Source organism: Eubalaena glacialis, chromosome 6 (assembly GCF_028564815.1).
Source record: "Eubalaena glacialis isolate mEubGla1 chromosome 6, mEubGla1.1.hap2.+ XY, whole genome shotgun sequence".
NCBI classification, from domain to species: Eukaryota; Metazoa; Chordata; class Mammalia; order Artiodactyla; family Balaenidae; genus Eubalaena; species Eubalaena glacialis.
Window position 1 is genome coordinate 14,859,479 of NC_083721.1, and position 72,089 is coordinate 14,931,567.

General features: G+C 36.7%; 3 protein-coding genes across 3 annotated transcripts; all 3 read left to right on the forward strand.

The window, feature by feature from the left end:
• Positions 1-7,817: 7,817 nt before the first annotated feature.
• Positions 7,818-8,348, forward strand: LOC133092924 (keratin-associated protein 13-1-like). Its single transcript, XM_061192700.1, has one exon. It carries the CDS (start codon positions 7,842-7,844, stop codon positions 8,346-8,348), a length of 507 nt encoding a protein of 168 aa, XP_061048683.1. The 5' UTR covers positions 7,818-7,841.
• A 25,352-nt stretch (positions 8,349-33,700) lies between these two features.
• LOC133092925 (keratin-associated protein 26-1-like) lies at positions 33,701-46,147 on the forward strand (the record flags this gene model as incomplete). Its single annotated transcript, XM_061192701.1, has 3 exons — positions 33,701-34,148; positions 34,445-34,658; positions 45,889-46,147. Coding segments are annotated over 3 exons (921 nt in total), but the record flags the coding sequence as incomplete, so codon positions are not given.
• A 25,146-nt stretch (positions 46,148-71,293) lies between these two features.
• Positions 71,294-72,042, forward strand: LOC133093176 (keratin-associated protein 24-1). The gene is given in 2 exon segments (XM_061192931.1): positions 71,294-71,684; positions 71,687-72,042. Coding segments are annotated over 2 exon segments (747 nt in total).
• Positions 72,043-72,089: the final 47 nt, after the last annotated feature.

A 72,089-nucleotide genomic window follows, 5' to 3' on the forward strand; every position in this document is an offset into this window, starting at 1 on the left:
ATACTGTGATTTTCCTGGGCAATCTTATCTCTGTGCCTTTAACTCTTGGTCTTCACTAGTGTCTGTCTACCCTCAAGCCACCAAATTCCTATAGTTAGGTTAATCAAGGATCTTTAGGTGTAATGCCCACCCTCACATAATATAGAAATGTGACTATCTGAAACATTGCTTTGGAATTTTTTAACTTGTTCAGCAATTTTCAATGTGCTTGAAGAAAATAATTTGGTATTTGCTTTACTGCTTATAAACACAGCCCCTAAGGGGTCATTAAAAATTTACATGCTATAAATTTGATAGTAGATTACTTTTTTAAAGTTTTTGGGCTAAAATTTCCATCTTCTTTTCTAATATAATTTAAGTCCACTTATATGAGGCATTCCATATTCACCCAGCTGGTAAAGAGAGCCAAGCAGAATTATTTTTCCATAAAACTTATTTGATTCTTACAGAGTATCATGATCAGGCAATGATATCATTGTCTCTTATGCACCATTTATATCACACATATCAGTTGTTACTGAGCATAAGTACATGCTTTATAATATGGGACACCGCATCGGGAATGATTGAGCAAAGAATTGAAATAAAATATAATGCTGAAAAGCAGGGAGGAAAGAAAAGAGCTATATCTCAGCATCCTGTAAATGACCCTCTGAGTCACAAATTAAACCAGCAATGATGACCAATTATTTTGAGCATGCAACAATCATCTCAAGTCCAAGGCAATACTGTAAACTGTCTTTTGGCTATAAAATACAAGTAAGCATATTTATCATGGTGTTAATCTATTTGATTGTAATTAGACAACACACTAAGGAGATGTTCTTATGCAAATTGTAGTGTATAAAGATACTGAGGTTGGCTGTCAGAAACATCTCACTCACAGGTTGAGAGCACATAAGCCCTCTAGGCCAGCAGGGAACATTCAGACCTTCTCTGACACTGTTAACAAATGAAGTAGATGTAGTGATAACATGTTACAGCTGCTAGGCTGGAAACTTCTCTTAGAGAATTCCTGGTCTACCCAGTCTTGTCCTGTGGCCCCTCTTACCTCAGCCACTTTGTCTACTCACTGACCTCTGTTCTCCCAGTCTCCTCCAAGAAAAGTTTCTCTCTAATGACTCTCAAGAGAGTTGCTAGAAGCCCATCAGCAGCCAGAAAACATCTGTTTTCCAGACACTATGAATTCAATGGCTCCCAGTCTTTAAATTGTCCGTCCTCTGATTCCCAAAACCTGAATTATCTTCCCAGGTTCTGCCATGCAAACTACTTTCTTACTAGGGATGTCCTGCCAACTTAATACAGACCAGCCTAGAAGCCTGGCTTCTGTAAAGCAGCTTAATGCCTCTTCACGCTCCTACATGAAATGCTGTTTTCTATTTTATTCATTTACCACAATCCCCACTTCAGGATGGACTGACCACCAACTACCTAGTTTCTCTCAGAGATACATGTTCATCATTACACAATCAGAGTAGTCAAACTTGGGAAACCACCTTAGAGTTTTATATGTTAGATATTAAAAGAAGTTATACATAAGAGAAATCATGAGGTTATTTCATATGTTCTTGTTCTCCTACAATGTGACAGAAATGCTGTTATTGAATAAACTTTCATGGAATTCAAACACATTCATTTTTCCTTGAATTTTTTAAAGAGTTTTTGGCTGACTTGGGTTGCATTTTTTTAACTACTTGGAAAAATTACTACTTGGATAACTTTGGTCATTGATTTTATAAAAAGCAATCTGTAAAACCAGAGCGAAGACAACCCATTTGTATAAATAGGAAAATATTATAGTCTAAAATGACTTTTAATTAGAGAATTATTATTTCCTATGTAAAACATAAGATTCAAAATAATTCACAACATGTGTAAATGCAAAGGGCATAAGATTCTATTCAGCTTTATATAGTAGCTGAGGGATCTTTAAGAAAAACAAAAGTGATTAGATTTCATTGCATGTAACACATTTTAAAGTCACCTATCTTCTCTTAACATACTTCTCATTTTCCAGAATCAGATGAAGGCATACCTTTTTGGACAGGGCCCTTTCTTGGTCCCCTCGTCATCCTCACGACCCACAACAGTGCTTTGTGCTCTAACGTGTGCTTGCTGAATTGACTTGAAATGACTCTCTCTAGCTTTCAAATTCCATGTTAGTATATTGAGAAAGTTGGACAAGATGGTTTAATTTAACAAGGGTTTATTTTTTAGCTTCTACAATGTAGTGGGCACTATTGAAACTGTGGTCATTTCCATATTAAATTACAAAACAAAGCAAAACAGAATGATAGATATAGATACACATATAGATATATAATATTTGATAGTGACATGCTTAAAATCTAGGAGGACCATCTAACTTGACCTCCCTCCAACATTGGATACTTTTGACTGCTTTGGTTTATTTATAATGCATTTTTACCTTGATTTTGTTACACTTCCAATTTTCTTTAATTTTACTCACTATTCTTTCTCAGTCTTTTGTACGCTCCTCTTACTTTGCCAATTCCTTAAATGTAAGGTTTTCTCAGGGTGCCATCCGAGGCCCCCTTCTCATCTCACTTAACGCATGTTGTGGAGCTTTAATAACCATCTTTATGGGAGGCAGTCAAGCACTGTAGTTAAGAATATAGGCTATTGAATCACACTGCCAGGGTCTGAACCTGACCGGGGGCCCACTCGTACTCTTATGTGACTCTCCATTCCATTCTTCCCACTGCAGACAGAGTCATCTCTGTAGGAGGCAAATTTGATCTAATTATATCCATATTTATAAGCTACCAGTGGCTTCTCATTGTTACAGATCCCCATTCCCTTGTCCAAGCCAATGGGGACAGATGAGTTTTGGAATCCAGTTTTTTCAGACTTTAGAATGATAATAGAATGCGTAAACTGTATGTAATATAATAACCCAGGTAGTATCTGGGAAAAAACCCTATAATCAAACATATTTGTTTATTTCTGAAGCACAATATATCCACACTAAGAAGAGGAAGAAAAAAGTATATGCACAGTTTCCATTAGTTTGATCACGTCATTCTATCCAGAGAACAGAGAGTGCCTTCTTTCACCACCAAATTAGTTCTAAAGGATATTTTTGATTTTCAAAGTGTTTTGGACTTTTGAACAATGTCCAGAGCCCCTTGTCATCTGGCTCTTGTCTGTCTCCAGCCCCGCCTTTCATCTTCTCTCTTCCAACACTCATCGCTGATGCTGAGTTTCTTGAAAAAAGATCCTCTTGCTTGACTGACTTCTTTGCCTTCAGTCTTAAGCTGAGTGGAAGCAATCTAGTATCTTTTGAAGATAAAATGAGGGCATAGAGACACTAGGTATGAGCTAATTGGGGGTCAGATCATAAGATGATTTGTATTAAAGACTTAGGAAGTTGAATTTGAGTTTGAAGACCAACATAGACTTTAGAAAAAAAAAAATCATTGTGATAAATGTATAGGAAATAGAGTTGAGATAGGCAAGACCAGAGGCTCTGGAGACCACCTGTAATAACAGACAAATAGTTAAGTTATGGCCAGATAGAAAAACAAAGGATTTTACTATTTTTGGAGATTAAAAAAATAGCAAGGTATGCTTATCCAAGATCAGATATGGGAAGTGAGGAAAAGGGAGGTCATGGATATATCCCAAGGACTGCATAGATGGGTTACTGTAACTATAATAGTGTGCAAAAGAATTAGAAGTTGTTCTAATTCAGGAGATGGCTTAGGAGAAGAGTTGAGCCTCTGCTGGGCTTAATGTTTTTGTGAAACATGCAAAGGGATATGTGGATCAAGCAAAAGTTTGGAGGGAGAGAGACAGGATAAGACAGAAGATAGGTGATGATAATCCCATCAATTCCCTAATTTATCCATTAAGTAAGTATTTGTTGAGAAACAACTATGTAACTTTGATTTTTCTTGAGCTGAGAATTCACTGTTGAACAACAAAGAGTATATTTTTTGTCTCTCCCAAGAGATTACAGTCAGAGATGTGCCACTTAAGGAGGGTCATGGACCAGGTGAATCAATGGTGTTATCAAACCTATGATTTATTTAAGCTGACATCTTTTAATCATACAGGAGTTCTTAATGAAGGAAGCGATGCACTCATTTACTTGACATACATTATTTGTCTCACGGCAGATGGTAACTGACTCCCATGGACTGGTTTGTTTAGGTTGTACTGCTCTAGCCTAGAAGACAGTCTAAAAAATAAATATGTTATAAAAATAATAAAATTAATTACAGGGATGATAGCTACCATAACAGGAGAACCTAATTTATTCTGGGATATGGTAGTTAGGAAGTAAGGAAAGGCTTAATTATCTTAATTATCCAGATGAAGAAAGAACATTCAGGGCACAGGAAACAGCATGTCCTTGTGGTAGAAAAAAGTTTGAGCTATGTTAATTATGGAACAGAGGCAGTGTGTTTGGGAGAGAGGGAAAGGGTATGGTGTGAAGATGAGGTTAGAGACATGTTCATGCAACCTTACAAACCATGTAGAGGATTTGTGTTTATCATACGTGTATTAGAAAACAATGGGAAAGTTTTAATCAGGACAGAGACAGGACCTGATTTTTGTTTTAAGAAGATTGATCAGGCAGAGATAGAGAGAAAAGATTGGAGGAGACATTTTTTTGAAAATGAAATAGGCCATGTTGAACAATTCAGTAGTCCCACCAAGAAAGGAGACTACCTTGAACTAGAACAGTGGTTCTCCACCAGAACTGCTTTAGCCCTCAAGCAATTTTTGAAGACATTGTTAATTGACATAATTTGTGTGTGTGTGTGTGTGTGTGTTTGTGTGTGATGTGCTACTGGCGTCTAGTGGATAGAGCCAGGGACACCGCCAAATATCTTACAATGAATAGGATACTCCCCACAACAAAGTAATACCCAGTTCAAAATGTCAGTGATGACAAGGTTGAGAAACCCTAGACTGGAAGGAAGGCAGTAAGAGGACTGGGGAGATTTATGATAAGTTTAGAAGATAGACTGGGTCATATTTAGAGTGGATTGCATATATTAAGAGGATTCCAAGGTTTCTGAGTTAAACTACTATGTGGTTCGAAATACTGCTTACTTAGATGAGAAAAAAATATATTTTTTTCTCCCTAGGGAAGAATAAAAGTTCAATTTTATACACATACAATTTTGACAGCCTTATAAAATCTCTAAATGGAAATGGTTAGTAATTGGATATCTGGGTCTAGAATTTTAATAAAAGGAGGTGTGTACTGGAAATATACATTTGAATGACACAATATGGACAGTATTTCAAGTCATGAATGGGAGCTACCTCCCCTACAGAGAGAATAAGTGGTGAGATCAACAGGAAGCCTCAAAAAACATTATATACAGGAAGCCACCTAAGGGTAAATTGAATTTGGTGAGAGTTAGATAGAAAATCAGGAGTGTGATGTCACAGAAATTCATAGATGAACGTATTTCAAGATCAGGGACACAGTTAACTGTGTTAAATGTGGTTAAACATTTACATAGGATCATCCCCCAAATGTCCACATTTAGCAGCATAAAGGTCACTGCTGGCCATACCAGTGAAGTTTCAGAAGAGTGTTAAACCAGAGAAAAACAACATGGTTATTGAAAAGACAGTAAGAATTTAGATAGTTGACAAACTGATCACACAAATCTTTAGAGAATTTTGTCTTTAAAAACATGAAGAGCTATATAATCATGGAGGAAATGACACTAAAATTTTTGGGTTGAAGATGGTTAGCTATGTCTGTAAGTCTGAGAAAACAGAACCATTAGAATGGATGGGGATGAAGCTGTTGGACAGAGAAAGAAATGGTTGATCAAGGCCACAAGGGTAACTTTGCTTGGCCTGGAGGTGAGGGGCAGAGATCTAGGGTCACCTTAAGCACTCAACTGGTTATGATTAATTTGGGGATTACATTTAATTATGAAAGAGATATTTATATCCACTTAATGTTGTATTAAAGGTAAGTTTTAAAAGACAATTAGTGTGCACACACTTATTTTAGATGAATGTAAAAATAAAAAGTTAATGATTTGATATATTCCTTCATTTCATGAATAATTTGGAGCACTCACTGTGTGCCAGATGCTTGATCAAAGAAAATTAAACCCTGTTGCTGATCCTGAGGAACTTCTGGGTACTCCACTCTTACAATGCATGTGACTGTCCTGCAAGTTCAAACGACTGAAATCTTACTCAGTCTGCACAATCCATTTCAAAAGATATCTCTTCCAATTCCTCCGTGTGTGTGTGTGCATGTGTGTGTGTGTGTGTGTGTGTGTGTATGTTTGTTCACTCAAATGGATAGCTAATAAGATACTAAGATCCTTATTGCAGAAGAGTTTAAACAGTTGAGATGAACACCTGTCAGACATGAGGAATTTGATTTTGGCTTTGATGGATGAGAAGGATTTGGGGAAGCGAGCAAGACATTTGGCAGAAATTTGCAAGCAAGACAATGGGCATACAATTCCATTGGTGTCAGATAAGCAAATGCTGTAGAAGATTATAGAAAAGAATCACCGGGAAGCAAATAGAAAAGATGAAATTACATAAATAGTTTTTGCTTTCCAATTTCTAAAAGATGCTTTAAGGCAGATGTTGGATATTACAATAAGTGGGAAAAAAAGACATTTCTAATTCTAAGACTTTTCTACCATTGATTTTTTATAGTGATAAGGTTAATTTTAACTACTTAATATGAAGGTACGTTTTTTGCTGTTTTGTCTTTCTAGAATGATGAGCAAAAGAGAAACTCAGCAGGGAGTGAAATGAATCACTCTCTAAGGTGTCTCATTTCTCACTCCCAACTGAGTTGGCAAAGGTTAGCACACTATTAAAATTCAAGTTGTTGCAAATGTATTTCATTGGTAGTCAACTCACTCAAGGTATACTAGTTTTTAGCAATTATTCTCAGTGATAGTCTACGTGTTTGCCCAAGAAGCTCTGCGTCACATGGAAAAGGAATTCAATAACTCCATGCAGGATCAAACATGAGTTGCTTAATGATGATAAGCTAAATGAGAGGACAAATAGAAGAAGAGCTTGAAATAACCATCTCCATGGTAACTTTGAATGCTAAAAAAAAATAACTGAAAACATTAAGAATCTGGTGGCTGTGTTTGGTTTTCCATAAAAGAGGTAAGAATGTATAGGTAGGCACATCTGACAAAATGCAAATGTTATCACCTTGAAATGTTTTTCTCACCTCGGTATTCATTGTGCACGTGATTCTGGGAGCTGAAAGGTTAAGCTTCAGCACAGCATTGCTGTTCCTGCTGGCTTTGGAGGTAGTTACACCTGGGTTGTTAAATTGGTGATAATTGCTATTTCATAAGATGGTTGCAAGGATTAAATGATCCCACAATCTGCAATGTTTTACACATAGTAAAGACTCCATAAAACATATATAAATATCTGAGAGGGAGGTGCTGATGACTGTTAAGAGTAACAATTTACACACTCAGGCACAAAATCAGTCAATCTCAGTGAGGAAGCAAGGGCACCATCTTTATGCATCAGGACCAACGTCTTTGAAGGCAAACCGCACCTAATTTCTGAAAAAAAAGAAAAAGAGAAAAAAGAGAGAGAGACGCAGAGTGGCTTCTATAAAGCAGACTAATTGAACAGCAGTTAAGAAAACACAGGAATGTGTTCAGTTATAATTATAGCCTAGGTTAATTAACTATTTTTATGACAAGACATGCACAAGAACAGGGAGGGTCTGCATCACATCCAGTGTACTGAGGATATATATATAAACATGGCTGGGAGAAGCCAAGGATATCAGAACATCTTCTCACAGTAACTCAGCTGAACTCACATCTCCTGTCAACATGTCCTACAACTGCTGCTTTGGAAACTTCTCCTCCCACTCCCCTGGAGGCTATCTGCGCTACCCAGGCTCCTTCCACCCCAGCAACCTGGTCTACAGCACTGACCTCAGCTCTTCCAGCTCCTGCCAACTGGGCTCCTCTCTCTACAGTGGCTGTCAGGAGACCTGTGATGAGCCCACCAGGTACCAGATGTACCGTGTGGTGTCCAGTCCCTGCCAGACATTCTGCTACCATCCGAGGACCTCCATGCCCTGCAGTCCTTGCCGGCCAACTCACACTGGATCTCTGAGCTGTGGGTCCAGCAGAGGCTACTGCCTGGGCTATGGATCTAGAAGTTGCTACTCACTAGGCTGTGCATCTCGTGGCTTCAGACCCCTGGGTTATGGGATCTGTGGCTTCCCTTCCCTGAGCCATGGATCCAGATTTTGCCACCCAACATACATGGCTTCTAGGATCCGCCAAACTTCTTGTTACCAACCAACCTGTATATCTGGCTTCTACTGCTGATCAATCAACTTAAGGGTTCTAGACTGTGACTCCACAGTTATATCCCTCAAAGTTAATCTCAGCTATTATCTGGCTAGAGTCTATATTCTACTACCTAGACAAATGATAATTTTTAAAAATCCTATTAATATTAAAATAATTTATCTCAGAGAGTATCGATTCTGTTTTCTTCTATTTTCCCCCTTACTTCTCTAGTTAAAAATAGTACAAGAGGTCTCTTTTCCTTTCAAATAAACTCATTTAATCTGATATCAGTTCATAAATCTTACTATTAATTTTTTTAAAAGATGTCGGTTGGGAATTCCAAATCTACCGTTATTTGTCTAAAAAGAAGTATTTAATTTATGGAGCAGATTCCCTGATTGGAAAAATTATCTGCCAATACAGAGTTAGTTCCCTGGAATTTTTGGCGAGTGGAATCAGAGTTTGGGCAGGAGATTATCCTAAACTCTTCTATGAGTAGTCATTTCAGCCTTACCAGGATACCTTACTTTGGTTAAACTAGTCATGGGTCAGATCCAAGAAGAAAAGTTCCAGAGACAGCAGTGATGCTTCAGCAAGTACTAGCTTGGCTGTTTTAGATGAAGGGATTGTCAAAATACTTTTTATAAGACCCTTTTACAGACTTATGCAAGCTCTAATGGAATTCTGAGGTTACAATATTAACTGACTGCAGTAACCTGTGTAATGAAACAAACATGTTAAGTATGGATGAAATTAACCACATATTCATTGTATTATAATAAAAGGAATACAATTTCTGAGTCATTTTTTAATGTTGATGCGTCATTCTCTTTCTTCTATTTGATCAGTATAAGGCCAAATGTTTTCATAGAAGTCTCCTGAGAACTTCCGGAAACATGGCAGTATCATGAGTAGGAAATAGCTGAGAGGGAGGACTCCTTGATATCATAGGCTTATATTTGGATAGGATAACTAGATAGTTTACTAAGTTTTCTTGTTTGGGGGAATGCATATATCTACATTTGAAAATACGTAAGTGGAAAGAAAATATGTAAGTGCATGTGGGTAGCCTATTGTTCATTGCCCTCATAGTTGTTTTTCTCCTCTCTCCTCTTCCCACAAGAACTGAATTTTGCTTGTGTATCTCTTCTGAACTACCCACAATCATTTCTTTATATCAGCATGGCTATGTCCCAGGTTTCAGGATTGAATCTGGCACCCCAATTCCTACTGAAAGTGAATCGTTCAGAATGGAGCATGTGATATGACTTAAACCAATGAGAAAAAAGGAGTGATCTGGAGAAGTGCTTATGGTAAAGTTCTTCTTGTGGAGTTTTTTTTGTTTTTTTTTATTTTATTTTATTTTATTTTTTAACATCTTTATTGGAGTATAACTGCTTTACAATGGTGTGTTAGTTTCTGCTTTATAACAAAGTGAATCAGCTATACATATACACATATCACCATATCTCCTCCATCTTACGTCTCCCTCCCACCCTCCCTATCCCACCCTTCTAGGTGGTCACAAAGCACCACGCTGACCTCCCTGTGCTATGTGGCTGCTTCCCACTAGCTATCTATTTTACATTTGGTAGTATATATAAGTTTGGGGTTTTTTTCATTGCGTTGGGTCTTCGTTGCTGTGCACGGGCTTTCTCTAGTTGCGGTGAGCAGGGGCTACTCTTCGTTGCAGTGCGTGGGCTTCTCATTGCAGTGGCTTCTCTTCTTGTGAGAACATGGGCTCTAGGCACACAGGCTTCAGTAGTTGGGGCATGCAGGCTCAGCAGTTGTGGCACACGGGCTTAGTTGCTCCACAGCATGTAGGATCTTCCCAGACCAGGAATTGAATCCATGTCCCCTGCACTGGCAGGCAGTTTCTTAACCACTGCACCACCAGGGAAGTCCCTTGTGAAGTTTTCTGAAGCAACCATGTCTTCCTCTGGATTTTGTCATATCATATGTGGAATGCTGCATCCATTTTGCATGTGGCCTGAAAATTAAACCATCACACGAAAGAAGGTAAAACCAAGAGAAATGCTGAGGAACAGAGCCCAGACCATCTTATTTCTGGACTTTGGTAAACATGAGACAATAAATGTTATTATTTAAGCCAGGGGTCCCCAACCCCTGGGCTGCGGACCGGTAGTGGCCTGTTAGGAATCGGGCCGCAGAGTAGGAAGTGAGCGGTGGGCGAGCGAGTGAAGCTTCATCTGCCACTCCCCATTGGTCCCCATCAGTCAGTCGTATTACCACCTGAACCATCACTCGCATTACCGCCTGAACAGTTCCCCCTCCCCAGTCCATGGAAAAATTGTCTTCCACAAAACCGGTCCCTGGTACCAAAAAGGTTGTGGACCCCTGATTTAAGCAATTTTGAATTACAATTTCTGTTACTTGTAACTAACGTTTTCCTAAATGAGACACTCATTTAAAACTTGAAACAACCCCCTTCCCAATAAAGTCTCCCTAATAATGTTAAAGGCCATTTGCAGCCCACCTCTGCCCTCTCCCAGGTCCTCTTCTCACCACTCCCCGCATACATACACTCCACCAACATGCACTCCATCAATGCTAACTACTCCCATTTCCTTGAACACACGGTGTAGATCTGAGCTCTTATATGGTCTAGTACTCCTAGAATTAATGCCACATCTCCCTTAACCTTCAAACCCCATGGAAATGCTATCTCTTCTCTCACTTCTTTTAAATAGACTCCAAAATCAATAGAGTTGATCATTCCCTACACAATGCCAGCATTATATATATTTATATTCTGTTAATTACAAAGTCTCTATTTTAAATATTTCATTTAAATTATTATTTTGTTTAATTAGTACTGTTTTGTCTGTTTGTTTACCCTTGTCATGTTTTCAAAAAATATGATGGAATCTTATCCAACAGAATCTTGCAAGTAATAAAGACTCAATAAAAGTTAATTGAATGAATGAATGAAAGAATAAAATGGAGCTACGGTGACAGTCTGCAGAATACATACTATGTCAGTGACATCAAACATACATTCATTTTTACTGGTTGAACTCTATTTAAGCTACTTGCCATCAATGTCATCAATCCTCTGGTCATCATTATCATAAAAAATTATTTAGCACCATCTCAATGGCATGTTATCACAACTTCAGGTACCCATGGTAGAAGTGGAAGAACTCAAAAAACTTCACATTTTTGGATCACACAAAGGCAGAAAAATAACTTCACCAAATGCTAACCTCAGAAGTAGGCCAGAGTAAGTGCATCTGGGGAAAGGAACAAAAGCAACTGTATAATTACTATAATAAGCCATGACACTTTCACATCCATGACATATGAACAAAGGGGTGGAAAATATGGGGGTTAATGCTTAGATGGTTGAGATACTATGGTTCATTGTTTTTAAAAAATTACTCGTCATTAAAGGCTACATAGACACTGTGTAATTGACTAACTTTTCTTGATTTTTTATTTTTTATTTTTGGCTCTTTGAATCAAAGTCTGATTTAATTGAATTGTCAATGATCAAGGATTATTCCAAGAAGCGCAATTATTTAGAAATAGATTCAGAGAAGAAATGTTGTCACATGTGAATCCTTTTATTATCACATTCTAAGAGAATCTATTTATCATTATAAACAGAGAAAGTTGGCAAGAGATTATTTCCATATTCCACATAGGATCATTATTATGGTCATAATGTCATAATTTTGAGTATTCCAGAGCTGACAATTTTTTGTGTGTGCATTACAGTGTCTGAGAAGTGTTACATGGTACTTGACTTATTTTACAGAATGTTATATCTAAAGGAAGTTGGACATTCCCCTCAGCACACTCTTTTGAGGTAGACCAATGTGTTCTTGGCCAGAGAAACATACTTTTTATTTATTCTCGGAGTTATTCTCAAATACAATAGAACTATTAATTTATAGTTGTGGATTTCTACCAGCATGCATGGCATCTGATTGTCTACAAACATCAATCTTTTGTCTGTCCTTTAACATTTTTCATAAATACTCTTAATAAAGATTATATAGCTTAAATGAAAGTGTGGCTTTCATTCAGTAGGTAGGTTTGACAAGATGCCATTTAATGTCCTTTTCAACTCTAAGATATTGAGATTCTCCTAGAAAATCATAGAATGTGGCAACTGGAAAGCACTTTGGAGATCTTCTCATCTAAACTCGTTATGTTGTAGGATATCCGGAGAGGCAGAGTGATGTTCAAATTCATGCAGTGAATTAACAGAACCAACAGGGCTAGCAACCAGGTTTTTTCACTCAGCCTAGTATTCCATTGCTATACACTGTATCTAGGGTTGGAACAGAGGAATGGATTTAAATTAACTTTAGGTGCTTTGGCATGTTTGTTTGGTGCCATAAAATAAGGCAAGGAGAGAGGAAATAAATTGTGAAGAAATTAAGTGAATCATATTACTGAAGGGTAACTCTAATTTTTGAATTTTTGTTTACTTTGATACAGCTGAACAAGTGATTAAAGTCCAACATAGCCATATAATCAAATATAAAAGCAATATAAACTATTCAACCTGATAGCTACCAAGGGCCAAGCTCTTGAGGGATGGAGACAGGTTGGCTAGGCCTTTAATGGTAATGATAAACACAATCCAGTCCTTAAAAGGGTGGAATGTGCAACATTTACAGACACAAACAACATAATCTCAAACACAAAAAAGAGACTTTTTAATTTTACCTTATAGTATGATATCAATCCCAGATTGATGCTGCCATAAGAACAACACCTTGGTCTGCATGATGGTCCTTAATCTGATCGGAAATAATTGCTACTCATTTATCCCTCAATATGTGGCAGGCAATCTAGTATCTTATATATCATCTCATTTAATCATTAAAACACACTTATGGGGTTGATACTCATAAATTTAATTTTAAAAGTGAAGAAACCACCTCAGAAATTGAAGGTTATAGTTTATGATTGTAGATCTCAGCTTAGAATGCTGGCAGTCTAACTGTAAAACCCTTATATTTAATCACTTCTCCACAGCAAATGTTAATATTCCACCCTCTGGTGGTTAGGAGGTACCACTGCAGCTGCAATCATGTATACTTCAAGACTGGGAAATTGTTGTTCAACCATTTAGTAGCAAAGTATCCAATCACCACAAACAATCAGGTAATTATTTCTACCTATTTCTCAAGAATTCTGTGAAATAGACTACATAATTATCATTATTCAAGTGTCTACAAAATTAATACTTAGTTTTAATAGGTTGAATGAAAACAATTGCAAGGTGACCAGCTGTCCTCACCTACGTCATTCCGTTGTAATAAGCCAGGTAACTCCCTCTAAAAATTCAGCACCAGTCAAAATCAAAATTGTATGCTGAAATACCTACTAGTTCAACACTCAGTTAAATAGAATGTGCAAGTTAGTGCCTCATCCCAAAGAGAAAAGAACTCACGGAGTGGCTTTATTCACAAATGACAGACCTACTCACAAATGACACTATCTTACATGTGGAGATTTGGACCTGCACAGACATTTACTAATTTACTACACGTTGTGAGGTTAATAAGGAGGCTGACTGCTGGGGAAAATTGTGTGAATGTTGGCCTAGAGGATGTCCTGTCTTTGCCCCTCAGAATTTAGCAACAGGGCTCTGTGCTGACAGTGAAAAGTGGTGCCCTTTTTCTTGGTAAAAGCTTTCAAAAACATTCCTATGTGCAATCAAATGTTATTTTAAAATAATTGACTCAGTTTGTGCCATGTTAATAAGAGGCTTCCTTAATGATTTTTTTCTTATTTCACAAAGGGGTAGTTGAAATGTAGGCATGGTTATCATTATTTCTTTTTCTTTAAGCTCTGTACCCTTGCCAATTCTTGGGTATGTTCAGGTTTCAGAACTGTATTCCTTCAGACATTAAATTATAATCTGAGTGAATTTTCATTTAGCACCTTCTAGTCATTAATTTTTCAAAATATGTTTATGGAGCTCTTATTATGTAACAGAAATGGTGTTCAGTGTTGGGGATATAATAGTGAGAAGGATATACATACTTCTTGACTTTATGGAACTCACGGTGTAGTGGCAAAGACATAATGAAGAAACAAGTAAAATGGTTATAAACTGAGATAAGTTTTGTGAAGAAAAATAATGATTCTCTGAGAATGGTATCTTTTTTAAGTGGGATGATGAAGGAAATCACTTAAGTTGAGACACAACAAATGAGGAAGGGAACTGTATAAAGAGGGGGAGAGGACAGTGAAGGAATGAAACAGGCGGCTGCACGTGCAAAATACTGAGGAAAGGAAAGGCTTGACATGGTCAAGGAGCTGAGTAGAGAACTGGGAGAATAAAGCATATTGGGCAGAAGAGAAGTGATAAGATTTGGAGTTAGAAAAATAGGCAGCAGCTGGATCTTAAAAGGTGGTGTAGGCCAGGCTAAGGGGAATGGATCTTATTTTTAAAAGCAATGAGAATCCATTTAATGCATTTAAGCAGGAGAGTCGTAGCTGCAATAGAAGCTTCTGTGTAATGATAAATATAAATGTGCAAAGAATTAAATTAGTTGTTGTAGGGTTCATGTGGAGGACATACTGGGATCTTTCATCACACAAGAGTGGTCATTCAAAATTATAAATAATTTGCATCTATTACAAAGACATTATGCACAAGTTGAGTGTACAGCCTGTCAAGCTGAATGTGGACACTCAGAAGTGTCCTTTTAAATATATAATATCCCCAGACCATTACACATCAACGAGGATCTTGTATAAGTGTTGTTCAAAGTTTCTCAATGTTCTTGGTTTGCTTCAGACCCAAGAACGGGAGACCAGAGTGCTCTGCTAAAAATATACTTCTGTTGTTTCACTGTCAGAAGCTGAGCTAAATAAATCATAGAATGTGTTACAGAAATTGTGCCGGTAGGTTCCGTGCTATGAGTTTGAAACTATGCTAAATGCAGCATGATAATGTGAAAATGTAGGAGTTCATCATTCTGCCATAAAAAACAAAACACTGAGTAAACACAAATGAAAAGCATACCTGAAACAGGTTTGTTACAAAGCAAATTATCAAGCACAACTATAAGTAAACACATTACTTGGTGTAAAATACAATCATAATGAAGAACGTGTCAGAATCCATTGGTAATTCAGACGAATAAGTAATAACATCTAACCAGGAAAATCAGGGAAAAGCTTTATAAAAAGACAACATTTAAATTTCGCTTTCAATAAGATGAGGGGAACAAAATGTCAGACAAAGGGGAAGATGTTTATAGGGCAATGGCCCCATTCAGTACTTTGGGTGAAGAGTAAGAAGGATAATGAGGGTGGGCTCAATCAAATCAGCCTCTTACCTAAAATGTCTTGATCATATTATCAAGTTCTGCCAAGGTGCCATTTCTCCAAACTCCGGTGCTGAGTATTAATCAGTATTCAATTGGCCATTTCCACATACATTTCTTGTTGTCCATTTACCGGTAAAGAGAGGCATGGTGACTAAGGGAAAAAAAAAATGTTAGCTTGGTGACATGTTGGGACTCATATTCGACAAGTCCCACCCTGATGAGTCAGCTTTGGGGCTAACATGAAAGCCACTTTGAACATTCAAAACGGACTGGCTTCTTTGTGAATAAGGCATCATCTTCATATATAACTAAACAAAGTGCTAATGAGATGTTATCCTTCAAATTAGCTTAAGCAATGAAGTAGAAAGAGTTGTGAGAAGAAGCCAATACCCATTTTATTGAGCATATAACCTCCTCAGTAATGAATTTAATCTTCAAATCAGCATGTTGGATCCTTGGGACACCTTGAAGCCCATTTAGTCCGTGAATTCTGATGGGTTCAACTCTATCGGAGGTTATTCTGATGGGTTCAACTCTATCAGAGGTTGCTCACATAGTTAATAGTATCAGAACCACAATTCACACCTGTGTCTCCCCACTGTCCATCACTATTTTGTTTGCATTACAGCACTCTTTTAGTTAACTATGATATTGAATCTATTGCTTGACAAGTACAAGATAATTTTGAATTTTACCTCCATGGACTTCATAACCATGGAGCCAGAGATGTTTGCATACGATAAGTTCAAGTATAGCATGTATTTTTCTTCCTCTTTTCGCTATTGAAGTGCTTTTTAGTGCTTTATTCTTTGTATTAAATAAATTTACTTTATTTACATTAAAAACAATGGTCACTATTATTTTTATTCAACACGTTTGTGGGGTTTATGTTACAGGGTTTTTTTTCCCCCACTGAATGAAAAGTATAAATATTTGGAAGAAAAAAAGAGAACATGTCCCCTTACCATTGTTTCTATAGTATGGACCAGAATAAAAGAACGCATTGGTGGTAGTCACCAGAGGATGGGGTACATGCTCTGAAGATCATGAAACCACGGAGTCCGAATGTGTGAAGACTCATTAATTTTGTTTAGAACAGCTTGGCTGTTGGGAAACTATGGATGTGCTCTTAAATAGAGTTCTGATTTTCAGGGCAACATAAATTAGTGGCTAAGAGCATGGATTCTGAAATCAGATTTCCTTGGTCTGATCTTAGCTGCATTGGTGAAGACTGTTTGAATCCCAGCTGTGTGACTGTGTGCAAGTTTTTAAACCACTCTCCATTTCAGTTTCCTCAATCTCAAAATTGTGATGATAATGGTAGGACCACTGTGAGACCCAATAGGTTAATCATTTGAAAGTGCTCAGCACATGACCTTGTCTATAAGAAATGCTAAGATTTAGCAACATGATGAGCCAGCTCGGAGACTCGATATGAAGGGTGGAGGCAGGGATGTGTAGATAAACCCAGAAACCTACAGCATATTAGGGAAGCTATTCATCCAAAAAATGAGAGATTAAGCTGTTTTGTATCTGGAAAGATGCAAGCAACACCTTATACTAAGGAAAATGTTTCAAAACCACATGCCATGCTTTGCTGAAGTGGGCTGGCAAGTATCTCTGAATCTATGACAAAGCTAGTGTTTATTAACCTGCCAGCTCTGTGAACAGGTTAGGCAGAGGTCACCCCAAAAAGGAAGATTTAAACCTAAAATCCATAAACCACCACTTACACAGGTGCTTCTGTAGAGGGATGGAGTTGAGAGATAGTTGAGGCAGGTCTGAAAGAGGTTGAATGAACACCGTTTGATCCCATCAATAGCAACAGAGCATATGGCAGTCACAACATCAGAGTATCCATGCAGCAAGAAACACTGACATAAAGCTTTTGGCCATAGCAGCAATGACAGCAACACAGCATTGGCAATGGTAAGGAGACTTCATCTGCATGGCAGCTTCTCAGGATTCCAGTCACAGCCAGTCATGTGGGCATACATGAAACTCATTCATAGTGCAGACATTACCAATGTCACTCAAATAGGGAAGAGTTCCACTCCTCTGAGCCAGTCATTCTTTCCAGGCTTAGCGTGATCACTCACTTAAGGAAAAGTTAGCTGAAGAAGAAACCAGTATCTAATCTAACCCTACATGGAGCACATTGGAACTCTTTATAGAGAGAAATTGTGTGGACTCAGGGGCTAAAGACTCTTGGTATTGGCATGGAGACTGGTGTGGGGATGTGAAGAAATGCTTAGTAGACAATTTAGTGTAGTGGGAAGAGAATTGGTCTTGGATTACGACTAGGCCTTGTTTAAATACAAATTCTGCCATTTCCTAACTATATGCCCTGGGACAAGTTAACATTTTTACGACTCAGTTCCTTAATTGTAAAATGGAGATAATGTCTAATTCATTGGAAGATTGTCACAACTAAATGACATCATGCCCACTGAATGCTTACTAGAATGTCTGTGTCAAAAGTATGCAAGATATCATTTGGTACTTTATATGATATTTGCTTCTTGGACCTAAGCCTCATTCTCATGATTTCTCTGTACTGAATTTAAATTTTAGGACAGAGACCAAGAAAAGCTATTCATTATAGGTGCAAAGGACATAAGTAGTATGGAACATGACCCAGATAATCTGTGTAGCATTCTCAAAAACCATAGAAATGATTCACTGGGTACATGCTACAGAATATTCTTCATAGATCAAGGAATTTCTTCTTGCCTGAACAGAAAGGCTTTGGTAGGATTTGTGTATTGACATTGCTTACCCTAGGTTCTTCAAAATGTAGATAGCTTAACAGCATGCTTTCTTCCTAGAAGCCAAGTATAGTGAATTTAAAGAACATTTCCTTGTCTATTCAGTACTGTGCCAAGAAGCATAATATACCTCTTATTAATTTGGTTCTAATTATTTACCAATCACTGTGTACATATACTTCATCATTTTAAACTCAAACCACCCAGTTGGATAAGTACTAGTTTTTAATTTCCATTTTTTTTTTCAGTGAAGATGAAGACACAGATAAATTAAATAGGTTGTCCAAGATAATACAGATAGTAAATGTGTAGCCAGGATTTTAATCCTGTGAGTTGGACTTCAGAGTTTGAGCTCTAAGTTTTGACTACCTGATTATATTAGATTTTTTTTTTTTTGTCACTAGACTAGCTGAAACATGGGTAAAAGTCTCTGTGTCATATGGAAGGTCTGCATACAGAATTTGATTGATAATTTTGGGCCTGGTATATTACATTGTTGTGAGTCTATAGAGGCTACAATCAGAGAAGTAAGTATAGTTGATTGGATGGTTCACTTGTAACTCAGGAATAAATGCAAGAAAGGAATAATGCATATTTCATTGGCGTCTGTAAAATGTTATAGATTTTCAACATCTTAGAAAAGAGCATGAACTTCAAATCATATGAAACTGACATAACCTAGGTGTCAAGGAAGGTGTTTGGATGGTATGGAGTCACATTTTTCTAAAACATGAGATTGATGGTCTGAATGTTGTTAGCAATTCTGTTTTTCATACCCATTAGTCGTTACCTGTTTTTATTTAAATAATTATCCTTTTGAAAATGTTGAGCTCGTCGTAGACACTAATGGGATAAGAGAGAGTATTTTGTTCCATGTTGCATTAGTCACTGGCACCTTTCCTGAAGCCAGAATAGTCTTCTCTAGTTCTGTTTCCCATTTCTACCTTCAGAGAATTCCTATTACGCCCTCAGTTAGAAATTCTTTCATGTCAGGAACTGTTCTATATTCTTGCCCTAGGACCCAAACAGAAAGAATGATAATTGATTGAAAAAAAAAAGCTAAGAAAAGAACAACCAACCAACGCAAAGCAAAAGCACTATACTTCTTTGGACAATTGATAACTCATCACTACTAGTTATATCGAGCGATGGCTCTGATAAGCAATAAAATATACCATAGGCAGATAGGTACAAATAGACTAAACACTTAAAAATTAAATTTTGAATTAAAAAATACCTTTTTGTGGTTGTGTAGTACTAAGTCATTTGCCTGACTTTTACATAACTTTCTCTGGCTTTATGAAAACAAATTCATTAATGACATTCAAAGAGAGTTATTCCTTGGAGGCAAGAGGCAAAACCAATGTGGTTGCATCCAGACACAAGAACAAATAAATCTCAAAGGTAAATACTGAAAATGGTCCATTACTATTCTTCCATCTCTCAATATGGTACTGCTTCAAGTCCAGGGCCAATGCCCCGGCAGGAGTTCAGTAACTACTAATTGTCAAAGATAATGAGAAAAGAAGACTGAGAATTCAATAAAAGGCTAAGAATAACACCTCCCGTAGCAGTTCACTACCTTGTCACTATTGCTTCATGGACTGTAGCATGTTGTTTATTTAAATTGAATGTGCAGATTGTAACACTTGGATTTAAAAGCTCTCTTCCACCATAAATCCTATCAACCTTTACAGTAGGGTTATTTTGTTTGTTTGTTTTTTAAATTTTTTTTAACATCTTTATTGGAGTATAATTGCTTTACAATGGTGTGTTAGTTTCTGCTTTATAACAAAGTGAATCAGTTATACATATACATATACTCCCATATCTCTTCCCTCTTGCGTCTCCCTCCCTCCCACCCTCCCTATCCCACCCCTGTAGGTGGTCACAAAGCACCAAGCTGATCTCCCTGTGTTATGTGGCTGCTTCCCACTAGCTATCTATTTTACATTTGGTAGTGTATATATGTCCATGCCACTCTCTCACTTTGTCACAGCTTACCCTTCCCCCTCCCCATATCCTCAAGTCCATTCTCTACTAGGTCTGTGTCTTTACTCCCGTACAGTAGAGTTATTAACTGTTGTTGTTGTTTCCCCTTGGAATGAGCTACATTCACTCTGACACTCTCTATGTGAGGAAACCGATGTAATAATGCATGTTGAGATTCTCAAGAACAAAGTGTCTTCCTCTGGACTTCATATTTTATTAAATGAAGCTACAGGAGAAAGTGAAAGAAATACATTTAAAATTTTAGCTATATTGATACTCACAAGTGCTCTACTGTATTTATTTAATGATTGGATTTACAGTAAATCATAGTAAAGTTTTGTAATGATCACAGGTGTACTTACCATATTAAAATTAGAATATCCATTACTACTGAGTGAAATATTTTTCAGAAATCTTTCTCAGGAAACAGAAACAGACATCAGTGTAGTTCTTTCATTTTTCAAGTCTATATTTGTTCAGCAGATTGTTTAAAGTGGGCCTGCTCCCATTTCCTGTCTCCCAGATGCTGCAGCTGATGGTGGCTTGGTCCCCGGGAGGCTGGTTTAATTTCCTGCAGTAAATGACTATGGTGATCAAAGCACTGATCTTGAGATGGTACTGGAGGGACGTCTAATGTAAGGCCAGCTCTCTGGGGCCCTCAGGCTATGAACAGAATGCTAGGCAATCCAAAAAAAAATATGCTACACTCTGACCCACGAGCCACTCTGGAGGACAAGTACCATCCGAAACTGTGTTCTGTTCTGAAACACGTCCAATCAAGGTTGTGTCTCCCATACATCCATCAGGTAGCTGAGTGAAATGCTGAAGTCCCTAAGTATTTGTTGTAAAGGCCAATTGCCCATTTGTACATGAATTCTTCTTATGATCCCTCATTGCTATCACAGTTACATTTTCATAGAATCAGAATTATTTCTAAACATTTAAGAGATGTTTAATGGGCTTCACTTATCATACGGTTAGTAAATATTCTTGCCGAGGTTATGTGATTTACTTAAGCAGCGTCACGGCTAGAATTCAGGCCTAGTGACTCTCATTCTGGTGCCCCACTGGCCATAATCCAAAGTATCCCTTGTGAGAAATTTATTTAAAATATTTAAATGCACTAAGCACAATAATTTTAATGACCCCTACATGTACATTAAAGGCCGCACATAACACATAAAAAACCTTTACTGGATCATAAATGTGGCCTATCTTAAATTAATATGGCAGATGTAATAAACATTAATCTATCCTCAGATTTTCAAGTATCTTTTAATGAAGGTTGGAATATTGTTTTTCTAAATGCATGGTTTGCTGAATGGTAAATAAGACCATAATTTCTTTATTTTTGAGACTCAGTGGGTACTTTTCTATGGTTGTAATTAGTCGTATTTTCTGACTTCTAAATAACTGAGTTATGTTTATCAACATTTTTGAAACTGTGAGTCAGAATAAAGCCTGAACTGGATGCCAATGCTCATCACTTAAAAACTTCTAGAAGTCACAGCACTAGAGGGAAATAGCACTAAGTGTAGGTAATTTCCTTAGAATCCACACTAAGGTCATCTTGTCTTTCAATAATTGCTCAGCTAAAAACTACAGCTGTCATTCCCTCAGAGGTTATTGCCATGTTCCCTTGTCCCCTCTAGTAACTCTTCCTCCATGTGACCCTCAGAGGTGTTGAAGCTGAATCTGGCCTCTGTACCCTGACATGGAATTAAATCTCAAAGACAGAGTTTTGGGTGAAGTAGAAAAGAATAACTTTATTGCTTTGCCAGGCAAAGGGGGCCACAGCAAGCTAATGCCCTCAAAACTGTGTGTCCCAACCTGGGGGGGGAGGGGTACTGAGAAGTCTATTTTTTTTTTTTTAGAGCTTTTTAAAAATTATTTATTTATTTATTTTTGGTTCTGTTGGGTCTTCGTTTCTGTGTGAGGGCTTTCTCTAGTTGTGGCGAGCGGGGGCCACTCTTCATCACGGTGTGCGGGCCTCTCACTGTCGCGGCCTCTCTTGTTGCAGAGCACAGGCTCCAGACGCGCAGGCTCAGCAGTCGTGGCTCACGGGCCTAGTTGCTCCGAGGCATGTGGGATCTTCCCAGACCAGAGCTCGAACCCGTGTCCCCTGCATTGGCAGGCAGACTCTCAACCACTGCGCCACCAGGGAAGCCCGAGAAGTTTTATAGTAATAGTTCAAAGAGGGTGTGATCAGCTTGTGGACAAGCTTCTGACTGGTTGGTGGTGAGGTAAGTGGGGGTCAGCATCATCAACCTTCTGGTTCCAACCGGTCTGGGGTCGACGTGCTTGTGGGCAGCATACTATCCTTTACTGTTTTTTTCTCCCACCTGGTGGTGGTTTCAGTATCTACAAGACAGCTCAAAGATATTGTGATGCATATCCCTTGATGGTGCACCAGGGCCCTGCCCCAAGGCTGCACTACTGTTTCTTTTGACTGCCCGTCCCTCGTCTCCACATCCCTTCCCTTCCCTAATTAGCAACTCTTTGAATCTGCTGGTTGGAATTCAGGGAAGGTCATGGAGGCTGGATAAAGCCTATTTCCTATAATCAAGAAATGGGGGACACAGAAAGGCTTTTGTACCCAGGAACCCCACAGGGTCCAGCTCAGTATCAGTGTCCTCTGCTTAGCAAGTGGCAGTCATGGCAGAACCCAGCTCTTGAAGGACTGCCAAGAAACTGGAAGGGATCCACCAACTGCCAACCAGCACGCCTGTACACAGCTCCTGTGAAACCACGTCCTACACCTTTCTGCTGGTGGTATGTTCAGAGCCTGCCATACAATCATTGCCCGCCTTTATCTTCTGGGGTCTTTAGTCCCTACTATCCAGCAATCTGCACTCAAAACATTGAGCTACACGGACAGTACAAGGCTACCTACAAGGTCTCATGGCTATTCATCCCTGGGCTGTTACTTATGGCTCATCCATGACTGAGGTTCAGCAGTGCTGACCCCTAGAGGAGTGCTTTTGCTTGTTAACAAATGAGCTACATTATTCAACAACTTTTGCCCCCTGAGTTCCATATCTTACACTTGGAGGTGTTTTGAGTAATCCCTCATAGTTGCCAATTCCTAAATAAAGTACCTAAACAGTACTACTTAGCCTGGTTGAGAGAGGTGGGCTCTCTTTTTAAAGATATGTTATATGGCTACATTGTTTTAAAGAAAAATTTGCTATACCCAACTATTGCTTCACTATTGACTGTTTATTAACTAAGCCATGATTTACCGTTGTTCCTTTAATTTGTCAGTTTTTTTAATGTCCTTTAAGTTTTTAAGATATGTTTTCAATATGGCATCAAGCTGCTTACTTCATCTTCTGATAACTTTGATTGATTTCTGCTAGTGACTGCTGCATAAATTTGTCATCATTATTTCCATATTATTATGATTATTGTATTTCTATTAAAAATTTCTGCCTTAATACATGATTGCTAAAACAAATAGAGTTAGTTAGGACATTGCAGTGCCACAGTTTCAGCTAGAAAGGAGAAACTGGTCAGAAAGGGCAATAAGAACCCTAAAATGTCCAAGATTTTACCCTATTTGCAAGCTAACAAGATAGCTTGTCACAGCTTCTTGGATGCTGGCAGAAGACATGCAACACCTGGATCAGAGAAAAAGACTTTATTATTCGTGGCAATAGCAGAGCCAGAGTGTTAGCCTTTGCAGCAATTTCCTGAGCCTCAATTCACAAAGGCCAGTAGTAAGACGGCCAGATGATATCTGTATACGTAGTGAGTTGTTTTATAGGAGAGGAATCTTGAGCTCAGGAAGCCTGAATCATGGACACGAGAATGGACAATAAACATGCCTGTCACTTGCCCCAGAGAGAAATACTACATCTATTTTCCAAGGCTGTTTGCTATACAAATGTTCTTGCAAAGATAATTCAGAACAGAGAAACCAGTGACTGCTCTAAAGACAGGCAGAAATGCAAGAGGCCTATGGGGACCTTTTCCCCTCAGTATCCAACACGCCTCTACACTGCACTGCTTCTGTTGCTGAAATATTGGCTTCCCTGTGCACTGAGGCCAAACAGAAATACGGAGACAGGGATTTTGGAGGAAGAGAGAGATGGCTTCATTTTTCTGCCAGGCAGAAGGGAAGACACAGCAGGCTAGCGCCTCAAGAACTGTGTCTCCCCCTCCTTGGGAATCAGGGAAGATGTTATATGTGGGACTCGCTGTCCGGGCTATATGATAAGGATCAAAGTAGTGAACGTCTTGCATTCTTCCTTTCCTTTGCATTATTTCAAAATAGTCATAGCTAGCATCAGGCCGCCTGGAAATTGGTGTCCGGCAGTCTGGTAATTGCGTCTGTTTGCCTCTGGTTTATCGGCCAGTGACCTTGTTTCTGAAATGCAAAAACTGTAAGGGGTGATTTGTTATGAGGGACGTATAGAATGTGAGTGCCGGGACATAATAAGGTTAGGGAGTGAGAAGCACAGGATGTAACTCACACAGAGTTAGGGGTGATAGGTGCCAAATGTAAATTACATAGTGTCAGGGAGTGAGGTTAGCTTTGTAAGTACGAATCTAGTTACTACAAATTAGTGACAGTTAAAGTAAAACAAGGAGTGATTAACACTTTCAGGCCAGATTATGTTTCTTCTCTAGCCTGTTCACTCTTCCCTTTATTTTCCTTGTTCTCAGGGAAGGGAAAACTTCAGTTCTACTTTTGTTGCAACACTTCTCATGAATTTTCCTGTGAGTATGTCATTCCACTGGCTACTCTGATTAATCTGAGCAACAGAGGTTACAAGCAATCTATTCAATATGTCTTCCTCTGTATTTCAGTAAAGTTACTATTAATAGGTCCCCAAGCAGCATTAAATGGGTAGAGACTCCCTTTGACAAAGATTCCAATCATCAGTCACGGGATCTTGTAGCTGAAAGGGGTCCCAAACCTACTAGCACTTCTATACATACAGTTCTTCACAATCAAGGGGAGTCTCCTTTGGAATTGACAGAATGGGGAAGTATAGGCCTATAACACTTGAAACAACAAAAGTACATTGAATGGACCCAAAAGGCCCCACCTACAAGGTCACATTATCTTCTCTTTCTTTCAGTTTCTTCATTTCTTTAATTTTTTGCATGAAGATTAAAACCTGAAGTCAATTCATTCATGCCCAAGTCTAATGTTGAAATGCTAGGTATTGGATGATTACTATGAAATGTACTGTTTTATTTATCATAAAATTAGGTCTTCCATAGTCTTAGTGATGTTTCATATCATTATCAAGGAACTTACTGATTTAGGACTTTTTTTTAAGGTAAAGGACCATTTGCTACATAATCCAATCCGCAAGTATTTTAGATAGGAAAGAGTCCTCCATTTTTTTTTTTTTTTTTCCCCAGAATGGACCTGAATTTCTCTGGAGAAGAACTCCTGGTGATATAAGGTAGATGAGAATGGAACATATCTCCTTTTCCTACTTCCAACATGAAAAAAAAATATGGTTACTATTTATGGTAACCAATTCTCAGGTTTTCAGAGTATTTCATCACAGATTAATTTACCTGAATATAAAATAAGACCATCTCTAGAGGTATTAGTCAAGGAAAGAGATGAAAGGTTTTAAAATATTATGAGAAAACCTCTAGGAAAATAAAAAACCTCTTCAGCTTGGGGAAAAAGAAAGCAAGAAACTATTCTATCAGAACCGGGGAATAGTTTGTTATAGAGACCAGGATAAAGACTTGAATCAATTAAATGTCAGTCTTTTAACTGAAGAAAAGTGATTCTCTATATTTTATGAAGTGTTATAAAATAATGCTTCAGAGGAAAAAAGGTTTTAGGGAACTCAGAGTCTTCATTTGTCCCTGCTGTTCTCTTTGGCAGGATAAAGATTTGCTAGAGCCAAACTCCCAGAAAGCAGCTATTGATTTTAGTGGGACTGCTGAGCTGCTGACAAGTCATAGCACTGTTATTTTGATCTCATGTTCTATTAAAAACAAACAAACAAAAAACAACTAGAAAACCTTTACACTCCAAAATGATAATTTTTTCTCATAAAATCTTTTTCTGCAGTTCCTATGTGCCTAGAGAGTCTGGGGTAAAAAGTAGCCAGGAGAGGTGCTTATGCTATGTAAGGAAATAGCTGAACAAGGGTCTTCTGTGACCAGGAGGTGAACTGAATACCCCTGGCTGTAAAGTGCATTATATGGGAAAAATCCAAGACAAGCACTCTAAGAGACCTATGCCTCTTTCTTTCTAGGAGGTTTAGAGTAAATCTTTGCTTTCACTGTGAAAAGCTCTCAAAGAACCAAAAACAACGATTAGTTCTAATTTATAAAACTAATGATCAAAAGGTCGAAGATATACATCTACATCCAATGAACAGATTAGGAAACATCGGAAAGTATGACTTAAGACAGACTTCGCCAGTCCCTGATAAATTTTCCTTAACAGCCATTTACCATCACATACATTGAACTACATGCAAGTCTTCAATTTGATATAAACCTATAATGGAAAAGAATCTAAAGAAGAATATATATATATATATATATATATATATATATATATATATATGTATGTATGTAACTGAATAATTTTTCTGTACACCAGAAACTAACACATTGTAAATCAACTATACTTCAATAAAAAAAGAAATATTTGAGATAAAGTAAGAGATAATAAAGTGCACTAATCGAATAGAGAAAAAATTGACTAAAGCATTTTCATTCATTTCTAAAATAAATGTTTACAAAAAACAGTGAGCATGTTGGGCATTTTTAGCAATACAAACATAAATAAGGCTATAATGTGTTTAATATAATTATTACTGAGAAGCAAAAATAAGATGTATACTGAATAAAATATAAGGTACAAAATGATTAGTATAATAAGAGATAGGTAATGTAGAAATGAGTTCAAAGGGAAAAGAAATTACTTCTGCTTGGGCAGAAGTGAAGGTGTCCTGGTAGTTGTTATATTTGACTTGAACTGTAAAGAATAAGTAGGATATGGGTAAAGAGAGACAGGGTAGAAAAGCAACTAAGAAGCAAAGAGGAAACCAGCAATGTTAGTGAGTCATTCATTTTCAGTAAATACTGAGAATGGCAAATAGGGTCATCCAAAAAAAAAAAAAAAACCTGAAGGATTTATGATTAGCAATGTATGTTTTTTGGACCCATATTATGAATAGCTTTGAATGACAATTTAGGGATCTTTGATTTTTGTGGGCAATAGAGAAGTGTTCAAGATAAGTGCAACCAAGGAAGAGACATTACCTGAGCTAAATTTCACTATTAATCTCATCTTCGGGAATATGATAGAGATAGAAGTATTAATGAGGATAGTTTTATAAGTTTAAGCCCATGTGACTAAGAGAATATGGTACCATAAGCAGATATAAAGTTCATGGGAGGAGGAATCAACTTGGGAGAAAGCACTGTGTACATATAAATATTTAATTTGAAGTATAAGGTGCCCCAGTGGAATGATCTAGAAGACAATTGCAAATGCAGGTACAGATATCGGGAAAGAGAGCAAGCCTATAATTATTAATTCAGAGGAATTCATGTAGAGCTATTAATCGTATGCTTAAGATTAATGAATGCAGATTGATAAGAATGCAGAAGAAGAAGAGACTTAAGAAGGATCATATTCTGGGGAATAGAAGGAGAAAAGGGAAGTAAATAAAGACAAAACAGGTATTCCATGGAACAGAAATAGAACCTTGAGATTAGAGCATTGCTGAAATAGAAGGAGAACAATGTTTCAGAATAGAAAGTATGCACAGCAATGTCAAATGTTCCATGGAGTTCAGAACGAGGGCCAAGATAGCCGTTGGGTAGGGAATTAATCATTGGTGATCTTTAAGATAACAGCTTGAAATGTTGGTGAGGATAGAAATTAGATTTCAAAAAAAAAAAAATGAGTGGAGAAACATAGGCAAAAAAGTGTTTAAGACACGAGGTTGTATTTCTTAGATACAACATCAAAAACACAATCTGTAAATTAAAAATTAATAAATTGAACTTCATCAAAGTTAAAAATATCTGCTCTTCAAAAAGTCACTATTACAGGAATAAAAAGGCAAGCCACAGACTGTTAGGGAATATTTTTAAGTCATATATCTAATAAAGGAGTTGTATTTAAAATATTTAAAGAACACTCCAAACTCAACAATAAGAAAGCAAACAACCCAATAGAAAAATGGACAAAACATGGAGCAGTTTCTTTATTAAAGAAATTATAAAATAAGCCATGATGGAAAATGGAAAATAAGCAATGCCTATGCTCAGAATCATCAGTCACTAGCAATTTAAAACCACAGTGAAATACTACTATATACAGTTCATAGAATGACTAAAAATTTTAAAACTGTACCTATACCAAATGTTGGAAAAAAACCTGAAACAACTTGAATTCTTATACACAGCTGGTGGGAATATAAAATGATGCAGTCACTTTGGAAAACAGTCTGTTCCTTAAAAGTTAAACATTGACGTATCATATGATCACATCATTCCACTCAAAGTGTCTGCCCAAGAGAATTGAACACATGTGTCCATTCAAAAACTTATATACAAATGTTCATAGCATATTTGTGTTTGTAGTTTCCAAAAACTGCACACAACCCAATTGTCCATCAACTTATGAGTAGATAAACATATTATATTATATCCATATCATGGAACACTGAACAGCAATTCAAGGAACAACTACACCATGGATGAATCTCAAAATAAGTATACTTAGTGAAAGAAAGAAAAAAAGAATATATGCTCTACAATTTCATTTCATTTAATAAAATGTTAGAAAATACAAACTAACCCAAAATGGCAGAAGGAAGATTAATGGTTGCCTGGGGATGGGGTAGGGGTGGAGTGAGGTGGAGAAGGCTGGAAGGGAAGGACTACATGGGGCATAAGGAGATTTTTGGGGAGTGATGAATATGATTATTATCTTGATTTGGGTTTAAACAAATGTCAAAACTTATCAAACTGTACTCTTTAAATATGCTCAACTTATACCTCAATAAAGCTGATAAAATATATTGGCAAAGAGAGGAAATCAAAACCTTTGAATAGGGATGCTGTGAGGATTAAATCAGTTAATATGTGTAAAACCATGTCTGGTATGCAATAAGGACTCAGTAGATAGTAGCTAATAAGGTGAAAGGGACACAATACAAGGATTAAATATGAATTGTGGAAGGGGTACCTCCACCTACACTGTCTTTAATACAGGTATGAAAGTATTCAAACGATTTTCTAACATCATGGAGGGAAAGTTCTTGCGTATGAATAAAGTAGGAATGAGTGTAGCAAATTTTGTTCAAATCATGTATAAGCCATAGTTTCCATACTCAAGAATATTATAGTAAAAATTCAGTTGAAAGTAGATTACAGCCTGACAACTTTATCAGTTACCCCAAACTCTACATTACTTAATTCTTTCAATTGATTATAATTTCGTGATTTTACACATGGCATCCAACAGGGGGTGCTAAAATTAGAACACTTCATTATGTTGCAGATTGCAATGTACTGACTTCAGATAATTAACTGGTTGTCTTCTCTAAACCAAGCTAAAATGAATACTAATCAGAATATTAGGATGGGCAGGAGAAGAAAAGCTTGACAGAAGGGTGTTCAGTCCACCTGAATCTCTTTCTGTCTTCGTGTTCTTTTATATTCCTTGAAAGTTGACTTTCCCTGGTGAAAATGGATAGATAGTGATAAAAGTATGTAAAAGAGATTCTTGACTAAGTAATGGTCAATTTTTATTTGATAAAGAAAATCTAAGTTATATTTTGTGAATGCTATATTTATTAAGGATCAACTAAGTTTCTCTACATGCATTGAGAATAATGATCACACCTACTTGAACAGGATGTAGTGAGGATTAAATCAGTTAATACATGTAAAACACTTAGAACAATGTCTGGTATATAATAAGGACTTAGTAAATAATAGCTAATAAGTGTGCTGTAATATATTCAGAAAATAAGTCATGTAAAAAGAATGTTTTTCTTGCAATGCAAAGAAAGGAGTGTGTGTTTTCACACATACACACACACACTCCTTTCTTTGCATTGCAAGAAACAGTGGGTTTTCCCTCTTTCCAATCTGTGCTGCAATTTAATCATAGCTCTCGCTTCTTGAAATCAGTTACTGGATCACTGTGCCTGTAGGACAAAATCTTAACTACTTCCCTGATGACTGAATTAGATTTAGCACGTGAATCTTAGTTTACTTACTACAACTTGCCTGTAAGAACCCTCCACTGAAAACGCGGTCAACATTTTTTTTTTCTGTCTTTATACCTTTTGCCACAGCCTGAATTGTCTTCATATTCTCCTAAACACCTGCCATTCCCTCACATCCCTCAAAATTAATATCAAAAGCCAACTTTAGGTAAAGCCCATGAACAACGTTTGCCTTTCTCCATATACCATTTATAGAACTTATTAAACAGTGACATGGATTGTGTATCCATCTTATCACTTCTATAAGATTGGATGTGTCTGGAAGCAGAAATCAATAGTATCTTGGTATCATTGTCAACGTCTGTCATGTTTTGCACATACAAAATGTTCAATAAATATTTATTGAATGAATGAGTGAATACAAGGGAGTCATTTATTGGCATAAGTTTATTGTTGCAATGCTCTGAGGATTCTTTGTGTCCAAGAAAAAGGGAAAATCGGGGTTGTTTTTTCTAGAGCAGGAGAGGTAAGGACCCCTAGTTCATTGAAGCAAAAGCAACGAAGTGGGTAAATCTGGAGGAACACACAGGATACCCAGTTCCTCAGTCCCTCCCTGGGCTCTTGCATCAGAAGAGCCTGAAACATGTCGTTTATAAAAGCTTACTAATGAGGTACCTGCTGTTATGTCTGCGTGAGCTCTACTTTTATACTGAGAGACTCATTATCAAAAAATGTCAGTTCAACATTTGTTATATTAGGGGACAACTTACATTCAAGGCACCTCTAATTTTTGAAATCCATGAAAATTTTTGCAGTGTTACCTACTCACAACAGAAAAATGAGAGTCTCGTGGAGGTGCTCTAAAGGAATTAAACCCAAGGTGGTACTCTTTGGAATGGGTTAAGAATTCCAAAGCAAGAAAATTAATTATTCTGCTATAGTGTTTTGCAGTTTACACTTACTTTTTCTTACATCTCAACATCTCCTAAAATGACACTGAAAATAGACATAAATATTTCTGTTGTTTCATGAAAGGATACTGAGAGTGACTGGGGCTCAGAGTGATTATGCAAATTGCCCAGGGTCAACCAGTTAGTAAATGATGGTATCAATGTATCTCTATATACTATCATATTGGATAATGGGAAATAAAACATTTTAGGGGTCAAGGACAACCAAACAAATGTTCAAATGTTTGAACACCCTTTGTTTAAATGTTTCTCTTCATATCAAAACTTTCTATATCTCAATTTTTCTCATATGAATACTTGAAATTTTAAAATTTACTGTAAATAATTGTGAGGATAAATTGACATTACACATGTGGGTATGCACAGCGCAAGGTATTGCCCAGAATAGACAGTAATACATATACATACATACACACAAATATATTGATGTACTTACGATGCAGATGTCGGACTCTTGCTTATAAACGAGAAGAGCAGGCATAAAGAGCATTGACCTATAAAATTGATAAGCATTCAATTAAATATGGCTATACTTATTACTAACGCCATTCAGCTGAAGCATCCAGGATTTCACAAGAGGACTCTTGCAATGTGTACAAACAGTATCACGTGATGAAAGCTGGCAGGGTGGGGAGTGGAGTGAGGGGGGACTCCTCAAACACATCAGGTACAAATCGTCAAAGGGTAATGTTCTCTGACCTAAAATACTGAGATAATTTCAACATGTTAGCCCAGAACCTCAGAGACTATATCATATTCTTTTCCTATTTCTATCCCTGGTAGTAAAATAGTCCTGTATTGGCTCACAGAGAAATTAATCTTCTATATCACAGATTCTAGTCCAGGACAGAGGGAGAATTACTAAGCATATCCACTGAACATAAACATAGAAGAAAGGGCTGTGATTTACGTTGAATTTTTAGCTAAAGGGAATTGGTACTTAGATCCAGTAGATAATTAAATTTTTTTTTTAAATAGCACTTGGAGCCACTAGATATGTTGGTATATGAAAAATACAGTGGGATAGTTGAGGCTAAACACAATCATGCATCGTTTAAACAAATTTTTACCAGAAAATATATCCCCAAATAACCTTCAAAGTATTCATACTTAGGAAAACTCTACATTTATTTTGATGCTATTGCCCATCCATGTACAGCAGTTTAAATGTTTCTCTTTGGAAACTGCCATCAGAATCAATGTAAAAAGCAAAACCAAATCCATTTCTATGTCTTAATCATTGTTCTAATTTCTTTTTCTTTTTAACCAAGAACATTAGTTTTCAGTTGGAACATGAGTAACCATGAAATGATAAGCCTATAATAACTATGAAAAATGTCATGTTGTATCATTTTTTTAAAGGGGTTTTACTCATTTGCTTCTGTTTGCAGTAAGATCCATAATTTAAACAGCCCAATTTATTTATTTGTATTAAGAATACACATAAATCAAACTTTCAACTTGACTCAATTTATTTATTGAAATGAATAAAATGAGCATGACTTTTTAAAAAAAGATATTTCAGTGGGGAGTCACTTTCCACCGGGATTCTAAAATAGAGCAAAGCACAAATTTCGGCACATTGAAATTTTCTACAGTATACTATTTTTAGACTCTCTCTGCCCCAAATCTTATAGGTTATAGGATTTTTCATTCTTTTACGACATAATTGCTTTCAAGTTTTTTACCTTTGGCAATTTCCAAAAAGCATAGAATTCCCCCTCAAAGACAGATAATTTGCCATTGTTTTAAAGAAGTTCGTTACCACTCTTCAAGTCCATTTCAAGAGAGGAGTTCTAAGAATGTTTATGTAGTGGCGGTTATAATTAGAATAAGTAAATGACCTTTAAAATACCTGTTTAGGTTGGATACTTTAAGAAGCAGAGGTACTATGAAAATTCCATCACACTGCTTTATAGATATACTTAATTATTGGAAGGCATTGCAAGGAGCACCCAGTGTTACGGGAGGTGGAGGCACCACTTCCTGGGCTATAATAGAGTTCTGATGCCATCTCAGGCAACAAGGAGGAAGAGAGTCTGTACAGAATCACCACCTTCTGTGGGTATTTCAGGGAGCAAGCCGAATGAGAAACTTGAAACACTCACTTCTTTCAAATCAACCACTACCTGCTCTTGAAATCTCACTGTGCCTTGTCACAACTACTGCTCTGGAAACTACAGCTTGGGATCCCTCAGAAATGCCCATCATGTTCCTCCTCCCTCCTCCATTGCCCTCTGCTCTATGAATGTGAGTGGTGGGGATGTTCTCTGCTTGCCCAGCAGCTGTCAAAACCATACCTGGCTCCTGAACAATGGCCAAGAGACCTGCAGTGAACCTACCAGCTGCCAGCCGGCCAACTGCGAGCCCAGCAACTGTGAAACTTCCAGCTGCCCTTCCTCTGGTTGCTATGTGCCCAGACCCTGCCAAGGCACCAGTTTTATTCCTGCTTCTTCTTACATCTCTGGATCCTGCTTCCCAGTATGTTATAGACCTCTGAGCTATGTGTCTAGCAGCTGCCAACCCCTGAACCTCCTCACTTATGGATGCCGCCCCTTGGGTTATTTGCCTGGTGGTCCTCATCCCGACAGCATTACCCACTGTAATGCTTTTCTCCCTTGATCCACCGAAATTGTCTTTTTATACATTTACCCTTTCTATTATCCCCATCATCACTCAAGTTGGGTGTGTTCCCCTTTGGTGAATACATACATTTCTTACTGCCATCTTGACTCCTATCTCTAGTGTCTTCTCTTTAGCTTGAATACTATGTTTAGAGTTAATACTCCTAAAATTAATTTCATCATATGACTCTTACTCAAAAATGTCAATAACTCTCTTTTGCCCACAGAGAATTTTCCAAACACTTGATTTGCCCTCCTCTACTTCCCAATAGAGATTCTGTATATTTGCTTCATGTCTTCAATTACTCCACACCTGCCCTCATTTCATATCATCTCCTTGTTCACTCTACCCTTCCTCTCCTTTGGGATAATTCTTTTGGCATTGTGTCCAGCAGCCTCAGACCTCTGTGTCCTCTCTTCAGTGGATGCCAGCCTCTGACACATGTGTTTAGCACTTGCCATCCATCTTGCTCTGCCTGGGGAGGCCTGTAACTTCCTTATTCCAGCTAATAATCACGCTGAAGACCCAAGACAAAAATTTAAACTCCATGGACTTTTGCTTCTTTGTTCCTAGTATGTAGTGACTGCTTTTTCTTGATTTTCCTGTGCCTGATCTAATGAAAGCTGTTCCTTTCACATTTTTATCTTTTCTTTCATCTCTCCTTGCCATAAAATTATTTGGTTTAGAATGCTATTCAGTGTCGCTTAGGTGTGGGAAGAATTTATCCAGTTTGGGTTGTAATAAATGAGTTTAAGTCAGAACTAAGAATCTGGTTCTTCAGTTTGTCTTTCATTATTTTAACACACACATGGCCAACCTCAACTCCCTGCAGAAGTAACTAAGACATGGTACACTCAACTATATGTTTTTATCTCACAGTAGGGGAATAGCCTGATGTTTTATTCCTCAGGCTGATTTATAGATCTCTGATATCTCTGATCCTACATACTTAAGTGACCCAAAAAGCCCTTGGTGGAAGTTATATTGAAAAGGCAAGATTAGGAATGATCTCCTTATCTTTCTCTTCCAGTGAACATACTTCCACCAGAATGTCCTTTCTGATTGCAAACTGAATCATATTTCACTCTTGCTTAAGTCTTTGATGGCTTCTTATGATCTATTCCTATAAAATGAAAATACAGACCCCTTATCATGACATCTTTTTTTTTTTTTTCATTGTCTTTCTCTCTCCCACTTCTTTGGTTTCATCTTCTCAGTATTGCAAATTCTAAGTTCCTATGATTCTACTTACACATAGTTCCCGAAACATGCTGCTTTTTATAAGCATCCACCCTTTTGCATGTCATCATCAAGACCAGGATGAACTTCTGATCTATCTATCCTGAAGACTCATAGTCACTTTTAAAAACACAGCCCAACTTTATTAAACTGTTAATTTATTCAGTAAAATTTTTATTACTTACTTACTACATCCCAAGCCATCCTGTGACAGGCACAAGAGATACAGAAGTGAATAAGACAAACTTGAACTATCTCAGTATTTACCAGAAGTCACACACTATGGGACATATCTGTATTAAAGGTACAATTTTTTCCTCATTCAACATAAAATGTGTAGGGGTATATATTTCAAAAAATAAAGTAAGGGACTTCCCTGGTGGTCCAGTGGTGAAGACTCTGTGCTTCCAGTGCAGGGGGTGCAGGTTCAATCCCTGGTCAGGGAACTAAGATCCCGCATGCCGTGGGACATAGCCAAAAATAAATAAATAAATAAACAAACAAAACCAAAAAAAGTGCTGCTTTATCAGCAAACAGAAATAGAATTTTAATAAATAAATAAATAAAATAAAACTAAAGTGTAAAGGCATGAATGTTCACCTTTTTTGAGGAACTGTAATATTTAGAAACTTTGTCAGTGTGCAAGAAAGACAATGTTCTCTAGATGTTAACTAGTTGTTGTTCCCTTTAGAGAAGGCATGTGCCTCTGGTTCTCGGAACCCATCTCTACTTATGGATCTTCTGACATGGAAGCTGAATGTTGGTTTCTCTTACCACTAGGTTCATGCTACTGTTTCAAAACCCATTCTAGTTCATTATTTTCCCTTACTTGCCTGGCTCTCCTAGATATTTTGAGTTTGTGACATCTGTACCCTTTATTTTTTGAAGCTTTTCCCAGGCCCTCTCCTTGCCCCTTACCCTAATGAGTAAATCACACCTTGACTTAGCTTTCCTTTTATCTCAGACATATTTCTATTGCTGATCTTGTTGGACTGATTATTTTTTAAAATAATTTTAAATGAGATTTTAGTTGAAATGTGACATACATATGAATTTGTACACAAATCGTTACTTCACAGATGTAGCCTTTATTCTGACCTCTAACCCGTATATTAGTTTTGCCTGTTTTTGAACTTTAAAATGAAATTATATAGTATCTATCAATTTGTCTTGGGCTTCGTTATTAAATATTGTGTTTATGTGATCCTTCCATGCTATTAAACATACCAGTAGTCTGTTTATTTTCCTTTATGTATAATATTCAAGGTACCAAAACACCAAAATGTATTTATTCATTCTGCCTTTGCTGGTCAGAAGGGCTGTTTCAAGCTTGGATCTGTTAGAAATAATGTATAAAATACTCTTTTATTCTTGTACATATCTTTTGATATACAAATGGAGATATTTCTATTGGGTAATATATTTAGGAGTAAAGTTGACAAATTGTATGAAACGTGCCTGCTCAGCTTTATTTTATACCATGACAAAGTTATGGCCTGTAGTTATACCAATATTGATTTCTACTCTCAAAAGCATAAGAATTCCAGTTGCTTTACATCCTCATCCATATTTATAATTGTTAGTTCTTTTAAGTTTAGCCATTCTAGTGAGTATGTAGTTATAACAAATAGTGGTTTTATTTTGAATTTCTCTGATGATTCATCAGGTTGAGACATTTTTAAAATGCTTCTGGCCATTTGAATATTATTTGTGTGTGTGTGTGTGTGTGTGTGTGTGTGTGTGTGTGTAGTAGATATTCAGGTCCTTAGCTCATGATTTTAGTTGGTTGTCTGTTTTTAGGATGCGAAGAGTTTTTTATGTAGTCCATATATTAGGTCTTTGTTGGAGATATATATATTTAATATCTTCTCCCATATCACTGCCTGCCTTTTCACTTAATCATGCCTTTAGACTGGAACAAGTTCCTTATTTTAAGTTAGTCCAATTTATCAATCTTTTATTTATGGTTAGTACTTTTTTGTCCTTATTAAGAAAATTAATGAAAATACTGTATGATAACTTTAGAAAATGTTTTTGTTTTCCTTTCAACATTTAAATATACCATCAATGTGAAATTGATGTGTGTTTGTGTGTGTGTGTGTCCTATGGGCCAAAATTGCAGTTGATCCAGCACCATCTCCTAAAAACTTGCTCCATTTTCTACTGCAGTTCAATGCCCTTGGTACATAAATCAAGTATCTATATATGGGTGTGTCAATATCTAGACTCTTTATTCTGTTCTATTCACTATTTGTCTATTCTTACATCAATGTCATGCTTAATTTTTCATTGTTTTATTTGTATTTCTGAACTCTTCTCCAGAATTTGAGATCTTTGAAGGTTCCTGTTGGTCAATATATGACTAGACTTTCTGTAAAGGTTTGTTGATTTGAGTTTAAATAAATTATGTTTTGGGTCAGATAGTAGTGAAATCTAGGGAAAGTGGTATTTAGATTTAGGATAGTACTGATGAGAAATTCTACATGTTGTATTTTTTTTCCATTTGGAGTTTTATTTTGTGTGGGTGGAGACAAATATTCACTTCTCATCTCCCCATAGTTCAAAATTCTAAGAGCTGGATAATTAAGGGAAATTTTATATCCAATATTCCATGACTAGATAGGACTTGCTGATAGTTATACATTAGCCCACATGTGATAATTTTGTGTTGCCAGCTGTGGGTCATGTTTCTTATTTAATTACTTTAATATCTGGCAAGGTAGTGATAATTGTTCCTAATTTAGCCAAGATCACACAGATTGTAAATTACTGATCTGAGATTTATTTCCAAGTTTTCTCAAAGCATATGTTTCTCTAGTAAACTACATTATGATTACAGTACAAAATTTTGTTTACTTTAGCCAACTAATTCCAGATCAATATATTGATATTAGCTGATATTTATTGACTTCTAGCTTCATAGATATATTTCCTCTGGCTAAAATAAGTGGAGGATAGGTATTTAAGCTCTTTTTTCTACAAAAAATTAAAAATTCTTTATTAACATCTAAGCACCAATGTGTTGATTGTGATTAACCCTCTGGGTATAGTTGTCTTTAAACTGGATATCAGAGGATTGCCTTCCTTCTGTCAAACCATGAACTCAAATAATATATTGCCCTTCTTTAATGAACTCTAATCAAGACAGCACTTTAGGTCTCTATCATAACCAATCATGAAACATTGTCCCTGGAGTTCAAAATCAGACAGAATCATCTTTTCCTTATCTTGCCTAAGATAGACTGAAGAAAATTAAATATTTACACTTGAATAATAATTAGGTTAGGCTTTAAAGCAGCACACATAAGGAAAAAAATGTAGGGTTAGTCTAACAGATTGTTCAGATATTTTGAGCTGAGATTTTGGAATCTGAATCTTTACTCAAAGCTTAATTCTGAATAATCACTTCTCAATATAGAGAGTAGTTTCTTTCTTCTCCACTGAGACATAATTTTTCTTAGGAACATTTTCTAAAAATTAGAGAAGGTGAAGCCATTGGGGGTGACTCTTAAGGAATGTACGGACTTCCAGTTTCAGCTCCAACATGTAAAGAGCTTAGAAGTCATCCCTTCTGTCTAAAACAAGAAAAAGTTGAACAACTTGAAAATCAGTGAGTTTTTCTGAAACCGTCAGAGAGCTGAAGGAAATTACATATGTCAGAAGCTCAGCTCCTCATAAAGAAAGGATGAACAGTGGAGAAATAATCTCTTTAATTTTCCTTATTATTAATTGATCCAAAAGAAATGTACACAATAGCATGACTACTTAATCATTGTTCCCTTCATCATTTAAATTATTAAACCAGTCTCTTGCTTTGTTTTTTTAATATATAGTCCCTGAAATGATTGAAAAAATCTATTTAAATAAAATAACTGTTTCAGATTTACAACTCAATATTTCAGTGTATCATTTGATTAATACATTTGCATCATTTGAAGTTATTTCAGTGTGCATAATCGTTCAGTAAATAATAAGGAATTTCTATTACATGCCAACTTCTGTAAAGGGTGATGGAGATGCAGTGATAAACAAGACAGATACTATCCCTTCCTTTATGGAGGTTACACATTATCTGGGGGAGTAACAGAAAATAAGAGTAAACACTGATAAAGATATGGTACTATTAGAGTGTATAAGGTAGTATAAAGGGAGTGAAATGGTATTATAAATGGGGGGGGCAGCTACTTTCAGCAAAGTCAGAGACATTTTGTCTTTTAAAGAATGACATATGAATTGTAACTAGAAGGATTAGGAGAGCATCCTGTGATAAACTGAAGCAGGTGTGTTCTAGGCAGGGAGAACAAGATCAAAAGCACAAACTTGGAGGGTATTCAGAACAAGAGGCTGGTGTGAATGGAGGGTAGTGAGTGATTTGAGAGTAGTACCAGAATTGACCAATATATTCAATGTATTAGACACTTTTGCCAACAACAGGGCCATCAAATCTCTCAGGTATGTTTAAAATGTATCTAACAAGCATTCGTTGTTTTCCAAAAACAGGGTAAACACAGCCAGATGGGCATCCAATTAGAGATGAATATTTCATCTATACTTATCATGAATCATAGCATCTTGCTGAGACAGTAAGACTCAAAGATCTTCATATTACATAAGAAAGACTGATTCTCTCACAAGACGATCTTTTTTTAAAATTAATTTTTATTGGAGTATAGTTGATTTGCCATGTTGTGTTAGTTTCTGCTGTACAGCAAAGTGAATCAGTTATACATGTACATATATCCTCTTTTTTTAGATTATTTTCCCATACAGGTCTTTACAGAGTATTTAGTAGAGTTCCCTGTGCTATATAGTAGGTCCTTATTAGTTACCTATTATTAGTTATCTATTTTATATATAGTATATATATATACTATATCTATCTATCTATCTATCTATTATTAGTTATCTATTTTATATATAGTAGTGTGTATATGTCAATCCCAATCTCCCAGTTTATCCTTCCCCTTTTCCCCCTTGGTAACCATAAGTTTGTTTTCTACATCTGTGACTCTTTCTGTTTTGTAAATAAGTTTATTTGTACCATTTTTTTAGATTCCACATATAAGTGATAACATATATTTGTCTTTCTCTGTCTGACTTACTTCACTCAGTATGACAATCTCAAGGTCCATCCATGTTGCTGCAAATGGCATTATTTCATTCTTTTTTATGACTAAGTAATATTCCATTGTATATATGTACTACATCTTCTTTATCCATTCATCTCTCAATGGACATTTAGGTTGCTTCCATTTCCAGGAAGACAATCTTTAAAAATAATTTGCAACCATAAATATTAGTATTTGTTAATCAGTCATTAATCTAATTGTTTCATTGGAGTAACTCTAGGTTGACCTAAGATTTTGTAGGGTACACACCACTGAGGAGGAGAAGCAGGAAGTTCAGTAAGAATTTTTGCTTTGTGAAATGTCAGCAGCCATGCAGGGATAAGCAACAGTATTCTCCTCTAGATGTTTTAACATCATCTATTACTTCTATTCATGCATTTGTTTCACCAGATGAATAAAAATAGAACAGCAGAGTTTGAACTTTCAGATAGCTCCTTTGTAGCTATTATGTGACAGAGAATATATAATGTGTATAACTCTCAAACCAATAGAAACAAGAAGCATAGCAAATTTGATATTATATTACAAGATATGGAAGTGCCCTTCCTAGCCAAGTAAGGAAATGTAGTTATTTTTCCCTTGCAATGTCCAGTATCTTCCAAATTTGGTTATTGACCTTCCGTAGAAAGCTACTTAACCAATATCTTAACAAACACCTTGCTCATCTTTTGAAGGTTAACGAATCACAAAAAGTGTATACTGAGATGTGAAAGTAACCCTAATTGTAAGCTTCAAAACAAATATTTAAAAGAAAACATTCTTAATTCTGTAACTTTTCTGACGGCGCTTAAATATTTGCTTAACATTTTTCAACGTCCAAGGACTTTTCTTCTTTCAAATTATTTGGATATTTCTGCTTCTTTTTACTGTGTGCATTACTTTTTTGTATAGAAAATTGCTCAGCATATTTTAATGCACTCTTTTGTCATTTCTTATGTCATTATTGCTAATACGTTCACCATGATCATTTTTCTATTTTTGGTTGTGTATATAGATTCTCAAATTTTAGGTTGTACATTGAGAGGAAAGCAGGTTGTTTTACCTCCTACTTATCTAGCTTGTGCTGGGAAATATCTAAAAATGAAAACTAAAAATCTACTTACAAAATACATGAGGTTATTGGTACTCTGAAGTATCTAGCAATGGTCTTTTAAAATAGGATTAATTAGGAAAAATCCTGTGGGTAGTGAAAGCATCTATGTCCTATGCATACTCTAACATTTTCATATTGTGGAAAATAGTGACTTTTTCCAAGTGGGTGAGTGCCCTTTGCGTGACATCTGGGCCTCCAGGATGTCATGAGAAGACAGTTTACTGCCCATGAGGAACCTACATAATTGTCACATGTAAAACATGCTGCTAGTGAGAGGCTGTAGGATGAACTTACAGAAAATCTTCCAAGTTCATATTCCAACAAGGGTGGATGAAGAACAGCACTTCTGTATAGACAGCATAGTGTCAAACATGTCACTTTGGTAAAGGTCCCTCACTTGAATCCAGAGAAGCAATGCTGCAAATTGGACATTTGGTATATAGATCTGTCAATCAGATGCTAGAATTTTTCAGTATTAGAAAAGTAATCCAAACAAACTTTATATAGTAATTTAAGCTAATCTTAGGATCATTAAACTCTGTGGTCCCTCAAACAATTTAATCTTAACTCAGAAAATTTCTTAAAGTCCCATGTAAATTCATCTAAATGTGAATTTAATAATAAGCACCATATCATTATTTAATGCCTTATTGCAGAACATACGATAGTGCCAAGCATTTAAAAATTTACCTGTGAACGAATGTGATATTGAACACATGATGTTTTGCTTTCTTAATTACAGCCACGCTGACCAGCTCTATCACAATGTGTATGTCAAATTACTTAGCAAAACGTAATGTATTTTTTGAACAGAAATTGTTACATTCAAATGATCCTATGAAATAGGCCCACATGAAAATTTAGAGCAATAGAAAATTAAATCATAGGAGCTCATACTTCCATATGCACAAGTCTCAGTTATCATTTTTGAAGCATTTGTTCGACTTTAGTCAGCTCATTTTAGACATGAACCTATAAAGTTTCTTAACTCACAGTGAGTACTGGATCACAGGTGTCTTAGCTTTGTATTTCCTCTACAATTGTCTTATATTCTCATCTAAAATAAAGACACATTACTATTCTCTGGAAAAAAAATCTCAAAATAATATATTTTATTCTTTGAATATTTGCATCTTTTGGCAATTATTTAGAAATTAAAGGAAGGGTTATAGGGATTGCACTATAGGATATATTTAAGTGAGCAGAATCGACCATAGACTAGGTTTTCTTCTGAATTCAAACCAGAGCTTTCTTGAAAACTGTTAAAATCCTTTTATTTCTATGACAAAGAAATTGAGTTTACTTAATAAGGCATCTTGCATAGAACCTTCAGAGGAACAATTTAACTTTACCTATGCACTTAAGGTCAATGGTTTCAGAGGCAAATTGAGAGGACAAAAAAAAATATTTTGCTGCTTCTCTACCTTTCTATTTTTTTAAAATTCCATATGTGAGTACAAACCACCTTTGTTTCTGAATATAAATAGACCATTGTCAGATCTAACTACACAGTAGAAAAGAAAGACTACACAAAGAAATATTATGTGGCTCACACATAACACATTGCCTGTTCCTGTTTGTGTTAACAGCAGTTGTATTGATGAGCCCTCATTCTCCATTAAAACAGAAGCGTACTTTCCATTTTCTTTATGGCATTCTTATTGGTTGATAAATATCTGGTATCGTCAAGTCAGCACGAGCTGCATCTCTGGAGGTGATGATGGCCTGCAAGATATATCTATAATACAAATTTATGAATTGATTACAGAACTTTCTCGATTGCAGGGTGAAAAGACTGCTATATTTTAAAACATACTTAATGTCTTGTTTCTTGTAGAAAACCCTATTCTCTCTTACTTTATTTATTATTAGGTTGAAGCAGTGCAGTACACACAGTGCTTCTGTTTTCTTTCTAGTGGTGTGGGGAGAGGGTGGAAAAGAAGATAGACAAAGATGGGGGGGCTTGAAAGGGAAAAAAAAGGTTGCCCAGAGATAGAATCTGAAACTATGTTGATGAAATACAACTTCATATCTTTGCTTCAAATTGTATCTCCAAATGCATTCATTCAACATCATGTATTCAATCAACTCAATCTTTGAGTTGTTATTATATGAAGGACACTATTCTATGTGCTGACCACAATTCATTTGCTTGGGTGCCTTTACTACTGAATCTTCTCTGTCTAAACAGGAAGTTTAGTTACCACGTGAATGCTTTGGCATCTGGAAGCAAAACTCAAATAAAGCTTAAATCTGCTGTGTTACTCGGCAAACTATCCACCAAATGTCAAAGAAATTTGATATGTGTTTGGTGTTGGGGAGTATTTTCCGAAAAAGATAAAATTTGCAGAAAGTTGCATGAAAGCTTTCACTGGCAATGGACGCTTTTCAATGGAAAAGAGTTTCTGTCTTAAGAACCTCTGGAATGCAATGAGATTGTTTTTATTTTACGTAAGCACAGCTAATCAGTGACTTTGAGAATTGGTGGATGCCTAGGGAATTTTCTTGTCCAGTGGATCCCTGACCAGGCTTTGTAGACACATCTGCAAGGTAAATCAGGTTCTTGGGTCCAATTACACCTCTCTGAATATAAGCCTCTAACTGATAAGTCCAAGAATCTGCTTTATTTTTTTCCCTAAAAGCTCACCATATTTTCAAAGCAAAGTTTTGTTTAGCAATAAACAATCTAAACTATCCTTTCTAGATGCTTATGTTTTTTCTGGGTTCTTAGAATAAGATCTCATGTTATGAAATATGCTTAACAAATGATAGTAAAATTAACAATCAAGATCGAAAAACTAGGAAGGTGAACAAATAATTAAATATACCAAAATAGGAAATCTCACCAGTCATCTAAAAATGCATATTAGATTAATAATTAAATGTTATTTTCCATATCAAATTTGCAAAAATAAATAATGGTAGCAATTCCAATGGTACTGAGGTTTTGGTGAATCAGATACTCATTGTATTAGAAGTGTGAGTTTAGAAACATGTATCAAAAGCCTTTAAAATATAGTGTGGGGACTTCCCTGGTGGCACAGTGGTTAAGAATCCGCCTGCCAATGCAGGGGACATGGGTTCGAGTTCTGGTCCGGGAAGATCCCACATGCCGCGGAGCAACTAAGCCCCGTGCGCCACAACTACTGAACTTGTGCTCTAGAGTCAGTGAGCCGCAACTACTGAGCCCGCGCACCTAGAGCCCGTGTTCTGCAACAAGAGAAGCCACCGCAATGAGAAACCCGCGCACCGCAATGAAGAGAAGCCCCTGCTCGCCGCAACTAGAGAAAGCCGGCGCACAGCAACGAAGACCCAACACAGCCAAAAATAAATAAATAAAATAAATAAATTTATTAAAAAAAATATAGTGTGATGTAAGTTAGACTATTTTTATGAAATAATAAACTAAACAGGAGTAAAGCAGAAAGATGAGCAGCCTCCAAACAAATCTTCGTGAATTCACCAGTTGTCATGGAGATCTACGAAAATATTTGCAAAATCTTTCAGGGTTTTGGAAAAATCTTTACCTCAGGCAGTGAGTATTCCAATTAATTTGAATTTTACATGCCAGATTTTTTAAATAGGGGGATTTACATGTGGATATAATCTGGATATAATTTTAGAATAAGTGCAACAGTTTATTTTAGAGAGTTTAATTTACAAAATTCCATCACATTGTGTATATTTTTCTCATTTTGCTGACAACCAGAATTGTGAAAACTTCAAGGATGAGAAGTCATTCTTGCTTCGGGAGCCACTAGCCTATTCTTTGTTGTTTGTACCCACAGTTTATGGATAAGAACACTTACTATGTTCTCCCTCCCTTCTTGCACCATATCCTGGATAAGGAATTCCACGTCAGCTATTTATAACCCTCACACTTTGCTGGAAGTAATCAGAATGAGGGTAATATCTGGGACAGGAGTGTTTGAAAATACAAGTAAAACTTTATGAGAAGGTTAGAGGGTATTTTCACTGGCATCTGAACAACTACTAATAAAATGCTATCAAGTAAAAAATCTGAGCAAGACAAGAAATAAGTATGTGTATGGAACTGCTGGAAAGCAGTAGGGGTATATAGAAATTTTACTTAGAAGGAGACAATCACATTTGAGGAAATTCCTATAACTCTTCTGAAACTCAGTCTGTTAACTTCATGTCTTTCAATAACTGCCGCTCTGGAAATGATAACCTTGCTCTTTTGGGAGTCATTGCTATACTCTTTTTTTCTTATCTGTTGTTCTCTGCTCTGGAAGAGTGATCTGTGGAGGTGCCCTCTGCTTAATCAGTAGCTGTCAACCTGGCTCCTGGACTACTGCCCAGAGCCCTGTGGTGAGCCAACCAGCTGCCAACCAGCCAAATATGGGCCCAGCAACTGTGAAATCTCTTGATACCGTTCCGCTGACTGCCATGTTTCTAGACCTACAGAAACTGACTTTGCTCCTGCTGCTTCCTGTGTGTCCAGTACAGGCCACCCACCAACCTACACCCGATGCCCAAACTTCCCAAGGTTAACAGCTGCCACTGCCTCACCTACCTCTTCTTTGTCTTCTAGCCCTTCAAGTATATGTCTGGTTGTGGCTTTCCTTTGGTCTATGACTCCTGTTGTTGCAGTCATTGACTAGGTACATAGCAGTGTTCAAGCACTAGGCTTATTGTCCAGTCTCTTTAGACCTCTGATCTATGAATCTGGTAATTTCTGATGCTTGTGTCCGCTCTGGAGCACCTGGTATTATTTATCTTCCAGTAAGTTTGGTTAAGCACAATCAATATTATGATTGGGATTTCTTGCTAAAAATGTCTCTCCATCTATCACTTCTTACAGAAATGTTCCAAAGACAGATAGATAGGAAAATAGGTAGAGATAGATGATAGATAGATGATAGATAGATAGATAGATAGATAGATAGATAGATAGATAGATAGATTTTTTTATACTAGTTGTTTCAAGATGTTCCTGGACAGCACAGTCTTTAACTTGTTTTTTGTTCACATGTCTTCCAGAATGTGAGAAAATAGTTGCTTTAACTCCCAGTAAATATGTTTTTTCAGGTGCTGTAAATAAGGCTTTTGTTAACATTCATTAGTTTATTATAGTGAATTTATGGTATTTTTAATTAATGAGAGGGCTCTGTCCACTTGATAAAGAATGGCAAATGTAACCTGAGTGATTTTTGACTTCTTCATTGATTCATTAAGCAAGTATTTATTAAATTTCAAAACTGTGCCAAGTACCATGTTGTAACAGTTTCTTTGGATCCTTCTGGATGTTGGTATCCTAAGGTTTTTTTTTTTAAATTTTATCATTTATAAACTACTCTGATTAAAACCACTCTCAGGCCCTGATTCTGAGGCTCTCATGGGCATAGGACTAGAAGGGAGTAAACCTCATTCAGTGGTGACTCCCAGGCTACCAGTGAGGAGGACAGTAATTGGAGTTTATTCTACCTTATCATGGCTCTCAAGGATGTCAGGTAATTAAACTTGTGCAATCTTGTTGTTTAGTCTTCAAGCAGCCACTATAATTAAAAACATAAAACCTGCTAAGTACACATGGTGGGAGCCGTGTAGGTGTGGAAGAGCGGTCAGTGATTGTTGAGTAAAATGTATGTGTAAGTCCCTCATAATGAATCAGTGTGTGTTGGAATTCCATCAACTCTTCTGCAACTGAGAAGAATATGCTAAAGTTATTTTCAAAATGATATTTTAAAAATATTAACTGTACCAATTACTGAAAAGTGTGCACTCTGGGAGTTTAAATAGAAATACAATTTGACAGAGGAGTAAACATATTGTGTATAGATGGTTCAATTGTTCTCAGTGTTTTTTCAGTAGTACTGGTAAATTAGTCACATGAATTGGTACAGAATAATGTCACAAGAGTCTCATTTAGGCTTTCCAGTAATGTATTGGTTTTCTATAATCAGCTAAAAAGCAGAAAACCATGTGTTTTTTGAAGTAATAGCTTCCAAAACTCATGAAGACATTGAGATATATCTACCAATGGTGCATTTACATCTACTGTCTATTCATCACAAATAGAGCCACTAAATTGTCACAAGTGTTAAATTCTTCTTTGCTTGGATACTGTATGGTGGTATGTTGGAAACTTAATAAAAAGGATTTTCACCATGGAGACCATTGGATTTGCTTCATTTCCTGAGAAATAAACTATAAGAAAAGCTATAATCAATTGTCCTGTTCTTATTAGTAGAGGGTTGGTAGATTATACATGGGGGATTCACTTAGGAAAGTATATTATAATTATTGATTTTTCAGGCTACAATGGTGCTACTTAGCATCCAAAAATGGTATAGTAACATATTTTTTTTTGTCTTTGACTGTAATCAAAGGAAAAAAAAACCAAAACAAACATTTTCATGATGGGGGAGATGTCACAAGAGCTGGCTTATAGACTCAGCTCCTCTTCTTAATAATTCTGTGACATGGATACATTGTGTAGATTTTTAAAAATATTTAATTTATTGATTTATTTATCTGGCTGTGTCGGGTCTTTAGTTTTGGCACGTGAGATCTTCGGTGTGGCACACAGTCTCTCTAGTTGCGGCAAGCGGGCTCTAGAGTGCATGGGCTTAGTTGTCCCATGGCATGAGGGATCTTAGTTCCCCAACCAGGGCTCAAACCCACGTTCCCTGCATTGGAAGCCATATTCTTAACCACTAGACCACCAAGAAGTCCCTTGAGTGATTTTAAAATTTATCTTTTGATGAGGAAATCAAATCTTCCTGCCTCATAAAGCTGCTACAAAAATTAAAAGAGATAAATAGGATAAAGTGTTTTAGAATGATACCTGAATGGTACCAAAATGTAAGTTATTAAATAGTAGCTTATTTGAAAAAAGAAGTTAAATCCCAATAGCCTGTGGTATAAACTGATGAAGACATGAAATAAACAAATCTCTTTAATTTTTGAGTAGTAAATAATTTAGCTTGTAGTTTGCATTTTAAATAGATATTTTATTTTAGAATTGTTTCAGATTTACAGAAAAGTTATAAAGGTGATACAGAGAGTTCTATATACTCCACACCTAGTTTCCCACACCAAGTTTAATAACAATGGTATTTGCAATGGTACTTGCATTTGTCACAATTAATGAACTTATCATTATGATATAAAATCCATACTCTGTTCAGACTTCCTTAGTTTTACCTAAAATCCTTTTTATGTTCCTGGTTCCCATTCAGGATGTCACATTATATTTAGTCATCATGTCTCCTTAGGCTACTCTTGGCTGTGATGGTCTCTCAAATTTTTCTTGTTTTTGATTCCTTTGAGAATTCTGAGGAGGACTGCTCAGAACATTGTAGAATGTCCTCAATTTGAATTTGCCCGATACTTTTCTCAGGATTAGACTGGGTTTATGGGTTTTAAGGAGAAACACCACAGAAGTCAAGTTCCGTATCAAGAGTACATACAATCAACATGACATCATTATTGATATCAACCTTGATTGCTTGGCAGAGGGAGTGTTTGTCAGGATGCTCTGCTGTAAAGTATTTGTTTTTCCTCTTTGTCCATAACTGTGCTCTTTGAAAGGAAGTCACTGTGTGTAGTTCTTACTTAAGTGGACGTGATGTTCCACTTCTTCAAGAGAGAAACATTTACATACATTATTTGGAATCCTTCCACATAGGAGATTTCTTAACTCTTCCCTATTTGTAATGATTTATTTATATCAGTGTGGACACATGGTTATGTATTTTATACTTTGGAATATAATCTAATATTATATTATTTAGTTTGTTGTTTGAATTGTTCCAGTATTGATTATTAAGAGTTCTTTCAGTTGGCTCCTGTGTCTCTTTGACCTATCCTCATAATTGTTTAGTTTTTACCTTTGTTTTTGAGAATTTTTTACTTTCTGGCATGAGAAAATGCACCAAGTCCATCTTGTATATTACCTTTGGGGGATATATGTATATTCCACATGAGCATGTTATGTTTTAACTTTGCAGGCTCATTGGGTATTTGGTCTTAGAGAGGTGTTGCTTAGGTAAGCTTCATCAAGGTATTCCTAAGAATAAACTTATGCTTATATCAAACTGCTTACCAGTTTTTGATGCCTGATATTATATCATGTTTGATATATTAAATAGAAACTGTTATGAAAAAGAAGAGAAAAAATTTCAAGAACATAAATGATCACATAATGAATATATAGATACTTACAATGGCAATATCATTCTGTTTTGTATTAACAGGGAATTAAATATTTGTTAGCTGAAAAGCTACATTCCTTTCAGATTCAAGGGACCCTTGACAGAGTATTGCTACTTGTTTTACTTGAAAAACAAAAGAAAAGAAACTGCTTAAGAGTGAATATATGTGTGTGTGTGTGTGTGTGTGTGTGTGTGTGTATAATCTCCATTCCGTGGATAAAAGTTAAAGAAGTGGGACTTTAGTCTAAAGGGGGAACCTGAGGTTTTTTTTTTTTTTTCATGAAAGGTATCCTGAGAAATTGTTCTTTATGCTCAAAATGACCATATGTGGGAAAAGAATGGCTTAAAATTAAACAGGAATGGTGATTGTTAGACATAAATAAGATTTTTACATAAAAAGAATATCACTATAATAGGTTACAAAGTATGAGATCTATATGTAAATATATTCAAAAAGAAGGTAAATTGATTTTTTTTTTTTAGTGTGTTTATTAGATGTTTATCTATATGAAAGCAGAGGTTCAAAAGAGGTGGTTTGGACTTTTGCTACCAACCAAGATGTAATAACAGGGACAGGATTTATTCTTCCACTTGAAGTAATCATAGTACTGGGCAACATATTTGAAACATGGATTTTCAGGACACAGGAAGATAGGCAAAGAAGTGCATAAGGAGAGAATGAATGACAGAGAGGAGAGAGTTGAACAGAAAGAGATTTCCAGAGATCGGCACCAGGTCCACCAAAGCCTTACTCAGAACCTTACTCATCAGTACATGCACGTGAGAAAACTGCACTAAACTGCCAAACTCTTCCACCTGAAAGAACTGATGGAGAAATATTCAGAGCTCACAGAAGGCTGTGAATAGTTTGTCCTCATACCAGACATAGTAGAAAACTGGTAAAGAACTCAGAGGGGTTTTCCCGTAGTGCTAGGGCAAAAGTAGCCTTACATTAAACCATGCTTTAGTCTCACGTGCTTAAAAGCAAGATCCAAAAAGATGAAACTGTTTCCACATAACTTAACTCTGGCCCAGAACAAAGCTCAAGAGTATTTATAATAATACAAAAATATGCAACTCACAGAAAGTGAAATCGTAATATCTGGCATCCAATCAAAAATTACCAGGCATTCAAAGAAGCAGGAAAATAAGACCTATAGTAAAGGAGAAAAATCAGTCAATCAAAACTAACCCACACATGATCCAGATGCTAGAATTTTTAGACAAGGACATTAAAACGGTTGGTATACCTGTATTCCATATATTTCAGAAGCTAGAGGAAAGATCATTCTTATTAAATAGAGAAATGAAAGATAGAAATAAAATGGAGATGAAAACTATAATACCTGAGGTAGAAAATACATTAACAGATTAGACACTATCAAAGAAACCATTAATGTATTTCAAGACATGGCAATAGAAACTATCCAGAATGAAACACAGAGAAAAAATACTGAATAAAATGAAAAAACAGGGTGATATATTGGGATCTCTCTTACCTTTACAAATTCATAACATGAAATACAGATAGAGCCATAGTAAAGTATAGAATTTTGTCATCTCTCACAAGTGGCTATAATTGACTCTAATCCTTGCCATTTCCATAACCTATGAAAATCCTGTACCATCCTGCTCTTTCTACAATTCCCTGGGGATTGTAGCCCTGCTGCTTACTGCTCCTGTTGTCACTAGTTCACTAATTATCCACCCAGAAACTATACACAGCCCTTCTCTACTTTCCAAAAGAAATAAACGAATAATATTACTGGGAAGATAGGTCAAATGGTGGGTCATTTAACATTATATACATCATATCCCCTTCCCATACCAGCTCCTCTGCTCTGGTTTCCCCATTTCATTCTTATTTGAATTGATTCTGAGAACTACAAAATTTTAATCTCTAATGAAAACAAGTTCCGCCCCCTCCGAATCTTATTCCCAAACTTGCACATCTAGGCTAATCAATGTGCTCAAAATAACAGATTGACCTTCTTGTACGTAAATCCATTTTAGAAGGCAGTTGAATAGATTATGAATAGTGTTTTTTGTTTTGTTTTATTTTGTTATATTTGGCCTCAGGGGAGAAATAACAATATTTCTGATTTCTTTGTTACTTGTGACATTTTATCTACATTAGGAACTTGTAAATATATTATATTGGAGATAAGTCAGCGCTATTTACCTCACTAAATATAGACTTGTGCACTAACTGAATAACAAAAAGAAAAGATATTCCTTATTTACAATGAAGTCCAATTAGTTGTGCCAGGGGTATTTAATGGTGGAGAATAATAATTCAGAATATCCTCAATCCAATAACCCAACAGCACAATTCCATTGTAGTCTGTTGATATATTTAAAGGATAAATCCGCGATGCGGCATTCATCATGGAAACACTCAAACTTTTGTGTGTATCTGGGAACTTAACTGGTTTGAGGGTCACATATCATTAGAGAACATCATGTTCCAGAATTAGAAAAGATATGTTGCCTGTGGTACCCATTTATAGATTAAATGGTCAGTTGGCTTATCTTTAAAAAAAAAAAAATTCCTTAAACATAAACGCAAGGAAGGTGGAGTATGTTGTTAGTTATGGCAGATACTCCCCTACTCAGCAGAGAGAATTACAGCCTGACTCGCTCCATTTTCAGTTTATCCAAAGATCATAAAATATGTTTATAGTGCTGCCAATATTATAGAGATTCCATATAAATGTGACTTCGAATATACCTACACAGGAGTAACTGTGTACTCAATGCCAGTGTGGAAGTTTCTTCATGTCGTAAATGGGGAAATGGATCATCTAATTACTAAATTCGCATAAATGAGCCATGAGAGATTTTAGAGCTTCTAGTAGGAGAGTTCAGCTATTTGTGTGTTCTTGACTGAGGAATGCCTCTCTTCTTAAGGAAAAAGTATGCCTTCTCCACAAGCTGTAGCTTAAAAAGCCAGCATTGGTCAGCAGTCTAAGAAGTTGCCTCAGTCAAATCCACCTTGACCATGACAGCTGTGCCTCACGACTCAGTCAGAGTAACTTCAAACCCACTTCATTCAGGTTGTGTGAGGTGGACAATGCTTGGGGTCTTTCACGTACTCCTTTTTTTTTCATTAAATCCTGAAAGATACTAGTGAGATTGTGTTTAATAGGTCCATTTTACATTTGAGAAAAGTAAAGCTCAGGAAAGTTACATGCTACACTATTATAACTAGATAGTGTCGGTCACAAGTCTGGCTCTGTTCACTCCGACTACACATGCCAGCTCTTGTTGCTTCGCCATTCAGAACGATGATCCCCATATTGACAACTCAGAGCAAGAATACTACTCTATAGAAGATTTATTATTTTCCCACCAAAACATGTTTCCAGAGACACAATGATATAAGTAGTCTCCCTAAATGAAACTCTTCAAGGAACTCATAAAAGTCCACTTATCTGAATAACGTGGTCTGTATTGAGTTATTTATTATTAGTGAAACATTTTTCTTTTTAGCAGACTAGTGTAGAAATTTCCATTTTCTTTCCACATATAAATACATTCTGATTCCAAATAATCAACAGATGAATAAAGCTTTAGAAAACAACTCAATCATAATTTAGATTCTCTTTCTTAGTTAAGTAATAAGAAAATATGAATTATTTCCAAAATATTAATTATTTCAAAAACATGAATTATATATATGTGGAAGATACTCACTGAAAAATAGTAATATGGAAAGAGGTTACAAATATAAACACTCTATATGTGCAATAGTATGCTGAAATTCACTTAAACATCCAAAGATATATGTCCTTTTTTTTTGTATAGCAACTATAAAAATATGTGTGCTAACACCTTCAGTTTTATGATAACGAAAGAACAGTGACATATAGTCTCTTTAGGTGTGGATCTTAACAAAGATAGTCGAAGCTTCCCAGGTCATCATTCTTCACTGGGAAAGATACACCTGAATATGACATTCATGCCAAGTTTCTCAGAAAAATGAATTAGGTTTTGAATTTAGGTTGTGTCTCCAAAGAATCCAAAGTGAGTTTCAATTCCCAAACTAAGAATTTTCAACATGTATCACTTCTAAAAATACATTATTAATCTTATTAAGTATTTAGATGTATATATTTTCATTTTATGAAAAAAAAGTGGCCATAAATGGTTTTTCCCCATTATGCAGCTCCATTCGTGGGGTTTTAACAGCAACTTCAAGGGATTGTCAAGACTTATGAGCAAATATGATTCCTAAAGAAGCAATTGACCTGTACTACAAGAGAGATTGGGCAAGGAAGACAGATTGATTTTGGAATGATAAGGAATCTGAAGGATGTGATATAGGTAAAACACATTTTATAAGTTCGTGGGAGGACTGCTTGATAGACATTAAAAAATACTCTAGGGCTTTCCTGGTGGCGCAGTGGTTGGGAGTCTGCCTGCCAATGCAGGGGACGCGGGTTCGCGCCCTGGTCTGGGGGGATCCCGCGTGCCGCGGAGCGACTGGGCCCGTGGGCCACAATTACTGAGCCTGCGCGTCTGGAGCCTGTGCTCCGCAACGGGAGAGGCCGCGGTGGTGGGCGGCCCGCGCACCGCGGTGGGGCGTGGCCCCCGCTTGCCGCAGCTGGAGAGGGCCCTCGCACGGAAGCGAAGACCCAGCACAGCCATAAATAAATAAATAAATAAATAAAATATTAAAAAAAAAAAAAAAAAAAAAAAACTTAAAAAAAAAAATACTCTAATGAGATTCCATAGAAATGGCTCTGAAATATGAGCAGGAGGATGGGCTATAGAAGGAAAAAACACCCAGCAGCCAAGATAAACAATAGGTCCAACAAACAACCACACTTCAGCAACCTGTTCTTTGCAATTTAAGTAAGGCCTGACCTTCTAACTCCACTATGTCTCGCAACAATGGATGCTCCAGAAACTACAGCTCTCACTTCCTTGGGAATTTCTACCATGTTCCTGTTGCCTCACGCAGTGCTCTCTGCTCCATTGAGGTGAGTTGTGGAGATGCCCCCTCCTCTCCTCATAGCAGCCTGGGCAGCAACACACTCCATGACAACTGCCATGAGCCTTGAGGCAAACCCATGACCTGCCTACCAACCAGCTGTGAGAGCAGTGCCTGTAGCCCTCCTGGATGTTCTCCAATTGTTTCTGATGTGTCCAGATCCCATCAAGAAACTAGCTTTTTTCCTATCACAGCCCATGTTTCCAGTTCCTGTCAGCCAGCATCTTGTAGGCAACCTTTGAGCTGCCATCTTCTAAGTTACCAGTCCTTTGGCTCTCAACCACTGACCTACCCGACCTATGGCCTCCAACCCCTGACCTACCTGACCTATGGCCGTCAACCCAGGAACTACCTTTCCTATGATTGTCAAGCCCTGAGATACCTGCCCTATAGATGCCAACCTCTTAGATACATGCCTGACTACTACAGACCCATAAACTATACATACAGTGATTTTAACCATACTCCTCTTCCTTGATAGACTGTCAGTATCCTTATTAAAGATCAACATGAATAGCTGGAAACACTTCATGCCTACTATCTTTGAGAGCTCATTCAGCTTCATATCAATGGTTCTTTTTATTCTACCTGGGTTATGTTATCTCTTGTGATTCTATACTAAATCTCCTTAACAAGACTTTTCTTGGCTTTAGAAGTTCTTATCAATTACTTTCATTAAAAAAAAAAAAGTTTGTTGTTCTTGACCTGGATGTAATGAATTTCCTCTATTTTCTTGCTAATTAAAGTATGGCTTGGCATACATATTATGCTTTTCATGTGTGATTATATGTACCTTATTTTATGTCTAGTTATTCCTCTGGGTTATGTCAACTGTTTTATGCAACATTGACAATTTTTGTATTCTGGATTAATTATGGAGAATATTGAAATTGTCCACAGGTTAAAAAAAATGATTCATTAAAAAGCATCTATGAAAAAATACTAAAGTATATGGAGCAATGTGACTTGGTGACTCTCACAGTGTCAATGCAGTATATGGCTACATTTGGGGTTTCATATTAGGATCCTTCAGGTAATAGTAAATTTAGCCTCAGAGGGACTCTACTATTTAGAGTAGGTTTTTGGTGTAACAAATAAGACCCCAAATATGTAATGGTCTAAACACATCCTTGCTTCTCCAACAATACTGGGCAAGGGAAGAGGTCAGCAGGGAAGCCTTCCTTCATGCAGTCATTTAGAAATTAGCTGACAGAGACCTTACTCTTTAGGATGTGACTTCCAAGATGGCCGTAGGAGTTGCATTCCACTTTAGCTATGCATAGAACTCTGTTCCTTGGTCTTATATAACCACAAGAAAGGCTGTTAGATCCAAAACAATCATGTGTGCAGGGAGAAGAGGGGAACATATAATTGGTAAATCTTCTAGTAGTCTCTGGAACAAGGATTAATTTGAGATAAATTTGGGTAGAAAAAGAAAATCCCCATCTATTGCCACATTATATCTAGTTCCAACTTATAACTGAAAAAATTAACTTTGTTTTGCAGAATTCAGATATTTGATGCTCTTGCTTCAGTTTACCAAATCTTTTTGTGTTCTGTATTGTTTTTAACTTGCACTGTGATTACAGGACTATAGACCTATTTCCTAACATTACAATTTTTTAAATTCCAGTTTTTCTCAACTTAAAACTCATCGTAACTTAAAATTCATCTCAACTTAAAACTGCCATATCTCACTAATGTGACCCTTTGCCAAAACTATTTGATGTTTATAACTAGGCACTAGGGCTTGATTTTGATCAATCAATGCTGATATAAGTATTTACTATTGGATGAGGAATAAGGTGAACTACCAAGTCTGTCACTTCTTTAAATTACCACGTTAATCCTCATCACCACTCTCCTGTACCAAAATTATTATTATGTTTTTAAATTACTTCAGGGAATAGTTGAAACTCAAATCCACATCTGTATGTTTTAGAACTTATGTCCCATTTTACAATAATTTACTTGATTTTCAAATATTTCAGGTCTTCTGTATACCAGTTCCTGAAGAAAAATTATAGAAAAAAAGATATATCATTTATTCTATATTTCAAGTGACAGACATTTTATAGATATTAACCCTAATCTTTCTCACAACTTGAGATGTCTTACCTGTCTTAGTGATGAAGCAACAGCTTCAGTGAGATTAAACTTCTTGCCTAAGCTCTCATTACTAATAAGTGAGAGAGTCAAAATTTGAACTCAAAACTATGTGAGAATGAAATATTACAAACTCTCAGATGTAATTTTTATTATTTTGTGTTAATTTTATCATATCCTCAAGCAATCATCTCTAACAAAAGGTATAACTTCTCAGCAGGTTTTTGTTTGTGTTTGTTTTTATCTCAGGCTACTGAGCCAGGCAACTACATGGACATGTAATAAATGTAAAGAAAGTCTCTGTATTGGGAGGAATTACAGATGAAATCACAAAAATGAATTAGGACACATGTTAGCTAAGTATGTATATTGGGCCTCTCTTGCATTTGGCATGAAGATATGATAAATAATTGATGATTCCAGGCTTCTCTCAGTTATATGTCCTGCATCTAACTTACATTTTAATAACTGATGGTTATTGATGAGATCATATTTAGCTCAGTAACTAGCCTAGCCTCAATGGTGTCTCAGTTATCAGATACATTTTAATAGAAGTTCTATAAAGAGAAATCTATTTTCACCATGGACCAAAAGAAAGATTTTGTTTTCTTTATAAAACTCATACGTAGCATGCCTATGTGCTGAGGAAGAGATTTTACAGACTAGTTGGTTATCATTTGTTTTCTTTTTTTTTTTTATACAGGTGGTTCTTATTAGTTATCTCTTTTATACATATTAGTGTATATATGTCAATCCCAATCTCCCAGTTCATCACACCACCACCCCTACCCCCCACTTTCCCCCCTTGGTGTCCATACGTTTGTTCTCTACATCTGTGTCTCTATTTCTGCCTTGCAAACAGGTTCATCTGTACCATTTTTCTAGATTCCACATATATGTGTTAATATACAATATTTGTTTTTCTCTTTCTGACTTACTTCACTCTGTATGACAGTCGCTAGGTCCATCCATGTCTCTACAAATGACCCATTTTAGTTCCTTTTTATGGCTGAGTAATATTCCATTGTATATATGTACCACATCTTCTTTATCATTCATCTGTCAATGAGCATTTAGGTTGCTTCCAAGACCTGGTTATTGTAAATAGTGCTGCAATGAACATTGGGGTGCATGGGTCTTTTTGCGTTATGGTTTTCTCTGGGTACATGCTTAGTAGTGGGATTGCTGGGTCATATGGTAATTTTATTTTTAGTTTTTTAGGAATATCCATACTGTTCTCCATAATGGCTGTATCAATTTACATTCCAACCAACAATGCAAGAGGGTTCCCTATTCTCCACACCCTCTCCAGCATTTGCTGTTTGAAGATTTTCTGATGATGCCCATTCTAAATGGTATAAGGTGATAGCTCATTGTAGTTTTGATATGCATTTCTCTAATAATTAGTGATGTTGAGCAGCTTTTCATGTGCCTCTTGGACATCTGTATGTCTTCTTTGAAGAAATGTCTATTTAGGTCTTCTGCCCATTTTTGATTGGGTTGTTTGTTTTTTTAATATTGAGCTGCATGAGCTGTTTATATATTTTGGAGATTAATCCTTTGTCCATTGATTCGTTTGCAAATATTTTCTCCCATTCCGAGGGCTGTCTTTTCATCTTGTTTATAGTTTCCTTTACTGTGCAAAAGCTTTTAAGTTTCATTAGGTCCCACTTGTTTATTTTTGTTTTTATTTCCATTACACTAGGAGGTGGGTTAAAAAAGATCTTGCTGTGATTTATGTCAAAGAATGTTCTGCCTATGTTTTCCTCTAAGAGTTTTATAGTGTCTGGTCTTACATTTAGGTCTTTAATACATTTTGAGTTTATTTTTATGTATGGTGTTAGGGATTGTTCTAATTTCATTCTTTTACATGTAGCTGTCCAGTTTTCCCAGTACCATTTATTGAAGAGACTGTCTTTACTCTATTGTATATCCTTGCCTCCTTTGTCATAGATTAGTTGACCATAGTTGTGTGGGTTTATCTCTGGGCTTTCTATCCTTTTCCATTGATCTATATTTCTGTTTTTGAGCCAGTACCATATTGTCTTGATTACTGTAGCTTGGTAGTATAGTCTGAAGTCAGGGAGTCTGATTCTTCCAGTTCCATTTTTTTCCCTCAATATTGCTTTGGCTATTCGGGGTCTTTTGTGTCTCCATACAAATTTTCAGATTTTTTGTTCTAGTTCTGTAAAAAATGCCATTGGTAATATGATAGGGATTGCATTGAATCTGTAGATTGCTTTGGGTAGTATAGCCATTTTCACAATATTGATTCTTCCAATCCAAGAACATGGTATATCTTTCCATCTGCTTGTGTCATCTTTGATTTCTTTCATCCGTGTCTTATAGTTTTCTGACTACAGGTCTTTTACCTCCTAAGTAGGTTTATCCCTATGTATTTTATTCTTTTTGTTGCAATGGTGAATGGGATTGTTTCCTTAATTCCTCTTTCTGATCTTTCATTGTTAGTGTATGGGAATGCAAGAAATCTCTGTGCATTAATTTTGTATCCTGCAACTTTACCAAATTCATTGATTAGCTCTAGTAGTTTTCTGGTGGCATCTTTATAGGATTCTCTATGTATAGTATCATGTCATCTGCAAACGGTGACAGTTTTACTTCTTCTTTTCCAATTTGTATTCTTTTTACTTCTTTTGCTTCTCTGATGGCTAGGACTTCCAAAACTATGATGAATAATAGTGACGAGAGTGGGCACCTTTGTCTTGTTCTGGATTTTAGAGGAAATGATTTCAGATTTTCACCATTGAGAATGATGTTTGCTGTGGGTTTGTCATATATGACCTTTATTATGTTGAGGTAGGTTCTCTCTATGCCCACTTTCTGGAAAGTTTTTATTATATATGGGTGTTGAATTTTGTCAGAGATATTTTCTGCATCTATTAAGATGATCATATGGTTTTTATTCTTCAGTTTGTTAATATGGTGTATCATATTGAGTGATTTGCATATATTGAAGAATGCTTGCATCCCTGGGATAAATCCCACTTGATCATGGTGTATGATCCTTTTAATGTGCTGTTGCATTCTGTTTGCTAGTATTTTGTTGAAGATTTTTGCATCTAAATTCATCAGTGATATCAGTCTATAATTTTCTTTTCTTGTAGTATCTTTGTCTGGTTTTGGTATCAGGGTGATGGTAGCCTAGTAAAATGAGTTTGGGAGTGTTCCTTCCTCTGAAATTTTTTGTAAGAGTTTGAGAAGGATGGGTGTTAGCTCTTCTCTAAATATTTGATAGAATTCACCTGCAAAGCTATCTGGTCCTGGGCTTTTGTTTGTTTGAAGATTTTTAATCACAGTTTCAATTTCATTACTTGTGATTGGTCTGTTCATATTTTTTATTTCTTCCTGGTTCAGTCTTAAGGTTATACCTTTCTAAGAATTTGTCCATTTCTTCCAGGTTGTCCATTTGATTGACATAGAGTTGATTGTACTAGTCTCTTATGATGCTTTGTATTTTTGCGGTGTCCGTTGTAACTTCTCATTTCTAATTTTATTGATTTGTGCCCTCTCTCTCTTTTTCTTGATGAGTCTGCCTAAAGGTTTCTTCTCACAGAAACAGGTTTTAGTTTTATTGATCTTTGCTATTGTTTTCTTTGTTTCTATTTCATTTATTTCTTCTCTGAACTTTATGATTTCTTTCCTTCTACTAACTTTGGGTTTTGTTCCTTCTTCTTTCTCTAGTTCCTTTAGGTGTAAAGTTAGACTGTTTATTTGAGATTTTTCTTGTTTCTTCATGTAGGATTGTATTGCTATAAACTTCCCTCTTAGAACTGTTTTTCCTGCATCCCATAGGTTTTGGATCATCGTGTTTTCCTTGTCATTTGTCTCTAGGTATTTTTGATTTCCTCTTTGATTTCTTCAGTGATCTCTTGGTTATTTAGTAATGTATTGTTAAGCCTCCATGTGTTTGTGTTTTTTACGTTTTTTCCCTGTAATTTATTTCTAATCTCATAGCATTGTGTTTGGAAAAGATGCTTGATATGATTTCAATTTTGTTAAATTTACTGAGGTTTGATTTGTGACACAAGATGTGATCTATCTTGGAGAATGTTCCATGTGCACTTGAGAAGAAAGTGTAGTCTGCTGTTTTCAGATGGAATGTTCTATAAATATCAATTATATCTATCAAGTCTATTGTGTCATTTAAAGCTTGTGTTTCCTTATTAATTTTCTGTCTGGATGATCTGTCCATTGGTGTAAGTGACATGTTAAACTCTCCCACTATTATTGTGTTACTGTCAATTTCCTCTTTTATAGCTGTTAGCATTTGCCTTATGTATTGAGGTGCTCCTATGTTGGGTGCATATATATTTATAATTGTTATGTCTTCTTGGATTGATCCCTTGATCATTATATAGTGTCCTTCCTTGTCTCTTGTAACATTCTTTATTTTAAAGTCTATTTTATCTGATATTAGTATTGCTACTCCAGCTTTCTTTTAATTTCCATTTGCATGGAATATCTTTTTCCATCCCCTCACTTTCAGTCTGTATGTGTCCCTAGGTCTGAAATGGGTCTCTTGTGGACAGCATATATATGAGTCTTGTTTTTGTATCCATTCAGCGAGCCTGTGTCTTTTGTTTGGAGCTTTAATCCATTCACATTTAAGGTAATTATCAATATGTATGTTCCTATTACCATTTTTTAATTGTTTTGGGTTTATTTTTGTAGGTCCTCTTCTTCTCTTGTGTTTCTCACTTAGAGAAGTTCTTTTAACATTTGTTGTAGAGCTGGTTTTGTGGTGATGAATTTCTTAGCTTTTGCTTGTCTGTAAAGCTTTTGATTTCTCCATTGAATCTGAATGAGATCCTTGCTGGATAGAGTAATCTTGGTTGTAGGTTCTTCCCTTTCATCACTTTAAATATATCATGCTACTCCCTTTTGGCTTGTAGAGTTTCTGCTGAGAAATCAGCTATTAACCTTATGAGAGTTCCCTTGTATGTTATTTGTCATTTTTCCCTTGTTGCTTTTAATAATTTGTCTTTGATTTTTGTCAATTTGATTACTATGTGTCTTGGTGTGTTTCTCCTTGCATTTATCCTGCCTGGGACTCTCTGCACTTCCTGGACTTGGGTGGCTATTTCCTTTCCCATGTTAGGGAAGTTTTCAACTATAATCTCTTCACATATTTTCTTGCGTCCTTTCTCTCTCTCTTCTCCTTCTGGGACCCCTGTAATGTGAATGTTGGTGCATTTAATTTTGTCCCAGAGGTCTCTTAGGCTGTCTTCATTTCTTTTCATTCTTTTTTCTTTATTCGGTTCTGCAGCAGTGAATCCCGCCATTCTGTCTTCCAGGTCACTTATCCGTTCTTCTGCCTCAGTTATTCTGCTATTGATCCCTTCTAGTGCATTTTTCATTTCAGTTATTGTATTGTTCATCTCTGTTTGTTTGTTCTCTAATTCTTCTAGGTGTTTGTTCTTTAATTCTTCTGGATCTTGTTAAACATTTCCTGAATCTTCTTGATCTTTGCCTCCATTCTTTTTCCGAGGTCCTGGATCATCTTCACTATCAATATTCTGAATTCTTTTTCTTTATGTTTGCCTATCTCCACTTCATTTAATTGTTTTTCTGGGGTTTTATCTTGTACCTTCATCTGAGACATAGTCCTCTGCCTTTTCATTTTGTCTATCTTTCTGTGAATGTGGTTTTTGTTCCACAGGCTGCAGGATTATAGTTTTTCTTGCTTCTGCTGTTTACCCTCAGGTGGGTGAGCCTATCTAAGAGGGTTGTGCAAGCTTCCTGATAGGAGGGACTGGTGGTGAGTAAAGCTGGGTGTTGCTCTGGTGGGCAGCTCAATAAAACTTTAATCTGCTTTTCTGCTGATGGGTGAGTCTGAGTTCCCTCCCTGTTGGTTGTTTGGTCTGAGGTGACCCAGCACTGGAGGCTACAGGCTCTTTGGTGGGGCTAATGGTAGACTCTGGGAGGGCTCATGCCAAAGAGTCCTTCTTAGAACTTTTGCTGTTAGTGTCCTTGTCCCCACGGTGAGCCACAGCACCCCCCCACCTCTGCAGGAGACCCTCCAACACTAGCAGGTAGGTCTGGTTCAGTATCCTATGGGGTCACTGCTCCTTGCCCCTGGGTCCTGATGCACACACTACTTTGTGTGTGCCCTCCAAGAGTGGAGTCTCTGTTTCCCTCAGTCCTGTCAAAGTCCTGCAATCAAATCCCACTAGCCTTCAAAGTCTGATTCTCTGGGAATTCCTCTTCCCGTTGCCAGACCCCCAGGTTGGGAAGCCTGATGGGGGTCTCAGAACCTTTACTCCAGTGGGTGGACTTCTGTGGTATAATTTTCTCCAGTTTGTGAGTCACCCACACAGGGGTTATAGGATTTGATTTTATTGAATGTGCCCCTCCTACTGTCTCATTGCAGCTTCTCCTTTGTCTTTGGATGTGGGGTATCTTTTCTGGTGAGTTCCAGTGTCTTCCTGTCAATGATTGTTCAGCAGTTAGTTGTGATTCTGGTGATCTAGCTAGAGGGAATGAGTGCACGTCCTTCTACTCTGCCATCTTGAACCAATCTCTATCATTTGTTTACGAACTTTACAAAGAACTAAAGAGGTGAAGAGAATCTTAAACTAAAACATGAGGAATTCAAAAAACTAAAAACAACAACAACAAAATATTTTGCTTGGGACTTATCAATGTAAGAGAAGGAATCTTCTCTGGAAGCCTATAAGAGTTTGAGTATTTTATTTATCTCGAGGGTTTAAAGTTCTTAGAGGAAATGTAAAAATTGTCAAGAAAATTCTCAAACTCTCAACTCTTGAAGATTCCAATATCTTCTGTTATTTTCTACCATTAATAGGCCTCACTCCAATGGAATCTGACACTTTCTTTGAGGAAGAATGTAGTACATTGAAAATTCCTCATGTGAGATGTCAACTATTTTTTTTCTTCCACTACCTGAAACAAAAAAGTGAAATTCAGAAGAGAGAAACCTTACATTCCACCTGCACCAAATACCGTGTTTTTTGTGATGTTTAAAAATAAATAAATATTATATTTTAAAAAATCATAAGTGTGCTTGCAGCACCATCCTTGCTCCTTTTTTCCTTTCTTGCCTTTTTGCATGCTTATATGGCTGTATGATATCTCCTCATTCTTACTTGAAAAGCTCTGTAAGCATTATTCAATATCTTTCCTCAGAAAAAAAACAATCAGCCTTTTATCAATGGGCAATACAGGGACAATGGGCATGGATGGGAAAAGAGAATTCTGCAGAGAGGAAGTGACTTCATGGCAACTGATGTCACCATGGCTCCCTCAAGCCATGTTCCCCAAAGAAACTGGGACTGTTGTACAATAGGAAAGCATCCACCAAAAGAATCATCAATGATACGCTCAGATGCCAGGTGGCCGCTTGGAATCTTTACTGTCCTCCATTCATTCCCAACATCATCTTTGACCATCTGTGAAAGAGCTTGACAAGAGATATTTCTGCTTCTGTTAGACTACTGACTCCAAGAAATAGATGCCTGTAAAGATTAACTCATATCTTTGGGGGAGAATCCAAAATAAGGCATAGAGATCATTCGTTCCATGGTGTCCAAGTAAGAACTTTTCAGATGTCTTTCTTCATGTGATATTATAATTTTTCTTAATTCTTGCTCACTTTAACTGCCTGAAGATCAAAGTGTCTTAGTAAATTATCTCAGGTGAAGACATCTATCAATTCTGGTATGCTAGTGCACAAGCTGATGGCTTTTTTTTTTTTTTTTAATTAATAGCTACTTTATTTATTTATTTATTTTTAGCTGTGTTGGGTCTTCGTTTCGTGCGAGGGCTTTCTCTAGTTGCGGCAAGTGGGGGCCACTCTTCATCGCGGTGCGCGGGCCTCTTACTATCGCGGCCCCTCCCGTTGCGGGGCACAGACTCCAGACGCGCAGGCTCAGCAGTTGTGGCTCACGGGCCCAGTTGCTCCGTGGCATGTGGGATCTTCCTAGACCAGGGCTCGAACCCGTGTCCCCTGCATTAGCAGGCAGATTCTCAACCACTGCGCCACCAGGGAAGCCCAAGCTGATGGCTTTTGATATGTTTATATTTTTAGTTGAATGTCACTATTAGAAATGTATGTCACTTTTACAATAAAAGCAAGTATATGCCATCAATGTTACCATGTAGAAATATTACATATATTTCCTCAAGTCTTTGGAAATCAAACTCAACTTTTAAATATGAAAAATGTCAAGTGGTCAGGGTAGAACTCTTTAAAATGTATTCTAAGATGCTTGCATTAAATCACCTGTCAGGACAAATATACAGAGAACAGCATCACACAATTAGATTCTCAGCTGAGTATTAAAAACAGAGAATAGTATGAGATTTTCCATCTGGCAAATCCAGTAAGTTTGATATGTAGGAAGATAGCAAGAGAAGCACCCACCAAGTCTAGGTATGTCTTCTAATGGATCATTGAACAGAGCAAGTCACAATGTCCACCCTACCTTATGAGATTAATCACAAATGAGTTACATAAATTTTAGTTCTGAACAATGGAAAGTGCAGGATTGTTTTTTCCACCTGAATCAAACTTAAGAAGTACTTCCTCCTACCCCTTCACGGATCCTTGCATGGAGAACATCGCTATTACTTTGAACTTATTTCCCTCTTTCATGTACGTACGTAACTAACTAATTCAGTTATTTCACGTATTCAGTGGGAATGGGTTCTTCCGACAAGCAACTTCTCATATCACCATGCTGACCCCCTTCAATGTGCCAACACACCACTAGCTATTCAATAATCTCCTATGAACATACCTATAAAAATATTATTCTCCCTATTTTTACAGATAGGAAAACTCAAACAGGGCAAGCTACCTGCTCAAAGACCCACTTAAGTTGGATTCCAAAGACTTCTCTTTATCTTCCATATTACCTATAGTCTTCTTTGTTTAAGTAATGACTAATCTGGAAGCCACTTGGAAGTTGTCAATAACTTGGTGACCATGATCTTCAACTCTAGAACTGCCAAATCTAAACTGCAAATAAAACCATTTCTTGGACTTCTCTGATGGTCCAGTGGTTAAGAATCCACCTGCCAATGCAGGGGACACAGGTTTGGTCCCTGGCCTGGGAAGATCCCACATGCCACGGGGCAACTAAGCCCATGCACTGCAACTACTGAGCCTGTGCTCTAGAAACCCCAAGCCACAACTACTGAGCCCACGTGCCACAACTACTGAGTCCACGTGCTGCAGCTACTGAAGCCTGTGTGCCTAGAGCCCGTGCTCTGCAAAAAGAGAAGCCACCACAGTGAGAAGCCCACGCACCACAACGAGAGTAGCCCCCACTCACTGCAACAACGAAGACCCAGTGCAGCCAAAAAAAAAAAAAAGTTAAAAAAAATTTAAAAAAAAACACATTTCTCTTCTGCCTCACAGCACATCCTTCTCTCTGGGCTGATTGATTTTAATGGTATATACACTTTTGTCCTCTCTAGGAGTCTTACTTCCCATGTAGATGGTAGGAAATACCTTCAACTTATTCAATTCCTCCATATTGAATTATATATATATATATATATATAATGAAATATTTCTCAACCATAAGGAGAATGAAATATTGCCATTTGCAGCAACTTGGATGTACCTAGAGAATATCATGTTAAGTGAAGTAAGGCAGAAAGAAAAAGACAAATACCATATGATATCACTTATATGTGGAATCTAAAAAATAATACAAATGAACTTACTTACAAAACAAAAGCAGACTTACAAACATAGAAAATGAAATGTTGGTTACCAAAGGGGAAAGGTGGGAAGGAGGGATAAATTAGGAGTATGGGATTAACAAATACACACTACTGTATATAAAATAGGTAAACAACAAGGATTTACTGTACAGCACAGAAACTATATTCAATATCTGTAATAACCTATAATGGAAAAGAATCTGAAAAAGGATATATATGCATATGTATGTATAACTGAGTCACTTTGCTGTACACCTGAAACTAAAACGATATTCTAAATCTACTATACTTAAATAAAGAAATAAAAAGAAAAGAAAATATAACTATCTGCACCACACATTGAACACTTGGCAGTATTCTGTCTCCCATCCTCTTTTCCATATGTATTAGTCTTGTCTACTAAATATGTTTCAAGACCCTTGAAAGCAAAAAAAAACCCTAAATGCTTTATCTTCCCTTACTCCTGTTTCCTATTTTTTAAAATTTTGTTCATCTACCGTTCAGATTTATGAAGCCAACAATGTAAATGTAGCTGGGTTACACCATTTTAGTTTACCACTGCTAAATTTAAGAATAATTTTGACTCAATATTTACAATTTAATTGCTATGTAAGTATGGGTTTTCATACATTTTGCTTTTTCAGATCACGGGATCACTTTTGCATCATTTAACAATGCTCCGGCAAGTGGAATTAGAACAGAGTTATATATACATATGGAGGGAAAAAGGGAGATAAAATTTTATCATGACCTGAAAGGCTAGAAGGTGACCTCCATTATTTTGTTTAAGGGCCATTTACTGGAAAATTTAGCTTTCTTTGATCTTCTGTGTTTACCGTAAAGGATTTTTAACCTTGGAAAAATTGGGAAACAGTTCCATTACTCTTTTTTAATGAGTTGTAAAAAATCTGCTACCTCATTAGATAAATGGAGTTTGTTTCTTCTTTTTCAGAAGGCATGGGAATTTCTCTGAATTATCTGATGGGTAGAAAGTTCATTCCTTGTATCTTAAACTTGCCTTGGATACAGAGCACAAACTCCTCAAACTACATAAAGACTATCTATTAGAGTTATTGGGTTGGCCAAAAAGTTCGGGTTTTTCTGTAAGATGTTACGGAAAAACCCTAATGAACTTCCTGGCCAACCCGATACCTGTATTTTTCTGGTATAATATTCTCTTACAATTCTGGAGGCCAGAAGTCCAAAATCAGTTTCACTGAACTAAAGTCGAGGCATCAACAGGGCTGATTCCTCCTAAAGTCTCTGGAAGAAAATCCATCTCCTGCTTCTTCCAGCTTCTAGAGTTTGCTGGCATTCCCTCCCTTATGGCAGAATCACTCCAGCTCCTGTCATCACATTGCTTTCTCTCTCTCTCTAATCTACTGCCTCCTTCTTATAAGGGCTCCTGTGATCACATCAGGCTCACTCAGACAATCCATCTCAAGACACTCAGCTTAACCACATCTACAAAATCTCTTTTGTCATATTAGGTAATATTCACAGGTTCTGGTGGTTAGGAAGTGGGCATTGTGTTTTATTCAGCTTGCCACACATAGAAAATATTTACAAATAGGGGAATTAATGGAAGGAAAGATTATTTAGTAGTTAAGTAAAAACAGAGTAATGCATATGCTTCTCCAAAGCCTTCGAGGACAATGTCACCCAAATAACAATGGTCCTTACTTTCTGCTAAAAACACCACTGATATGAACTTGATATTTGCTGTATTACTGATGTTGTCTGCTCCGTCTCTTGCCAAGATGGGGACGAAAGCAGGAGATAGTTCTGTAGAGGTATCATTCACAGAAGGTGATGGGTGAATAAGGAGTGATGGTTATCTATCAGTGTGATGAGTGGATAAGAAGGTAGAACATAAAAGCAAATGAGAAGGTTTGCGCTAACTCTGCCTTTGCAAACCTCAGTGTTTGGTTGTTTAGAATATTATTGTACCAAAATAAATTTAAATATGTTGTAAACTCTCATGCTGTGAACACTGATTACACTATGTGATGTTCTACATTATTTGTTAGACTTCACACTAGAGTGAATGATATTAATTTAAAATACTCTGCCATTTAATGCAAAGTTGGAAAGGGAGTATGTGGGCTTTACAACTGACTGACCACTCATTCTGTTTTTTGTTTGTTTTCCCTCAAGTTTGCTATAAGAAAGCCTAAAATAGGACTAGAGGTAACCATGGTATGATAAAGGGATGCAGCAATACACCTCCATCAACCCCTGGACTCTTCTATATATCACTTGAAGCCAGTAATTTTGTGGAAAGTTGGCCACCAACTGCCTTGTGTATTTTTTCAAGCCAAGGAGACTTTATTTTTTTTTACATATTCTTTTTCAGATTCTTTTCCATTATAGGTTATTATAAGATATTGAGTATAGTTCCCTGTGCTATACAGCAGGAGGTCCTTGTTGTTTACCTATTTTATATGTAGTAGTGTGTACATGTTAATCCCAAACTTCTAGTTTATCCCTCCCACCCCTTCCCCTTTGGTAATGATAAATTTGTTTTCTTTGTCTGTGGGTTTATTTCTGTTTTGTAAATAAATTCATTTGTATCTTTTTTAGATCCCACACCTAAGTGATATCATGATATTTGTCTTTCTCTGTCTGGCTTACTTCACTTAGTATGATAATCACTAGGTCCATCCATGTTGCTGCAAGTGGCATTATTTCATTTTTTTTTTATTACTGAGTAATATCCCATTGTATATATAAACCACATCTTCTTTATCCATTCATCCATCAATGGACATTTAGGTTGCTTCCATGTCTCGGCTATTGTAAATAGTGCTGCTATGGATATTGGGGTGAATGTATCTTTTCAAATTCGAATTTTCTCCAGATATATGCCCAGGACTGGGATTGCTCAATCATATAGTAACTGTATTTTTAGTTTTTTAAGGAACCTCTTTGCTATTCTCAGTAGTGGCCACTCCAATTTACATTCCCTCCAACAGTGCAGAGGTTTCCTTTTTCTCTACCCCCTCTCCAGCATTTATATGGAGGCCATCAACTGCCTTATGTATTTTAGTTCCTATATGCCTGCCTCAGGACTGAAAATTTCTGTGCAAAACTCCAGGACAGTCTATAGCTGAGCAATTTGCTTAAAATATGGCTCCCTGATCCTGACCATTTTCACCTGGAACACACTTCACAAACACTGTTTAATAAAAATTTACTCATAGAATAAATTCACCCCTTTATTGAATAAATACTGAGAGGAACTCTGAGAAAACTCAGATTAAAAAAAAAAAAATTGGAGAATACTGTCACTTTAAATGGGTGTGCATTTTAAAAATCTAGCTGAGAAGCAGAGAGAAGGAAGGGAAATCAAATTGTCTTCTGTGAAGACAATGTATTTTAAAAACTAACCCTATAGCTTATCCTACCTGAAGAAGCTGGTACTGTCCTCTGTCTGAACTCCTCACTGTTAGTAAATGCATTGCCATTTCCAGTTCAATGGAGGCTGTAAGTGTGAATTATAGTTTGTGTTTTTAAGAACAAAATGCCAGTTCTTTAGTTTAAATTAAATTCTTTAAAAAAATTTCCTTCAGCCTTCACCATAAGGAGTGAAAAGTGTTTTTTAATATGTACAGTGCCTATAAAAACTATACAGGTTATTCAAATAAAAATTTTGAACATAACCATTCCTTTTTGTGGGCATAGACTAAAAATAACTATGTTCTTCAACAGAGGAATGAAGTCCATGTGAAGAAAAAAAAGCAAATCAGGAATAAGTAAAACTTGTTTGGGCAGAAATGTAGAAAAATATTATACATCTGACAGCAGCTGAGTTTCACAACAGAGACAATGGAATGTATAATGTGTAATTTTAGTCAATCAGGAAGGTACAGTCTTGAGAAACTGGCATTCTTTGATATTACATATTGTAGAAACTCTTTAAGAAAGGGATCTCATAGAAGGCTTGGTTACTTAGCAACCACTGACCCCTGGGAACAAGTTCATTTTTGGCTTTGTGTAGGTTACTAAGTCTTACTGGGAATGTTGTGAGTCTTACAGATGGAATTTTCCAAACAGGTGAGAAATTGTCACCAGTACATGGCCTGGCACACTTAAGAGGATAGCACATATTTGGGGGAAGCAATTCTTTCTCTTAATAGTTAAATGCCTTACCCTCTCTTTTGAGCAACAGTGTGGAGACAGTCAAAGTATTCAGCTTATTTTAGAGTATAGGATCAAGTCCTGCAATATTTTGCAGTAGTCAAAGGAGTGGAAAAGTCCAGGTTCTTTGTTTTACATGGATTCTTATTAACATTTTGACAACCATGCTGCAGAAGCCCATAGACACATGATCTCTTGTTCACCACTGATCGACAGATGAGAGTTTGCCTAGTAACATTGAAATCACAATTCACCAAAACTATGGTCTACAGATGATGAGTGATGGGTGATGGTCAAAATGGTGATTATAGATACTTGGAAGAATCAAAATAAACTTATTTTTATATGAGTGTGAAGACATCAGCAGCTGTAGCCAAACAACACACTAATGAAATGTTGCTATGTTATTATTATCCCAGGCAGTGAGAAGGAAGAGAGTCTGGAGAGGATGCAGAAAATCACCAGGGAAGATATAAAAGGTCATCAAGCCACAGGCTCACCATACCTTCACGGCCATCACTGAGCATGCACTAAGGCTCCATGTCTCTTCTGGGCTATCCTGGGAATTGCAGTGGCACATCCTACAGAACTCACTGCTATATTTCTGTTGCTCCTTGCTCCAGTGATGTAAGCCCTACCTTTGGGCTTGCCTTACCCAGTAGCTACCAAGGAAATCTCTGGCTCCTGGATAACTGCCAAGAAACCCATGATGAAGCACCAAGCTGTGAATCTCCCAACTGTGAGACCAAGACCTGCACCACAAGTTGTGACCAATCAAACTCATCTGTGCCCTCCAACTCTCCAACAGTGGGCAAAATATGCAGTGCCTGTGAAACTACCAACATGGGACCCAGCCCCAGCTGCAACCCGTGCACTCAGACCAAGGGGTATGTATCCGATTGCTGCACACCCAGCTATGTACATCCAAAGCCTTCCAAACCCTCAGCAATGGCTTCAAATGCTTTGGGCAACTTAACTGTTTATCCAAGAGTTTCTGGCCCCTAAACAGCTACAGACTGGGTAGTTTGGGGTATAGAAGCTACAAAAATCTTGGCTTCATACACAGTGGCTTCCCACCGTCATGTTATATTACCAACAGCTGCCAATCCCAAAGCTATTTAATAAGAAATTGCCAATACCTGTATTATTGGCCCAGGAGCTGCCAACCACTAAGCTATTTTTCAAGAAACTTCTGGTCTCTGATCTGTATACCAAGTACCTTTCCTCCTGCGAGGTATTTATGTAGTGGCTGCAGATCTCTGAATTGCTATTGATCAACTTATTGCATTTATAGCTGCTAGAAATTGTCCAACAGGGCAGA

Excerpts from the sequence above, each read along its gene's own strand:
- LOC133092924 (XM_061192700.1), top strand. The coding sequence starts at position 7,842 with ATGTCCTACAACTGCTGCTTTGGAAACTTCTCCTCCCACTCCCCTGGA.